This window comes from Watersipora subatra, chromosome 7, assembly GCF_963576615.1.
Source record: "Watersipora subatra chromosome 7, tzWatSuba1.1, whole genome shotgun sequence".
NCBI lineage: Eukaryota > Metazoa > Bryozoa > Gymnolaemata > Cheilostomatida > Watersiporidae > Watersipora > Watersipora subatra.
The window spans coordinates 59463687-59535775 of record NC_088714.1 but is presented as its reverse complement, the minus strand read 5'-3'; the positions used below and the strand labels follow the sequence as shown (position 1 = coordinate 59535775).

General features: G+C 32.1%; 1 pseudogene; it reads right to left on the bottom strand.

Annotated features, from left to right (window-relative positions):
- Positions 1 to 33101: 33101 nt before the first annotated feature.
- On the bottom strand, positions 33102 to 41604 carry LOC137400935 (short-chain collagen C4-like; annotated as a pseudogene).
- Positions 41605 to 72089: the final 30485 nt, after the last annotated feature.

Sequence of the window (72089 nt, the reverse complement as noted above, 5' to 3'; positions counted from 1 at the left end):
GATCATTTTTTGAGTCGAGCTGTCCTTTCTCTATAAATATTTATATTTCTGTTTACAAGGAAAAGTTTTATATGGAATTATAACATCTGTGTTCAAGTACATGTTTCAATAATGTCCAATTTGACCGCAAAATATTGAAATGTACAAAAAATGTGCACTTCAGTCAAGAATTGGTACCAAGTTTACATAAACGCTTATTATATTTTAACTGTATTTAAAAATTTCCTAAATGTTAGATGCTTTCTTTTCTAAGTCTATTTTGTCCAAAATAAAAAATTTTTGATCGACAAAAGTTTAAAAAAATAACCTCTTTAAAAAATATTGACTAATGAAAAAATTGATTTTATGTAAGTTCTGAAAACCACCATAAACGCCTGAAAGAGGTCAGAAAAACGCTATAAAATTAAAAATCTTTTCATGGTACTGATTTTTTGAAAGTTTAAACATTTTATTCTACTTCTACGAGTATATAACACCTTCCTAAATAAGATGTATTATTTTTTACAAGTACTTTTTTGTAAAGAAATAATGATCTTCTGATGAATAAAGATTTTACAAAAGTATCCTACTTTACTGTAAATAATAGTTAATGAACTAATTTGATTTTATGTAAGTTTTGAAGACCTCCATAAATGCCTGAGAGATGTTAAAAAAATGCTACAAAATTAATGATACTGCTTAAAAGGTTCTGGTAAGATAATTTTCTGATATCGTTTTCAATTTTTAGAATGTTTAATGGTTAGTGTCGTTTTATATGTACTCAAAGCACAAGTATCTCATCATGGTATCATGTTTCAATTCCTAACCTATAGCTAATACAAAATCACTTCGTGGAAACTACTTCCTAGAAATTTACCATATTGTAAAATACAGCAAAGTCTTTGCCTTGACATACTTCGGCAGTATTTATAGGCTTGAAATCATAAATTATCAAATATATATACACTCTGATTATCTTTGTAAAAGTTTAACCTTACCCACTTCATAGCTGTGTTCATAATATCTAGAAAGATTCAAAAGCATCATCAAAGCTGATGCCAGCAATGCAAAAACTGAAAAGTTAGAGTTATTGAAGTATAATGAAACCAAAGTCATAACCATTATGAATCAACATCGTATTTATGATTAAATAGTTATTGAACTCTGTCAACAGCTTTGAATGCAGCAATACTTCTTTTTGGCTAGATATCAGCTGGAATTAAAAACTTTCATTAACTTTTTATCACTTTTGTTATGAAATGCTTTCAACTTGTTGACAGTACTACACTGATTATTACTTACTTTTATGTTTATGTTTAATCCAACACTTTAAATATATGTAGATATGTTACCAAGATATTTGCTTTTTGAACAAGTTTTATACTCAGCTTTATAAGTGTATCAGCTAAGAAAATTATATCGGTTATTGCATGCCTATAATGTTTAGCCAACATTTCTCTGCTGTTTTTGCACAAAAAACACTACAGTTTCTCATTTGTGGCAAAGAAATATTTTTCAACATAAAAAATAAGAATTTCCTCACACCTAATTCGATTTGCCAAATACATTAACATATTTATTGTTGAAGTAACCTCACCACCGTACTATTCAGTGATGTATAAACAGGGTATCTTTCTAAATTAGAACTATATATGTTATTAATTAATAATTAATAGCAAATTTGCTATGAATTCATCCAGAATTACATGTAAAAGTGCAAACGCAAAATTTTTTAAATAAGGCCTACCATTATTTACTATACATTAACAAATTTACAACATTAGACGGCGTTTATGTTTGGTTTAATAAGGAATAAATCATAGTCATGGGGGCCTCAGCAAACGTTAAACTATTTCTCCACGCAAGTGAGTCTTTTGAGTTGATCTGTCATTTTTAACAATAAACTATGTTTTGGTTGGTAAGCACTTATACTAGCCAAAAAAAAGAAACGTTTGTTCATTTTTTTTCAAAGTTTCTCTTGACTTTTGCAGTGCTCTGCTTAGACGCTCAATAAAGGAACTCAGTTAGTCTCAAACAACTAGTAGGAGCAATTTAACATCTTCACTCACGTTTAGCACAAACATCTGTGGTTTAATATAGTACAATAGTGATTCATAGACAAGGCTGGACAGTTTGCTGATGAAGCCATTCTCGTCTCAATATTAGTAAATTTTAAAGAAAATAGAAATAAAAGGATGAACGTCCCATTCATATATACCAATTTGTACAAAAAATCAACCACACAAGTCCAATTTCCAGTCAGGTGATGTTTATATTCAGACATAAAAATTAAAACCAGACGATCGATTTAGTTGAGAGTAATTCACACTTTTACAAGTTTTTTCTCTTCAGTAAAGTAAAAAGGTTTTTTCCCTTTAGGGAGAAGAAACACAAAAGAAAACAATACAAGTAGCGCAATATTATTGCATTCAATTAATTATGCGTAATAACTTAAATTATACTTACCTAATGACATACCCAACTTGAAGTTCTTTTTTTTTCAAAAAATATAATGTTGAATTTTTGATTAATATTCTGTGAAGGTTGAAGTAAAATAATATTTATACTTAAAATGTGTCGCGAACAAAAATCAACAGTTTTTTTCACTTCAGCGATTTATTAAAGTAGGGAGGATTATGATCTTCGCAAATAATTTTTTAGGCAGTGTGAATAATTTCTGGCATTAAATGGTTTATTATGCCATGTGCAGAAGGTTTTATCATGTTTAAGTTAACATACAAGTAAATATTTGTTGTTATTCTAATGTCCTATTTTGAGCAGAAAAATTGTATCCCATTGTCAAGTAGGCAGGCATTCAATCATGTCACAAGACTTTATGTTTTTTTCTATTATCACAGTTTTAGATCTTAGTATTGATGTGGTTAAATTAATGCTATGAAAACGCAAATTAACTTTTAAACACTAACAGTGTGATTAAGCTGAATAGATATACCAAAGATACATATGCAGATAAGTTCGAATAATAAATTATTACACAGATTTCAGATAGTTTTATGTGAAGTTACAGAGTATTTTTTTATACGTTTAACTGACGAGTTCCAAATAAAGCCTTAGTTATGTATGTTTATTGTTTATCAAAAAGAATTTATCATTGTTATTATTATATATTTTATAAAGTACCAACTAAAAGAAAATTTGACCAATTGCTCAACTGCGCCAAATTTGACACACATATGTAACAATTTAATTGAGAATGGCTGTTCAAGTAAATTGGAAGTGGTAATGAAGCAAGTGATATTATTAATAATCTTTGTTACAGTTTTGAAAATTTTATCTAAAGCCTATATATATTATGAATCAATATTATATAGTGCTTATGTAGACAAAATGAGAAAAATGAACAAGAAAATTTATATTTGGTGAACTCATGAATTCACGTTCATTTTTAATTTTACCACAATTGTAAGTTTTTTCTTATAAAAACTAACCAACTCAAAAAATTTATATGCAACTACAATTTGAAGCTCAAAATTTAAACTACTCAAAGTTTAAAAGCTGCAAAGCTATTAGCTTCTAATTAAATAGATCCAAATAGTTAAACATATAATAATTAAAGTCAAGCAAAAAAGTATAGTGTAAGTAAAAGTTAAGGTTGTGCTGTGTTTTAAAAATATTTTTAAAATCTGGTGAGACATATTAAGTTACCTATTTGGCATCACACAAAAACCACCAGTACTAAAAGTGCACTACAAACACGCACTAATTAGCGTTTATAAGTACATATAGGTGAATTTGAAAATCTTGTCAGAAATGATCACTGCATAATATTACAAATTGAAAAACAATGAAAATACAAGCATATCACTAATGAACAATATATAGGCAAATTAGTGCCTATATATTTTAGCCAGTGGATCTCTGTTGCTTTTGCAAATAGAACTGCACCAGTCCATCATTTGCAGCAAAAAAGAAATATAGCATAAAAAATAAGAATTTCCTCACACCTAATACAATTGGTCAAATACAATACAATCTTTATTGTTGAGGTGACCTCATCACCATACTATTCATCGATGCATAAACAGGATATCCTTCCAAATTAAAGCTAAAAAATTGGAGCTAAAAAGCTTTCAAAAAAATGCTAAAGCAAAAGATGTTGAATACTGTACTTAACTATACATTAGCAAATTAGCTTACGGAATCACAGATCAGGAGCCTAAATGTGAGCAAACTCACGGGTTTATTAATATTTGTGATATAAAAGTTATTCTGATTGCTGCAAAACGTGTATGCAAAATGCCCTTGCACCAATTGATAACAAAATATTCAAGATTTTGTACATTTATTTGGTGTTCATAGCAACATCCTGGCAATCAATCACAGCTAAGATGCGTTATTTGATTAACAATATTAGCTTGATGTAAGTATCTTCTGTACTATTACACCTTTGCTCATAATCTTATAGTAAGGAGTCTTGATGAACGTTTTTTTTTTATTTGGTAACTAATACAAACATAAATAAATCTGATAGATTTAACTAGTTTCAACTAAAAATATACTTTGCATGGTAAAGTAACATAATCAATAATACAAAGAAAAATTAATCATCCATACTCGTATATTGCTAGTAGATGATTTATTATATACCCACTTGTGAAGTGAAATTATTGGCAATAAAGTACTATATATATATATATATATATATATATATATATATATATATATATATATATATATATATATATATATATATATATATATATATATATATATATATATATATATATAAGTATATGTAAGTATATGAGTATATGCTCCCTTACTTTGGTTTAGTTGAGCACTCTGTGAGAGGTGCGGCACTATTAGCCTTTGTGCAAAGCTCATCACTTTTGTGATTTGAGCACTCTGGTGCCAGCGCATTGATTTTCTTAAAGTCTGTGAGGCAACCTAGTTGTTTCATGGCAGGAAATCAACTCTCATTGGTAATGGGATTTGTGTCCCTTGCCTAAGCTCTGAGCTGCACTGATGAGGCTTCAATAGCCGAAACAGTACTGTCTGTAGCATGAGTATATGCTCCCTTACTTTGGTTTGGTTGAGCACTCTGTGAGAGGTGCGGCACTATTAGCCTTTGTGCAAAGCTCATCACTTTTGTGATTTGAGCACTCTGGTGCCAGCACATTGATTTTCTTAAACTCTGTGAGGCAACCTAGTTGTTTCATGGCAGGAAATCAACTCTCATTGGTAATGGAATTTGTGTCCCTTGCCTAAGCTCTGAGCTGCACTGATGAGGCTTCAATAGCCGAAACAGTACTGTCTGTAGCATGAGTATATGCTCCCTTACTTTGGTTTGGTTGAGCACTCTGTGAGAGGTGCGGCACTATTAGCCTTTGTGCAAAGCTCATCACATTTGTGATTTGAGCACTCTGGTGCCAGCACATTGATTTTCTTAAAGTCTGTGAGGCAACCTAGTTGTTTCATGGCAGGAAATCAACTCTCATTGGTAATGGGATTTGTGTCCCTTGCCTAAGCTCTGAGCTGCACTGATGAGGCTTCAATAGCCGAAACAGTACTGTCTGTAGCATGAGTATATGCTCCCTTACTTTGGTTTGGTTGAGCACTCTGTGAGAGGTGCGGCACTATTAGCCTTTGTGCAAAGCTCATCACTTTTGTGATGTGAGCACTCTGGTGCCAGCACAGTGATTTTCTTAAAGTCTGTGAGGCAACCTAGTTGTTTCATGGCAGGAAATCAACTCTCATTGGTAATGGGATTTGTGTCCCTTGCCTAAGCTCTGAGCTGCACTGATGAGGCTTCAATAGCCGAAACAGTACTGTCTGTAGCATGAGTATATGCTCCCTTATATTGGTTTGGTTGAGCACTCTGTGAGAGGTGCGGCACTATTAGCCTTTGTGCAAAGCTCATCACTTTTGTGATTTGAGCACTCTGGTGCCAGCACATTGATTTTCTTAAAGTCTGTGAGGCAACCTAGTTGTTTCATGGCAGGAAATCAACTCTCATTGGTAATGGGATTTGTGTCCCTTGCCTAAGCTCTGAGCTGCACTGATGAGGCTTCAATAGCCGAAACAGTACTGTCTGTAGCGTGAGTATATGCTCCCTTACTTTGGTTTGGTTGAGCACTCTGTGAGATGTGCGGCACTATTAGCCTTTGTGCAAAGCTCATCACTTTTGTGATTTGAGCACTCTGGTGCCAGCACATTGATTTTCTTAAAGTCTGTGAGGCAACCTAGTTGTTTCATGGCAGGAAATCAACTCTCATTGGCAATGGGATTTGTGTCCCTTGCCTAAGCTCTGAGCTGCACTGATGAGGCTTCAATAGCCGAAACAGTACTGTCTGTAGCATGAGTATATATATATATATATATATATATATATATATATATATATATATATATATATATATATATATATATATATATATATATATATATATATATATAAATACATGTATTTATGCAGACACAACCCATTAATTAATTTTACTTTCACCATACTCTCCTGCTGTTGTTTAATTGTTGTGTGTTTAGCTGTAAAGGTCTATTTAACTGTTATTTGATAGTTTTTTAGTTTTTAAACTTTCAGGATTTTAATTTTTTATGTTAAAATATAATAACATAAAATCTCTTTAAGCAAGTAATTTTTCATGACAATATGTACCTTTTTTTGAATTTAAAAATATTAGAGCTGCACAACGATTACAGAAGTTAATCGGGATTAATAACTGGTCTGAACCAGTTAATCTTCGATTAATCTTAGAATTGATTCAGCAAAAACCTGCATACTCGAAAAAAATAATGCAGCTCATTTTGTCTACATGAAAACTGTAAAATAGTGGTTTTAAAGTATATACAAGCTTTAGGTAAAATTTTAAAAGCTGCAAAACTTTAAAACATTAAAATTACATGAAAAATTACTCTCAATTACATTGCTACTTAGGGGTTCAAATTTGTAGTAGTTCTACAATTTTCCTAGCTTTGTCTTTTGTTGAAATTTATCAATAACATAAAAGCAGCAATTACTACTAAACTTGATGAAAAACAGTAAATAAAAAATAAAAGAAGTTATATTTTGAACTTGAAAGTTAAACATATAAAAATGATTATGTGACTTCACAAAAAACTAAATGAAATCTGTGCATCAATTTATTATTCCATCTTATACATGCATGAAGAAATAGATGCATGCATATATAATATATGCAGGCATGCGACCAAATATAAATATGCACATATATATATGCGACCAAAGTGATATTAGAAAAAAGAAAGGGCACTGATGGTTGAGAAATGCAATATTAGCAGTCAAATGGCCCTGCAGTGCAATAGGATAACTGCAATGGCAGCTGTAATGTACTGGGTGTGGGTGTTATTTTATACAACAAACAGCAATAATGAAAGGAAAATATTTTATGTTTGTATCTCTTCCCCTGCAATAGGAGAAATGCAATATTGGTCAATATTAGAAGTAAAATGCACTGATATTATTAGAATAACCAATATTATTAATATAGTAATAATAGAAAACCAATGCACAATTTTGTTTACAATTCAAAACGTCATAGCTAACAATATCAAGGAGTTGTGATATTTATATGCATTTTTAGAAAATCTATTTTAAAAAGTGTTTGGTCATGACAAACAACAACAATGAAAAGAAAATATTATATGTTTATATCTTTCCCCTTGCAATACGAGAAATGCAATATGGGCAAATATTAGAAGTAAAATGCACTGATATTATTAGAATAACCAATATTATTAATTTAGTAATACAATAATAATAGAAAACCATCGCACAATTTTGTTTACATTTCAAAACGTCATAGCTAACAATATTAAGGGGTTGTGATATTTATACAGATTTTTAGAAAATAACACTAACATATTGCCCATTATCGACGTTGTTAGAGTGTCTATAAGACTTCAATAGTCATTCAAACTTGTAATTAAACATTGTAATAAGCTCAAAGGAATCGTTAGAAAAAAATACCATCTTCATTTCCTTTACTATCACTGCTTTAGACATCAGTTAGAATACCAAAGTACTCAAAAGTTTCAAGAATGTCAGTTACTTTGAAATCGGCAAAAAATAAACGATTTCTGTACTCCTAGGTGAATTACAGAAACCTTCGGCAATTCGACAATGCTATAGACTCGAGAAATGTGCACGTTATTTTTTCGTGAACTGGGCACGACTTAATGGTTCGATTCTTTGTCGCTCGGCATTTCATTTGCACGTCTTTACTTGGATGAAAGTAAGGCTTGGCCCAATTTTAATAAAAAATTTTGGCCGAATTAATTTGTCTATTTATGTATAGTCCAATCAGATGAGTTAGTTATAAGATATTGCGGTAACCTTTCAAAGACTTGGTAACATATTTAAATAGGTTTATATGTGTTTTGTATCGTTATTATACTTCAACGACTCTAAAAAAAATGGTTAAATTTGTTAATGAGTTTTCGATACAAGGGTTTCCGACGTTGTTTATAAATAATTTTCGTAAGTTGTGTGCACATGCATTTATCATAAAAACTCTCAAACTTCTCTCCGCTCGTTTGGTCATGGGACAAGGAAAGCTTCTGGAATTTTGCATATTCATATGCAACTTTGACTCAAACGATTGTTTATTTTACCCTTTGTAAGCCTTTTTTGCAATACTCTTTTACTGTTTGGTTCTTTTACTTCACTAACTAAAATTATTAAAAAACTAAAAAGCATAAACAAAAAGGTTTTTCACTGGACACAGTTAAAGTTGTTAGCCACATGGTCAACAAATGAAGGTGAAAATGGAAAGAAAAACATCAAATAAGTATTTATTTTAACTAGACAATGGTTCCAAAACAGATTTAATAGCCTAATAAATTTTCTAAGCTGTTCATAATCCGACAAGATAATCTACAGAAATCTTGACAGAAAACAAAAAAATTTACTGACTGATTATGTAACTACAAAAGTAAATATTTTATTAACCATCCGGTAAGAACTTGTTCCTAAATTTCTTAACAAATGTTATAAAATGGTACAAATTTTGCAAAACTACTGCTTGTATAAATGATAAATGTCGTTGCTTTTTCGACCAATGATAGAAATTTCAATTTCTCTTTAACAACAATCTTGCCATTTCTGCCGCTTTATTCTGCATGAAATTAGTTAGTTTTGTAAAACGTACAAAAATTGTACAAATGAGCATTCAGTGTACTCTAGCTGTTGATTTGTACAAAAATATGGTTTATCATCAGCAGGAATATAATAAAGCATCTACTAACAGTATAATAGTATGAATAATTAATCTGTTATTTTTATTATTTCTTATGTTACTTTAACACTTAAACTTCTGTAAAACCTCTAATTGAATGCCATGGAGCTCTATTTTTCAATTATTCTTTCTAGTAGCAGTCAATTAAACATGGCCTTCAAGTAGAGACTAACCGTGTATTTTTCAAATATCTCATCAGAAGTTGAAGAAGATAAATTTAGCCCTATCACGGGCAAAGCGAATGTCACCTGTATTTTGTGATCTTTTTCGGTGTAGCAATATTAAACCTTTTGGATTCAATAAATCTGATAACTCACCTCCAATTTTAAACATGTTTTGATAAATATTCTTCAAGAAATCGAGAAATATATCTACCAGTTGATATATATTGCTTGCACTTAATCTGCAATGATATTATAGCCTGTGTCCTCTTTTGTGATTTGTTAGAATTTTTAATTTTTATTTTATTCCACACTAAATTTAAAGAAATATTTTTTATTTTATATCTATATATACCAATATTGCATACAAGCCATTGTACTCAGTAGTATGCTTCCTACAGTTAGCAGCCAAAACTAGTTTTTTATGTGCAATAATAGAAGTGGAACTAAGAGTTATTGACCCATTGTAAGGCGTGTTTATTGCGGCAAAATTGCTAATAAATAACATGCTGTAAATCAGCATATTTACAAGTTATATAATGACAACTTATCAAAGGACACAAATATATATTCATGAACAAGTGACAAGTCTGATTGATTGTCAGGTTCTTGCTATGAAAAACAGATAGATTTTCGAACTCTTCAATTTTTTGTTATCAATTGGTGCTAAGGCAGTTTGCATACATGTACCTATTCTGCAACAATCTGTATAACTTTTATATCATCAGTATTAATAAACACATGAGCACATTAACTTTTTAATATCCTGATCTGGGGTTCTGTAAGCGTATCACCATATTTCTAAGATAAAGGGACTGTATTGGCTAATATATCCAACTGTCAGTCAGTATAAAAAATGAATAACATTAAGAAAGTACTATGAGTAATTGGACAATACAGTAATATGTGGAAATTGTTTAATCTACCACAAGATATATAATTTGTTTTGGTTTGAACTTAGAACCTTTCCATTGTTCTTTAAAGCTATAAGTATGGTGAGGCAAAGCTGGATCATACAGAACATTTTATACCTTGTTAATGAAACTTATAACACAGAGACTACCAGAGAACCTGTTCATTCTTTGACATGGGTAAGAATGCTTCTGAACTTGCATTTTCCGGTAATTTCATCATGTTAGTGAAACTCGCTAAAAATTATTTAGTTCTAATCTCTGCTACATGTACTTTGTCAAATCATTGAGCATGTTTAGAATCTCAAGATGTATTTTTGGATCAACATTTCTGTGTTATAACTAAATATTTACCATAAGATAGTAGAAAATAGAATTGAACTAAAAAACAGATACTGCAGTTTATATATTATACGAATCACCTAAAACAGGAAAATATAGTTATTCTACATTATTGCATGCCACAAATGAATTGATTAAAGTGGTTGCTTTATTACAGGATATTTTAACAAGCAGTAACTACCTTTAGGTAAAAAACTGCATTATGTTTTAGACTGAACGATAGAGCAATGCATTAGATGAAATAATCCTTTCATTTATTTTCATAGCCAACTCTCAGGCACTGCAATGGAGTAACATCTACTGAATGTTTATACTTTAAATACAGCCAGCAGTCCATGTTAGAATTTTCTTTCATTATTTTAGTCTATATGATTGTATTGAAAACTACGCTCATTGTTAAGCATAATATATATTTGTAAATAGATAAATATCTGTAAATTCTATTTCTGTCACAATTCAAGTCACCTTTATGTTTTAGCATCAATTAGAACCTGTCTTGTACTCGCAACTTTTCTATGTGCCATTATGTTTCTTGGCACTATCGTCAGCTTACCAGTGAGTGAAGAACTCATGCTAAGGTAAGATTCTGTCTTTAGTGGTCAACCAAAGTGAAAATGATAATTGCAAGTTTTTGGCACACATAAAACTAAATAGAATGAAATAAAACCAGAATGTATTTGGATGCCTTATTTTTATAATTTTTACCACGATAACTGCATGTAATAATAAATGGTTATACTTAACTACTATTAATCAATATTAATTACTAATTGAAAGGTGTTAATTGAACCTGAAGCAATTGAACCAAAGTATTTCTATCAGTTGACTAAAATAATATAATGCGACAGTAAAAATTTATAACACTAAAAATAAAAACTTTTCCTTTTGAATACAACAATTATGAAAAAAATCTGCTTAGTGAAGCAAATTTTAATTTTCGTTCTACTGCATGATATACTTGTGAAATATGTTGTATATAATTATTTCATTATCCAAAATAAGCCTGGTGCAAGTGCGTTCAATCTAATACAGCCACAGTATTATTTGCTCTTATATTCTTTAGCCAGCTATTTAATTAACAAAGTCACTCACATGTATCACCAGAGTGGACTCATGACAATATGGTTAAAAGCATGACAAATTTAACGCAAGTCTAAAAGATAAAATATAAACATGTCTCGAAATGAGAACTGCAACCAAACATATTTTACAGAGGTGGAGATGTGGCAACACCTAATCGATTGAGAAGACAAACCCAATACGCAAACACCAACTCCACAAGTGGAAGGTTGGATCTAGCATATGCATACTTGAACCAACTTATATCCGCCTACGTAAGTGTACTAGATCAGTGCAAAAGCAGATTAGCTGACTGTTATAGCTATGTGTGTTAGTTGGTTTTCAGAAGCACTTTTTATTGTTACATAATTCCCACTTTTCTACTAAGGTAGCTATATAAAGGTGTTTGTGATTTCATGCACTGAACTAAACTAAACATTACTAGAGCAAAAAAGGTGAAAAACTGTATGTTTTAACATTACTACAGCTACAGATATTATAGTAAGCAAGTTTTAAGATACTTCTCATTACCTGTGGTACTTGTAAAAATATGAGGCTATAAAAATTAAATTTCTCCTTACGATGAGTCAACTATTAGTAGTGGTTTAGTTATATAACTTACACAAGTCTAAAATATTTACTAGTTTTAATTTGGTATTGAAATACTTGGGGTTATAATAAATATTCTGTATTATCTTTAATAATTTTGGTTGCTGCTAAACTTAGCAGCAACTGAAATTTGCTAACTAAAGCTAGCACATAAAAAGATTACTTAGATTTTTGTGTATGGACTCAAACCAACTATTACTAGAGTAAAAAGAGTGAAAAACTGCTTGTTGTGGCACCAGCGCAATATCAATACAGCTACAGATATTGCAGCTCCTACAAAAGATCACACCTACAACTTTAAAGTACTTATAAAAGCTTGGGATCTAACCATTATATTTTTATCTGTGCATTTAACTGCTTTTAGGTTTTTCAACTGGTGCATTTGTGTCACTTGTACAAACCTACATAAAGATTATTGCATCTTATATTTATGAAATGTAGCCAGTATTAAATGATCCCTTAGGCAGCCATTACTTCATACAACCTGCATTTTTCTCAATTGTTTTAAACTACTATTTCATTTTTCTTTGCTTCATTTGATCCGAAATAAAGGAAAGAATAACAACAAATAATATCTAGCTGTTTATAAAGAATTCGAGTAAAATAGTCTACTTACTTAACAAATAACTCTCACAATATTACTATATTCACTGAGAAACTTTTTGTGTTTTTTGTTTAAGGGATTAATTTGCTTTTTTATCTACTAGGTTGAACTTCAGCAGCTAAATTCTAGTTTGGCTGCTCCGGTGTCACTCAGTGATCACAACCATATTTGCGGAACACCAGAAGTTCTTGAAGATCTGGTAAGTTAAATACTACTTGGTAATTATATCTGAAGTTAATCTTATGTGATAATCTTCCTTGTTAAGTGTGTCTGTGACTAAAGCATCTTCATTTTGCTAACAGTATTTCAGTTTTTCTAACTAACATGGAAGCTATTATTGATTTGTACTGTGGCACTCTAGTGCGCTCTAACAGATCATCAGGCGTAATGAATGATATTATTCACTAATATTTAGAAAGGCCAGTGAGCGCTGTAATGGTACGGTTATTAAAATGTTGGGCCATAAGATAACAGTTGACAGTTTTATTCCACGTGATGTGATTTATTTCTTCACCTCTAAGCATGGCTTTACACAGACAGTCAGACTAGTGCCTTGAAAGTTTGACTGGCTGTGAGCAACCAACGGGTGTAACAAATATGCATACAAATCCATTAATGCGTGCTATGATGGTTGACTTAGGACAGATGGTAGAATATTGTTTACCAAAATATAATTCATGAGTTTCAATTCTACATAAAGCAATAATATTTCTCAAAATCTGAGCGTGGTGTCAGACAAACAGATAGATTGGTATGGCTCTTTCTATAGGCAGTATCCACTTAGCTTAAGTTAGTAAACTTTGCTGAATGAAATTAATAGCATTATATAAAGGTTGTGTTCCATTAAAAATAATACATTAAATTGCAAATATTAATATCACGGTTTTTTTATAAAAATCGTTTATTGCATGTGTGACATGATCCAATTTTATGTGGTTTTTGTAGAGTTCACCAATAGATGCCTTCCTTAAGTACTATTGTAAGATCCAAAAAAGTGGTCATATTGCTGGTGCTGATCCTGGCTTTTACACTAATTCTGAATATCGAAGTTTAAGAGATCGTTTGCTTGTGTCTACCAATGAAGTGACTTCGGTGATAAATGGAACTGTTGGATCTATTATTGCGTGCTCTGATAGCTATGCGGTAAGCTCTTCAGGTTGATAACCTAATCGATATTTGAAATAAGATGTTCCTTAGTATATCAGATAACCAAACACTATTAAAAACAAAAGAAGGAAAAAACTGGCAGCAACTCTGCTATAGTTACATATTTCCCTTTAAATATTCTGTTTGTTTTGTACATTCCACAAAAATCTAATTTAAGTAATCTCACAATGCTATTACATGCATGTATAACCTTTTATTGGCAGTTGTGATCATCAAATAACTGTTGGTCTTTGTTATATGTCATTCAAAATTCTGATATGTTTTTGTATCTGCCGAAATACTAATTATGTCTTTCAAAAATGTTGTCCTCATTTGAATTACAGTTGATATAATTTATTGTAAACCTTCTCAAAGTATTACAATTTGGCTTTATTTGATCAAATTGCATATTTGACATACTTGTATTTTCTGATTCTCATAGCTTTTAAAACTAATTGTGTTTCTGTAGACTTCAGTGGAAACTTTCCATGTACTGAACCCGATAGTTGACATTCTCAGACCATTCCAATATTTCATCATTTGTTTTAACCAAACCATTACACCTGGTCAACCATAAATGGTCTCAAAAACGTAAGACTGAGACAGGTAAGAGTTTTAATTATTAAAATGGTATCATTATAGCTTGATAGAGATACATATGAAAGTATATTGTCACTTAGTGTTGTGCTTATTAAATTTGCTTGTTCAGATTTTTTCAAATAAAAACTAATTCAATTAAGGTTTTTTCACTTCTGTAGAGTTTTTCATTATATATGATGGTTGTTAGTACCTTATATTGTGTTGTTATATTGTGATTAGCATTATTCTATTTATTTGGTCTTCCATTTCACTATAATAATTGTTTTATTGAAATATTGTTTTTTTAGCCCTTACTGATCTTTGTAATGCTCACCATAACATAAAGGTTAATGAAGAAAAGCTAAAAACCAGTCCTGCATCTAGGAAGCTCCGTTTTACGTCTCTTCCCCTATTGACAGTCTACTTTGTTTATCATATAATTATCCAAGTTTCCAAAAATTATTATATTTCTGTAACTTCATTTTGAAATTTTCAATTCAACTATGTGTCTTAATGCTTCCATTCCAACAAACTAGCTTCAGATTGCTTCATTTATTACCCAAGATAATATATATCCTACTGCAACTCAAAAAGTTTTCGTTATCTTAAAGGTGGTAAACTCGTTTGCATTTATTGTGACAACCGATAGCTAAACACAAAACAGAATATATAAGCTACAATATAAATATCTTATTAGTTACAAACAAACCAAAGCTGCTCACAAATAAATATTCAAAAGCTTTGATCCCTCGTAACAAAGAGCTGTTTAGTGCAATAACAGTCAGCCATGATATAATATTTTATAAACTCATGGGCGGCCCCTCTGGGTTTATAAATATAGGAAATAATATATATTTATAAAAAAATTTAACCGATAGCTAAACGCAAACCAGAATATATAAGCTGCAATATAAATATCTTATTAGTTACAAACAAGCCAAAGCTGCACGCAAATAAATAGTCAAAAGCTTTGATCCCTCGTAACAAAGAGCTGCTTAGTATAATAACAGTCAGCCATGATATAATATTTTATAAACTTATGGGTGGCCCCTCTGGGTTTATAAATACAGAAAAGAATATATATTTATAAAAAAAATTTTAACCGATAGCTAAACGCAAAACAGATTATATAAGCTGCAATATAAATACCTTATTAGTTACAAACAAGCCAAAGCTGCACGCAAATAAATAGTCAAAAGCTTTGATCCCTCGTAACAAAAAGCTGCTTAGTATAATAACAGTCAGCCATGATACAATATTTTATAAACTCATGGGTGGCCCCTCTGGGTTTATAAATACAGAAAAGAATATATATTTATAAAAAAAATTTTAACCGATAGCTAAACGCAAAACAGAATATATAAGCTGCAATATAAATACCTTAATAGTTACAAACAAGCCAAAGCTGCAAGCAAATAAATAGTCAAAAGGTTTGATCAGACCAGAATAAAAATTGTCCCTCATAACAAAGGGCTGCTTAATGCGATAACAGTCAGCCATGATATAACATTTATTTAAACTCATGGGTGGCCCCTCTGAATTTATAAATACAAAAAAGAATATATATTTACTAAAGTGTACCAATTATCTGGCTAGTTGACAAGTTTACATTTCATTACAAATGTTGGTTAATAGCGGTTTTTAGTTCTCTAAAAGATTCTTAACATTCATTTAATAAAAGTTATTTTTTCTTTTCTAATTAATAAAAGAAAAAAAACAATGATAATAAAATGCAAATATAATACATTTTTTTCATATAATATTGAGTAACAAAGCAAATGTTGAAAGCTTAATAACCTAAAAAAATGCTATAAATAAGGTTTGAACCACCTTCATATCCTGATTTAAACCTTTAACCCAAATGGCTTTATTTCATTCTAGTATCTTTCTCCTGTTAAACCGTCATATGTATAAAAAACTAATTTCATAAAATTCAATTTTTTCTTGTTTTTTCGAGAAAAATTCTTAGTATGTATAATGACTATACATTTATGTACCATTTGTATCATTATAGTACGTAACCTTAAATAAGAAAAGTGTAGCGTGCTAAATATTTTAACAGAATATCAGAACCAAAACCAGCAAACTCCGAGTCTGATGTTTAATATTTAATAGTCGGAGACAGTGTTACCCTTAGGTTACTCACCGTTAAACGTTTTAATTTTTAATTCTTTACTTTAATTTATTATATATGTTGCATAACATGCAAAATAAATTATCTGCTTGCTCTCAACTTCATAAAGTAATAATATAAAAATAATAAAGGTCAAATAAATAATGTAATATAAATGTTGCATCGCATAGAATGTTGGCAGGTTAAAAATTTTAAATATGTATTCGGGATTCTTTTTAGACTAATTCTAGTCTGTGGAGTTAGTTCAGAGATTGAATGTTTTCGATTGAAATACTCTGATCAGCTCAGTAGCAAAAATTTGCTTTCAGTAATTAAAGGTTAACATCAAAGTATAGAGTTTTGAATATGTGTGTCTTTATGCCCAGTCAAGTTTAAAATAACTTAAAAAGTATTTTGGTCATATTAATATATAAAGAGCAACTTTAAACTATAATCATTTTGTTACTTGCTGAAAATAAATTCCACCTTCAAAGGAGGTAAAATTATAAATTGGTGCCTTAAGGTTTATAATGCGAAGAGATAGCATATTCACAGATGTAGTCATCAAATAGAAGTGTAATGGGCATAGTAAAAAGGAAACATTTCAAATCTGCTTTTTCTCATGAATTTCGTATTAATACTATTGAACTTCTCAAAGGCCAAAGCTTATAGCTTGCCATTAATAACCCTGCATCTTGCCACCAGCCGAATTGATAAGTTTATTTGTTAAAATTGGTAAATAAGTTGATTCAGTTCCTACACTTTTTGATAATGAGTGATTCAGTTAACTAACTTGTATACATATTCTCATAAATATTTGGACAAGAGTTGTCGTATCTTGGTCATATACATGTAGTAAGTTCATTACGGTGCATTTTTGTACTAGATTTACTAATTTTAATAATACAAAAAAGTTGTATAATACGAAACACTTACACTAAGATTCCTTTTTGAGCTTAGATGTAAAAAAGTGTTTGAAGCGTTTTTATCAGTTGTCACTCCTTCAAATTTTAAAATGAAGTTTTATTCTTCTTGTTTACATTCTTTTCAAAATTTCATCTATCGTTACCTAAATTAACCAAAAATTTCTTGCTAAGGTGATACTCAAACTTTGGTGAACAAAAACAACAGATTATATTTATTACAATTATGAACTTAAAAACAATGTAAAGCTTGCAAAGGAAAAACAATAAAACATACTGTGAAGCGGTAAAGGTTATAACAATGCATACAAAAAGCTAATGAACTGATTTACTTAATGCAAATTAATACCTACCTTTCTGTATTATACTCATACATATATTTAAATATACACTATCCGGCGTTGCATGGGTATTAAAATCAGCTTATAAACAGTGAGAGGTAATGTAATTGCCTGCCACTTGCTTTAGCCAAGCACATTGCCAATGAATAATTTGAGTAAGATTAATAATAGGAGCTAAATACTTGCTCTCATGATTGAACATGCATAAAATCATGGTACCTTCCACATGACTTTGTACCATTACGTTGTGTCATAACAGCGAGCGATAATGTATTTTCACCCATATAACAACAACAGCTGTGCTTCCTGGCTCTGTCCGGATGTTAAAAATCAGCCTATAAACAATGAAAAGTAATGAGAGTTACCTGCCACTCGCTATTAGCCTGGCGTTTTGCCATTGGAAAATGTTAGTAAGGTAACTAATGACAATCAAATGTGCATCCCCCTGGGTGGTATGAAAAGCCGTTGGGTATTTGCTCCCATATAGCAACTTATCTCGGCACATGAACAGCTAAATCTGTGTAGCCTAGTGGGCATTCATAATATTTTGTGGTTCTGCTAGCTATAATTAGTAATTCAATCTCTTTGTTAATAATATTTGAAATCTTTCACTTTTTCTTTTTTGGAACAGTTAGTACGCTTTGCTAATTGTAGTTACCACATTATGTTATACGAATCATAGTAATTATGTTGCTGTACAATGAACACTTTCATCAGTAAGTGCACATTTTGCTTGTTCATTGTGTGTAGAGAATATGATTGTTCTGTAGAAGTGTATAAAGGCCTGTAATTTTATACAGTTTAGGCTACTAATTAGTTTAACATAATATCGGCTTCAGTGGTTGATACACTTTCGAGACTGCAGAGAGTGCAGTCCAACATGCAAATGATAAATTTTTTAACTTTTGAGGTCTCATTAGAACAGCTCAGAGTCTGGTTTTTTACTGATTATGTTGATTTATTATGTTAATTTCATGAAGTAATATATTGCTGAGTGTACTTATTTTAACATTTCATCACTTTGCTATCAGTCTGTCAGCTTATTGTTTACAACTTTATGTTTTTTGTAGTATTGGCTGAAATAGCATACAATTATTTTACAATGTAGCTGTTTGTGGAAACAGTTATGAGCAGTATTTATGCCGATCAATCCAGCTGCAGTTTCAGTAATGACTAAAATCAAATATGTTTCACAACTTTATAACTTTGAGGTCAGCGTATTCCCACGACCAAACACGAGCAAAGCGATTGTTTGGGAGATTTATGATAAATGCATATGCGCACACATCTTCCGAAAACTATTCATCAGCGTCGTTCCCAAACCTTTATACCGATATCTCACCAACAAATTTAATCATTTTTGTATAGAGTCTTTTAGGTATGATAACGATACAAAACACATTTAAACTTATTTAAATATGTTACCAAGTTTTTGAAAATTGTAGACAATATCCTATAACTTAGCGATCTGATCGGATAATACATAACTAAACAGATTAATTTGGCCTTAAAATCGCAATTAAAACTTGACAAGCTCTTTTTAATCAAAATTAGGACTGATCATTGAATAGCCGATAACGCCGTACGACAGAGAGTAGAACCATCAAGTCCTGCACATTTCACAAAAAACACGTGCACATTTCACCAGTCTGTGGCATTGTCCAATTGCCAAAAGTTTCTGTAATTGACGTAGGAGTACTGGAAAGTAATCGTTTCTTTTTTGCTGATTTTAAAGATAACTGACATTTTGGGCACTTATAATAAGTACTTTGATGTTTCAACTTATGTCCAAAGCAGTGAAAATAAAGGAAATGACGATGATATTTTTTGAAAGATTCTTATGAGATTACTACAATATTTGATTATAAGAATAATTATTCAATATCATAAGATTATTATAAGATTTAATTATAAGAATAAACATTAAATTTTATAAGATCAAAGTATATAGGAACTGATGGTGTGCCATATGTTACTGTTATCATTTTTTTAAAGATTTTGTTGATGATACTACGACTGGGCTCAATATCGCGGTACTGCCAAGCCGTTTTTATTGTCCGCAAAACAATTTTACATACATTACATTTTCTTCTAGATATACAGCTATTTCTACAAAAACCAACTAAGATCTGTTAAGATTTTTAAATTCAGCATAATTTTTTGCATATAAATACCAAAGTCTAGGTTAATGTCTCAACATCTTAATATTGGTTGCTATGAGGTTTTGAAATGTGAAAACAATTGTGCATTGGTTTTTGTTTCTCAAACTTTAACACCAGTTTTTTCAGAACCATGTTTTTGCACTAATGGTAAACATGCATTCAGTTTATTGACCATAAAATCTGTCATAATTACTAAGCTGGAATCAAATTGTTGTTTGCAAAATAACTGAGAGTTTTCTCCTTCAGCTAGTGTAGATAACTCTAAATCTCACACACCCGACTTAACCATGGTTTTTGTGATCATGACCCATTTCTTCACTTTGGTTACAGATCGCTGTCAAAACTGATATACATTAAACACAACCAACTTTCAAACTGTGTATATTACACAGCAGCTTGCCAGTTTACTTCTAATATTGTATTTCTCCCAGTGCAGGGAAGATATATTGTTGTGGAATGTGAACCACTGAGAGCTGTGCCTAGGGCTAAGCTAAGCCGAGTCAGGCTGTGTTCAGTCATGCAGAATAGGAAGATGAGAGTTAAGCCAGTCAGAGGGAAGCTAGATTGAGCTAGTTTAAGCTGAGTAGAGCCAAGCCAAGCCAAAGCCGAGCCGGGTCAGGTCCAGCCAAGCAGAGCGAGAGGCGGGGCCTACCCGCTATATAACCCTGAACATTTTTGCTAGATAGCAGAGCTGTTCTGGGCTTGTCCGTTGCCTGTTACTTGAGCGTTTTTGGACAACTTGTGAACTAAGCAGAAAATATATGTATAAACTTATGCACCGAGTTTTGTACCAGTGGAGGAAAGTGAAGGTTTCAAGAAACCTCTACAATATAAACATATAATCTTTTCTTTTTCATTATTGCTGTTTGTTTTACATAATAAAACCCAGTACATGACAGCTACAATTGCAGCTACCATTGCAGTTCTCCTATTGCACTACAATGCCATTTGACAGCAAACATTGCATTTCTCAACCAGCAGTCCCCTTTCTTTGCTTCAATATCACAGGGGAATTTCTAGTTTTATTATAATGTTAATAACTTGTTCGTTATACTTATGGCTATTAGTTTTTGCTTTTCCTTTGTTGTATCGGTGTTGTAATGTGTTATAGCCCTGCCAACGCATTAGCAACTCTATTTATATTTATTGTCATACAGTTTTCCTTACTCAGTTTCATTAACTGAAACGGGTGAATTCATGGTATATAAAGACAGCGGTCTCACTAAGTTGGGCAGAGCAATATTTGTACGCTCCTCGACTAATGGATTTTCCTTCATTAATAAAAGTGAACGAAACCATACTTATTCTATCTTCTCAATGCAACATTCTAGATTGTGGCTAAGTGAAGGCCAGCAAATTCCTTTAAAATGTTTAAAAAAAAAGCTTTTAATATAATTCTGTCATTTTCTACTTTCTGTATAAAATAGATGAAGCACCACCGGTTTATGAAGCACTCATGCTTGTAGATCTGGTTATGGACGGTTAGGCGACACTCCCTATAGCGACAGACACTTAGGCGACATCTTCGGTTTGGAAAGCAAAAACTTCAGATGGAAGGGCGACACAGCGGGCAGAAAGGCGACAATTCCGGACTTGGAGGCGACAATTCTGAGGGCGGCGTTAATTCAAAATATTAAGTTATGTTATGTTATTGTGAATTAGTGGTGAACACTAAAAAGACAACAACTTCATTCATGCTCAGCTAGGAAATCTTGCATAAGTAAATTTTTCATGCATTGCTCCACCTGTTTCTCTTGAGATTTATTACCTGCTTATATCCGCATTAATCTGATTACACTATTTTTTATGCACAGTAAAACTTCATATTTTAATAAAGCTTGTACCAAATATCCACTTAATTGAAATGGCTATTAATCAAAATAAACTGCTGAGATTAATCTGTATTTAACCACTTAACTATTCTACGGTTCATCTGTTTCCTCAAATATAACTCTAGAGTTGGTCAACTCCACATGTTCAGAAGTCATTTAGACAGTCACTACTCTTTTTCACTTCTTTTAGTGACTGTTTGGCAAAACTGGGAAAATGCTTATCAGTGTGGTAAAAGTCTGAAAATCCTAACTGCTCAATATATGACACCATAGAGGCACCGACTTATTTAGTTGCATTTTTTAGTCATTAGCATATGCCTGTTGATGAACTACTATAGTATTGCTGGCTCTTGTATCATGTTATCATGTATTTGGACTCCCATTAGTAATTCTCTAACTAATGTATACTTTTGTTTTAATCGCAATTTAAAAATATATACAGACATATGTGTTTAGCTTGATGTATTTCAATAATTTTTCTTTTTAGTATATTCAGACAATTGTGTAAAGATGATCTTAAACACATATGACTTTCAAAATTTTAACATCAATATTTCGCGGCGTTAACTTTTTGATTTTTGACAATAGTTTGATCCTGACTGATGCTATGTAGATTAAGACATCTAGCAATGGAACTTCTCTACCCTGTCTAGAATGACAAGGTCAGGTTCATGGTTATAAATTGGCAACTGAAGATTACTTTCTACTGACTCTAAAGCTTACACGAAGAGATAAGTTAAATTACAGGAGTATAAGTATATACAGTCATTAGCAGGCACTTAAATGCATGTGCACTTCCAATCATACACAAATTAACAGCAAAAAACTCTGTGCACAGCTCTTTAATGAAGCTGTCAGTAAGGTTCAAGACAATGGCTGTCCATGTAATATATTCCAATTTTTTTAGAAATTCGCTCTTTTTTATAATAGTTACGTGTAAAAAAGATTCATAATGCGTGTTGCAATGCAAAATATAGTTTATGATGTGGCACATGGCAGCATTAACCTACAGCTGAGTATTTGTCACCAAGGTGTTTGAGGTGTTGATCACTCTACATTGTCTTAAACTAAAAGTTTGAATCGGAATCTGTGACAATGGTAATTTGGTTAAGTATGTCAAGTAACTCTAAGGGTAACAAGGTATCAGGACCTGTTGATTTCTATAAGTTGGAATAAGCCACTTCTCTATGAGCTTTCTGTAATGATGTTTTTCTTCTTGTAATAAGCTGCAGGCGTTAGTAAAATATAGACATGCCTTAGATCTTTATGCCAGAAAAAGCTTTCATTCTTCATATTCAAATAAAATCTCAACAAGCACAAATCAGTAAGAATTTCAGTTTAGAATTATGAGTCTGCATCATAATGACACTGGATTTTTACCATAATTGTAAAGAAACAAAGATAAGAAAATCATCATTGCTATAAGTAAGTGAGAAATCACAATAATAAGAAATTGTCTTTTCATCTCACGCAAAGAGGAAACTTCTATTGCAGGCTACTGTGAATTTCGATGATTGACACCATAAAAAATTTTTTTTGCAAGTTGAGAAAACTCTAAAATGTCCACAATCAGAAACAAGGTTGTCAATGATACAAAATGAAAATGTTGTACTCCAATTGATTAAGCTACATGCATTTATTTAAAAATAGCCTTAATATTTTGGTAAATGGCTGGGCTAGCATAATCAGAGAAATCCTATCAAAGGCGTTTAAAGATGCATGTCACTATTTTTATTTATGAAAAAAGCCATCAAGACAAAACAATGGCACTGTCAAGGCTACGTCTCAACGATATATGTAAGCACTGCATATGACGACGGAATCTCATAGTTTGTCAGTACAATACTGTACTTATCCTTCAACCAAACAGCAAACTAAATTGTCACCTTTCAGTCTGGAATTGCCGCCGGTTTGTCTGCAGTGCCGCCCTTCCATCTGAAATTGTTGCTTTTTAAACTGAAGGCGTCAATTAAGTGTTTGTCGCCCTATCGACTGTCGCCCAAAAGTCAAGTTATCACTCATCTATGTACTGTTTTAGTATAGATTTTGTATGACCTAAAACCTTTCTGCAAGCTTTCATTTTTTCTAATATTTTGGGCCAAAGTTAAGATTGCTTAGAATGAATTAAAGTAATTTATTTCAGCTTTCATGCATTCATGTGCTTGGTTATCATAGACACAATACAAAACACTGTCGATATAACAAATAAATACTGTATTTCAAATTGAATGTCGATGCCAGTTATCAAAATTCTGTACAATATGACATGAATGAAAGTATGTAAAAGAAAGTTCTGGAAGTGCCATTATTTTGTCTGATCAGTTATTTTTTCTACGTACAATGTGAATTACCGGCGCTCCATATTGATGACCTTGTGAGGATAACCAGTTGACCCATTGCGGAATGTACCTGTGGTAAGGTTTTTTTGACAACAAAAACTACTATACTATTTTAATTCTGTCAGGTGCGAGTAAACTTTTACTTTTGTTTTAAATATCTTTCTTTGTAACGAATGCCAAAGTACTGAGGTTATTTTTTCTAATAAGTAGTCTAAAGAGAAACATTCAGGAACTGACTTCTCTATATCTCTTCTTTCCATGTAGGTTTGCATTCGTTTTTCTAATTGACAAGTTTCTAGTCACTTCTTTATTTCTTGACCCGTTAAATACCGCTATTGCTCTATCAACCTTCTACTACCTTAAAATATTTGCTTAAACTTTCAACTTGTTGCAAAAACTTTTCATTAAGCTTACTAATCACTTGTCTAGCCGTCGAGAAATTCTGCTCTTTCACCAACATGCTTTTCTGTCTACCATAATAATTTGCCTTTTTATAAGTAGAATTTACACAAACTATATCAAACCCTGCACCTTTTAATTCTTTCCCACCATCATGCCCAATAGCTTTCAATTGCAGCACTAATTTTCTCTACCTCTCATAACATGCAATCTGTCACAACCTTCACCTTTATAGCCACTCCTCTCAACTGCACTCTCGATACATATATACATCTCTTTTAAAAGATTTTACCACAAACCATCACCCTGCTTACCAAAGACCAGCCTTGGACAATTGGCCTCCATCTCTTCACGACTATATTGACTCTTCACCAACAACACAATTTACTTTATGCCTCCTCTCATTATATTTTTATTCATTCCTCTTTAGCAACTAATAAATGTAAATGTGTCTTCCTTTAGAATGTTGCGGAGGTTGACTCACAACATTCATAGGAAGAGGAGCCGTCTATAGCATTGATGTATGGGCTGCAACCATGTCAACATGAATTAAGCTAAAGTTAGAAAGCGGAGGTAGTCTAGAATATTGATATTCTACCAAACGGCATGATCAGTCTAAATCAACATTTTTTCTACCTTTGCGTCTCAGGCTAGAACTTCCAGGTTTAAGGAAAGATCCAATAGGATTGTTACACGCTGGCAAAGCGTCTCTAACTAACCTGAGGTGGGGGATTTGGAGGGCAAAAATGTATACTTTTGGAGTCCGGATTTCCAACGCGGTGGACGCACTGGGATTTATTTCAACTCCAGAACGCTATTTGAATTATAGGAAACTTGAACTCAAGGTACTTTGAATTATTACATTGATTGCATTTATCAGTAATGTGATTGATTGAGATACCTACACTAGGATTGATATAGTGTTGTTATAGCATTGCCTTAGTTATAAAAGCTTTAAAAAGAGCTATAACAATATTGTAGATTTTGCCAACACGCTAACAAAACACTGCTATTCAAAGAATTCATTGTATCTATACTCAGTGCATTGATAAAGCGATGTGAGGCTAAGAAGTGATCCCCTACAATGTTGCTTATTCTTACAAAACCAATACTTACACCACCATCAGAGTCAGTGCTGCTAATGCTATTTTATTGCTATTTGTTAATTCTGCGTAATCACAAAAATCTGAATTGGCTATACTGTCATCAACGACAGTAATTATTCGTTTTAAACTGTAATTAAACTGTTTGTTTTCAAGTTGGAAATTCTCAACCAAAATATTAAAATTAAATTTTGGGCTTATTTTATAGAGAAATCTTTGAATAACACTGTCACTACTATAAAAGCCCTAAAGATCGTTGGTTATGTAATCAACGAATAATAAAATTCAGTTGCTAGCAATTGCTGGGAAAGTCGCGAATATGCGTCTTTGGCGGTCGACCATAGAAAACGCATAAATGAGTCTACTTCAGTGAAAAGGTTAAAAACATTGGATTTGCCACTCTTTGTGATAGTAAACATGTTCATTTCCTTCCGCAGCTGAGTTACTTTTACTTATTTTCCAGCTACGAGTATTACAGAGCTTCAGCTACTACAGAACTTGCACCAATACTACTACTGTGTTTTACCTACTAAATTTCTACAGCGAAAAGGTTAGTACATCTTATTCAATGTTGTATTGTCTATTAATTGCCACACATCCACTACTTACAACCGTTGGATTTGTCACTGTTCATGATAGTAAGCATGGTCATTACTTTCCGCAGCTGAGTTACTTTTACTTTTTTTCCAGCTACAAGTACAACAGAACTACAAAACTTGTACGGGTACTGCTATTGCGTTTTACCTACTAAATTTCTGCTTCAAAAAGGTAAACACTTTTCATTCAATGTTGTATTGTTTATGAATTGCCACACATCCACTACTTAAAAACGTTGGATTTGCCACTGTTCGTAATATTAAACATGCTCATTACCTTCCGCAGCTGAGTTACTTTTACTTTTTTCCAGCTGCAAGTACTGCAGAACTACAGCTATTACAGAACTTGCATGGGCACTCCGAGCGTTGCAATAGGTGACGGGAAAAACAAAGCGAGCAGCGTATATTACAAAAAAGTACACTATCTCATCATTCACTATTAGAAATGCTTAAAGCAGTGCAATGCCTCCCAAAAAACCTACTGGCTAAACGCAAGAACATATTGGTTCCCATAGAAAAAGAGACCGAATTCGCAAAACAGCAGCTAGACGAGCAGAAACTGCAGAGCAAACACAGCTACGCCCACAACAAAACTGCTACTGCAGCTGCTAGAAGTGCAGAAACTGCAGAAAAAGTCACAGCTACGCCTACAACGAAACAGAATAGCTACTGCATCTGCTAGAAGTGCAGAAATTGCAGAGCAAAAAAAATTATGCCTACAATGAAACAGAATAGCAGCTGCTAGAAGAGCAGAAACCACTGAACAAACACAGGTACATCGAGAGCAGGCCAGAATAGATGCTGCAGCTGCTGGAAGTGCAGACTGCCGAGCCGACTCAGCAGCGACTCAATTGGCTCAGAGCAGCGGCTACATCGGCCAGACGTGCAGAAACCTCCGAGCAGGTGCAGCGGCGACAAGGGCATGATGCACTAACTACAACAGCTGCTCGGCGAGTTGAATTTTCAGAGCAGGCGAAACGGTGACAACAGCAAGATGCACTAACTACAGCATCTGTTACCAGGCGCCGTGTATGGGAAAAAAAACTTCGCACTTGACTACAATTCTGCTACACAGTATGGGGCTGAATTTTTCTATGGGGCGAATGTCCAAAAATGCTCCAGATTTAATGCCTTATGTTGGAAAGGCGAAAGGCTATATATGTAGTTTATATAGTAAATTTTATTGACAATAAATTTTATCAACACAACCACATTACTGCTGCACAGTTTATAAACACCTCGTCAAAACACAGGCTATAGACGAAAAACTGGTGAGTCATGACGTGTGTTTTAAGCATGTAGAAATCTCAATTCAATAAATGCTGGCGGTAGCTTAGCAGTGCAAAAGCAAAATACCTTCTAAATTTTCTTAAAATATGTAAAACCTTTCAATACTGCCAGTTTGAAGAACTTCAGTTTGCCTGGCAATGTCAATTTCATTATCTGTTCTGCACAAAAATTAGGACAACTCCGATTTGAGTGGTTCAAAACTGATGCATTGTAGACTAGCTGTAAAACACATTGCATATTTCCATTGGTCTCTCCAACATTATTGAGCTGTACGACTGCATATGTGTATGCAGTCTGATCAGCACAAAAATTTCAGTAGATTGCATATTTGGAGTTGTTTTACAGTATGAAAGACAACTCCCGATAAAACTATTGCTCTATGTAAATCTGTTCCCGAACACGGGTAATGCAGCTAGTATATACATATATATATATATATATATATATATATATATATATATATATATATATATATATATATATATATATATATATAAATATGTATATATATGCATATAAAATATATTAGGAACTGAAAATTTTTAAAAATCATTACGTTTTAAAGTTTTATGGTTCTTACCATTCATCAGGTAAACTTAAAGTGATCTGAAGCTCATGTGACCGTATTCAAAAACACATCAAATAGGGTAAAGATTAAAGTCAGCTATATATAATACAACAATTTAATTTGTTCATGTCACAGCATTGCAAATCAAGTGATTATTAGAATGTCTGCACTTTGACACATGCTCAATTTGTGAGTTTTAACTTGCAAACTCAGGTTTGCATAGAATGAAGTACTTCTTCCAAATGCACAAATTACAGCGTTTACTGGTCTTATTGTAACTACTCGCTATCTTTAATACTCTCAATTTGATGTTGTACTGAATGGACCGATCTATAAGCTGCAATATACATGTATTACTACTTAGCTCTAATGATGTTGTTTTGATGGATTGTTGAAGCTGCTACGACGGTTGTAGTATCGTTTTTTGAATGGACATTACAACAGAGTATCCATTCAAGAAATTCTGATCCATTTTAGTTTTACTAGAAAAGGGTGAAAACCATGAAACTTGAAGTAGTAAACAGCTTTAACAATTTTCAGTGCCTAATATCTACTATATAAACAGCAATCGTTGTGTGTGTGCGTGTTTGATTGTGTGTCTACCTTACAGAGTACCATATTTTTTGGACTATTTTCCACTACTAGGTATCTAGGGCCCGTTAACAAGAATCTCCGGTTATTACACGCTTCTATGCATAATTTATTCATCGTTTTTACACAAAAATCACGTCATCTCCGGTTAGCGCGTAGTAATTTACACGCAATTAATATTTACCTCTAATGCTCACCGAGAAGGTCGCGTAAGCGTTTGTTTCTAGCGGCCACTGGAAAAACGCAATTCTCATCTACTAAATTTCCACTTTGAAATAGTAAGTGTTTCTTATTCAATGTTGTATTGTCTATGAATTGCTACACTTTCAATACATAACCCGTTCACTTGCGTCCATGTACAAATTTAGCTATTGGCCTACTGCCAGCCATTTTTCCGATATTACTTCATGATATTTTTTTCAATTTGAAACTCCATCTAGAACAGTTGTTTTATCTGTGTAATCACAAAAATCTGAATCGGCTATAATGTCATCAACATAAGTAGTTATTTGTTTTCCAACTCGGACGCCTTTGATAAACTTACACAAAAATGTTCGTTTTTAAGTTGGAAATCCCCAAACAAAGATTTTAATATTAAACTTTAGGCTAATTTTATAGAGAAATTTTTAAACAACACTGTCACTACCATAAAAGTCCTAAAGACCATTGGTTATGTTATCAACAAATAATAAAATTCAGTTACTAGCAATTGCTGGTAAAGTTGCAAAATGTTTCAACGACGGTTGACCATAGAAAACGCATAAATGAGTCTACTTCAGTGAAAAGATTGAAAGCGTTGGATTTGCCACTGTTTGTGATAGTAAACATGTACACTTCTATCTGAGTTACTTTTAATTTTTTTCCAGCTACGAGTATTACAGAACTACAGCTACTACAGAACTTGCACGGGTGCTGCTACTGCGTTTTACCTACTAAATTTCTACATCGAAAAGGTTAGTATTGTTGTATGTTATTGCTATTTACTATGTTATTGCTATTACTGCTATAGATACTTTAATTATCTGTGTAATCACAAACTTCTTAATCAGCTATAATGTCATCAACATAAGTAATTGTTTTCTAAATGGTGGCGTCTTCAAAACTTGCAAAAAAATGGTTGTTTCTAACCACTTCGGGTACAATTGCATAATCCAATTTTGCGTTCAAGTACAATTAAATCATGGTGCTCTACAGATTATGACATGGGTCAACGAAATATCATTTTAACCATAGAAGCACTCACATTTTCACATAGAACACCTATCCTTTTTGGAAAGCAGAGAAAATAATGTATCTGATTGTACTATATTGCAAATATTAAACATAATAAATTGTGAAAGTAGCATGAAATAGCGGTTTTATTAAAGTTCGTGTTCTACGAACATATTTGACCAATAAGGGTAGCAAATAAATGTGTAAAAGTGTATATGATAACAAGCAATTAAAACATTATACTTTGTATAAAATGCAATCTACAGCCTCTTCCATAGCTATTAACTTATCTTCGTCACCACTCCAGTGGAAATCTGCCATTTATATTGCTTAATTGAAGCCTATACGCATCCACTACTAGCTACTAAGCATTATTACTAACTTATCGCGATGTTGAAGTTTGAACGCTAATTACTCGAAATTCTTTTATTTGGTCATAGCTGTTGAACCAGTCCAATGTCTGCAAAGATGTCTGAAAATCATTCTCAGTTTTGTAGATATAGTGTAACTGTAAGCAAGCTCTAAAAATAGATGGATGAGTAATGCAACTACGCAAAGCCTAAAAACTGGCTGATGAACTTGAAAGTAATATACTCGAAGCCGCTATAACGGCACATGCACCCGAAGTGGTTAAGTTAGAAATTCTCAAACGAAATTTTAAAAAATTAAATCTTAGGTTAATTTTATAGAGACATCTTTGGACAACACTGTCAATACCATAAAGGTTGGAAAGATCGTTGGCTATGTTATCAACAAATAATAAAATTCAGTTGCTAGCAATTGCTGTGAAAGTCGCAAAAATGTGTTTTAGGCGGTCGACCATAGAAAGCGCATGAATGAGTCTACTTCAGTAAAAAGGCTGAACACTTTAGATTTGCCACTGTTTGTGATAGTAAACATGTTCATTTCCTTCCGCAGCTAAGTTACTTTTACTTTTTTTCCAGCTACGAGTACTACAGAACTACAGTTATTATCGAACTTGCACGGCACTTTGAGCGTTGCGATAGGCAATGGTGAGAAGTAAGCGAGCAGCGTATATTACAAAAAAGCATACCATCTCATTCAATTTTAGAAACGCTTGAAGCAGTACAATGCCTCCCAAAAAACCTACTTCCCAAACGTAACAACAGAGTGATTCCCGTAGAGAAAGAGACCGAATTTGCAAAGCAGCAGCTAGACGTGCAGAAACTGCAGAGCAAACACAGCTACATCTACAACGAAACAGAATGGCAGCTGCTAGAAGAGCAGAAACCGCTGAACAAACACATGTACATTGAGAGCAGGCCAGAATAGATGCTGCAGTCGCTAGAAGTGCAGAGACTACTGAACCTACCCAGCAGTGACTCAAATGGCTCAGAGCAGCCGCTACATCGGCCAGACGCGCAGAAACCTCCGAGCAGATTCAGCCGATACAAGAACATGATGCACTAGCCACAACAGCTGCTCGGCAAGCTGAATTTTCAGAGCAGATAAAACGACAACAACAGCGAGATGCACTAACTACAGCAGCTGCTGCCAGGCACCGCGTTTGGACAGAAAACTTTGCACTTGACTACAGTTCTGCAACACAGTATAGGGCCAAATTTTTCTATGGGACGAATGTCCAAAAATGCTCCTGATGTAATGCCTTGGTTGGAAAGGCGAGAGGCTATATACATACATGTAGTTTATAAAGTAGACTTTATTGATAATAAATTTTATCAACACGACCACATTACTGCTGCACAGTTTGTATATACCATGTCAAAACACAGGCAATAGACGGAGAAATGGTGAGTCATGATTAGTGTTTCAAGCATGTAGAAGTCTCAATTCAATAAATGCTGGCGATAGCTTAGCAGTGCAATAGCAAAATATTTTCTACATTTTCCAAAAATATGTAAATTCAAAATATGTAAAACTTCGATACTGCCAGTTTGAAGATCTTCAGTTTGACTAGCAATGTCAATTTCATTATCAGTTCTGTGTACAAAATTAGGACAAATCCGATTTGAGTGGTTTGAGACTGATGCACTGCAGATTAGCTGTAAAACGCATTGCATATTTCCATTGGCCTCTCCAACATTATTGACATGTACGGCTGCATATGTGTATGCAGTCAGATCAGCACAAAAATGTCAGAAGATTGAATATTTAGAGTTGTTTTACAGTATGAAAGACAACTGTCAATAAAACGATTGCTTTAAATAAATCTGTTCCCGAACACAGGTAATGCAGCTATAGTATTTTATATAAATGCTTTTTTTTAATATTGAGCACTTTCTTATAGTGAACTGCAACCTTCTTCTTCATCAGTATATATATAAATATATGTATATAGCAATGGGATCTGTGTCCCTTGCCTAAGCTCTGATCTGCACTGATGAAGCTTCCATAGCTGAAACAGTACTCTCTGTAGCATGAATATATATATATATATATATATATATATATATATATATATATATATATATATATATATATATATATATATATATATATATATAATAATAATATATATATATATATATATAAATATATATATATATATATATATATATATATATATATATATATATATATATATATATATATATATATATATATATATATATATATACACATACATTTCTAATACAACCATCAGCCACACCCTGACAGTAGTGACCTACAGAAGTGTTGGCTAAATTATTCCCAATCACTTTGGAGCAACAAGGTAGATGTTTTATTGCTTTTCTGCAAATGAAGACAAAGTTCCATTTTATTTTTCAAATAAATGTAATGAACATTTTAGTAGCACCAGAAGCTATGAGAGCATTTGCCAAAGTCCTTATTTTTAACTCAGTGCATGAGAAACCTGCACAAAAGATAACTAATGTTCTACAATTTTTTCCACCACATAATGCAAAAAGCAATATTAAGTAAAATGGTTCAACAAGAAAGTATCTCACGACATAGGGTTACAAGAGATTTAAAGTATCAAACATATACTGGGTTTCAATGAAATGTTTATGTAACTCTGAAAGTAGATTATTTTGTGCAAACAACACAAGTAATGGCTTTTCTTGCATCGTACGGTGGGCAAGGGACTCCTTGACTGCAACTAGCTTTGTTGAAGAAAAAAAGTGCACCGTTATCATTAGCACTCTCTCCTTCTATATACTCTGGCTCAGCATCAACACACTCAAATGTTGTTCTACCATTATAATTGTACCATTCAGACATCAAGTAGCCTGAAACAAATATATTACAACAGGTAAAGTGTTCTTAAATTATCTATTTACAGGAGCAAATATTACATACTTCATAAATTTTAATATCCATAAAAGGCTCAAAATTATAAACTTTATGAGCAAAGTATACAGGATGTCCAGTTGAGACCATTTGTTGACAGCTTATTTACTCGCATGATCTTGCTTTACCAGTTCATAATTTGTCAGCATAGCTTCAGTGTTTTAACTAAATTATTTCAGATAAAATGAAGTGTTTAATTTTGAATTGTAAACAGTTTTTTTGTTTTAAATATTCTGCTTTACGCACCTTTAAGACACAAAAACCTTGTATACGGTGGATTCAGTCAGAATGATACATTGCTACAATAATCATAATATGAAGTGACATGCAGGTTTCTACAGTCATGTGATAAGCTGATTGCTATACTTATTAATTACCCTTTTTAATAAGCATTAAATCTTGGCTGACAATTTTACAATAAAATACAATTATTACAATAAAATCAAAATATTTGGTTCTTTAGTACTGATTTAGGTGTTAAAAGTTCAATTATTTAACCTTGTGGACACAAAAACCCAGAAATGCCAGATCATAGCTGGTAATCATGGATTCATTTTGTAGACAAAATATAAATATAGCCACTTTTAGGCCCGAAACTTTGCTACTTTTGTTCCTCTACAATGTGGAGTCATATTATTACATTAATGCATGTACAACTTTCACTTTTCTCTGAGTGCGCTAACAAAAACCCTCATTTGTGCAAGTTGTAAATTTATTGAAATACTCTTAAAAACAAACAATTCTCAAGAGAGAATTGTTTAGAACTTGTTGAAAAATGCTCAGTTTTTCAGCCACAAGGACTTAGAACCAACAATTTTTATTTAAAGCTATCAATTTTAACATAATTACATAATTTTATAGTTAAAGAACTTAACATTATGTAATTATGTTATGTCAATTATTTGACGATATTTTGTAACCATTGTTAATCTTAACATCCTATTTTCGTCTTAGTGATATTCTACAAACACATAACATACCTTCATATTCAAAAGTCCACTCATTGGTAGGGCAGCTCCTTTTACCAGGAATCATGATTACTGACGATCTGGTCCCAGCAAGGCAGATAGTGCATGGAGCATTTTGGCTAGGAGCAGAACTTTCGAATATACCAGTGCTTGATGGCCGATATTCTGTGCCCGCTAAGAGACCGAAGCTATTGACCGTACTGTCGCTGTTATACTCAGCATCATACGCCATGCATTGATAGTTGCCTCCTCCTCCTTGATTATCATACTGAGATCCTCAAACAAAGCCTAAGGATTGAGGTAAAATTGTTATAGCGTAGCCATTTCAGACTTAGTTATTTTTTTCAGCATGGTGTTATGGCCAAGACTGTAGGTGTAGCAAATGGTAGACTAAAACAAGTAGATTGTTTCAAATCAATTGCTTGGTGACTAGCTCAATCTGTTTAGAACCAGGTATGTGTTTTTTAAATATTAAATTCAGCCTGTTGATCATTCGATAGACCTGTGTTAAGATGAACAGGAAACCTTCTGTACTGCATAGTATCACAATTTTTACACAGCAAATAAACAACCACAACGTAAACAACACTTTGAAAATAAACAACACTTTGGTGTTTGTTTATTTTCTTTATAAATAAAATACAGTAGGCACTCCTACAATATAAATATTCATTGTAGAAACACTTATATTATGGTGATTTTATGTTATAAGAACAGTAAAATACAGATAAATTGGTTGGTCCATTCTAATATTATTTCAAACTCACTCCTAAAAACTTAAATTATGTTTTTAATTTGCTGGCTGTGCCGCAACTTCAGACATATTAGTTTGTATTGGCAACTTTTCTCCTTTTTATGATCAATTTCACTGATTTTAAAACCATGAGTGAGGTAATTTTACAATAAGTTGAACACCTTCAACCTTCCCTTACAAACATTGGCTTTTTTTCTACACAAAAAAGTCTACTCTGCAAAGTAAAACTGATGATATATTTTATACGTCTACAACAAAACAAAACAAAATAATTTATACAAAGCGGTAGTACTTGCTCGTCATTTATCCAAATCCAGGGGTCAGGGTTAGGATGAAAGAGAACTTTTGACTATACAACAACTTCTGACATTCAGATTGAAAAACCGACGATGTAACACCTGCACCAATTGATCACCTTTGTATTTGTGAATGTTTTTCTTTACAATATGTAGGAGTAATATGTATGTGCAGCTATCATTTTCTCTGTTTTGTTGACACATCTGACAATCTATCATGATTAACTAGATTGTTGCAAAAGCTATTATATATATATATATATATATATATATATATATATATATATATATATATATATATATATATATATATATATATATATATATATATATATACATATATATGATAAGTATAGTGTTACATGTATGCCGTTTTTTATTTTGCAAGTGAAGTGATAAAAAGATCAAACTGATGTTGAGAACCTACCCGGATTGACACTTTACGTTGTATGGAGTTTTTTATGTAATACATGCAGGGTGCAAAATCTTCACATAAATTACTTACGTTATCTGAAATTTACCATATAGGAGGTATATGTTATAGGATTGTCGGCTGTATTATGATTTATTACTAAGAAGTGTAAGAATGAACAAAGTAGGTCACATGTGAGTCTTAAAGTTCAAGCAAACTTACAACTTAACATCACATAATTTAGTTATTTCTTCATCAGACAGAACCTTCTCGATAAACAAATTTACTTTCAAATAAAAATATTATTTTATCATGCAAACCAGTTTGAATCTATAAAACAATGGTAGCTCTTAAAAATATACCTTCATAAACAAGCACCTGCATTAGATCCACATGTGGTTCTTCCCCATCGGGTGTAAATTGCACCACTAACTGCTTGTCCAGACTCCCCTTTTAAACCAGGTTCACCTGCTGGCCCTTCACGGCCTTCAATACCAGGCCTACCAGAGTTTCCAACATCTCCTAAAAAACACGACATTAGTAGATCACAAAAGCATTTGAACAGCCAAAACTCCGTTCTACTCAAAATTTTCAACAATTTACATATGATATTTGATGAGTGACAAGATAGTTAAGTTACAAAAAAGTTAAGTTCTAAGTATAAAAACCAGTTTAAGTCATCAAAAACATTGAGTAAAATAAATACTAAAATACTAATAAATTTTGATGTAAATTAAATTAGGCGTAATGATAATATTATACTCAAGGATGTAATTTTTTAACCAAATGCTAGGCATTGCTTGGGTATTTAAAACAGCTTATAAAAAGTAGCAGATAATGTAGTTGCCATTGGCCAATTTAAATAAACTAGTATTCGTAATGCAAAACTTACTAATAAGAGCCGTGAGAGCAAGCTTTAGTGACATTGTGTGTAGCACATAGTCGTCATGAGTATTTCAACCCAGAAAAAGACTAATTTTGCCAAATGTATTTAATGCATCCCATATAGCCTTATGAGTTAGCTTGTCAATCTGTGCCTAGCAGGTTTGGAGGTCAAACGCTCTGCACTACGAGTTTTTAATTGCTAAATTTCAACGGCCATAGCTGAACAGATATACAGACAAACTTTGAGATTTATACTTTATGTGTTTATCAATAGTAAGATATTTGATGAAAAACAGAATAAAATAATTTTAAAATAGTTCAGCTTTACATCAAGTTGATGATGACTTGAAAAATTAAAATGTTTCCACTCACCGCAAAGTATAAGTTATCAAATATAAAACTTACTAATTAGCTTAAATATTTATGTTAAATAATGAATATTTGTTACAAATATTTTAGTATGATTTCTAATTTAAAATGATGAAAAAAATTGCAAAAGTAAAGTATATGAGACTTATTCTTTTAATTTTCAATTAATGATACAGATTGGGAAGTTTTTTTTAAAAAAGCATCAGCAGCTAAGTAATCTGACTACTTTTTGGTAGTGTATTAGTGTATAAAAAACTTATTACTGAATACTGATCAGTATGTGGGTTTCTTGAGCATTTAGTCATGTGTTAACACAAATGGAGCACAAAAAAAGATTGTGAAAAGTATTTGGCTGGACTGCTTGAGTTTCAGCAGCATATTTTATCAAAATTTAGTTTATTGGCTGCTGATAATAAGAGACTGTTGACAATCAGGTCTTTAGCTTTTTAGATTTCTGCTCACAAGTCAGACTTACAAACTCTGAACATTGAAAGGTTTCTCATAACGTTTTACCTTTTTCTCCATCTCGACCAGGAATTCCATCTCGACCAGGAATTCCATCTCGACCAGGAATTCCATCTCGACCAGGAATTCCATCTCGACCATGCAGTCCATCTGCTCCATCTCTACCATGCTCTCCATCTCTACCATCTCTACCTCCAACTCCCGGCGGTCCGGGAGGTCCAGCTAAACAGACATGCATGTCGTAAGTAAAATAATCATAATAGATACCTAAGTAAATCAATAAAATGGGAATATTAATGATGATTAGCTACAGAGATCATGGTTGGTTAAAATTTATCAAAAAACCTTAATCAAAGTCTTATCACATCATATTTTTGAAGCTGGTAAATCTTCTATAGATGTCTGCACCACCTGCCTATGATTGTCAAGTTAAAGAATCATAATGATTAATTAGCACTTAATCAATAACCTTTGAACATGGTTTTACAAGTTTGCGAATATTTTTACAAGATTAAAATTTAGCATTTTAACTTTACATTAAACAAAAGGTTATGATTTCTTCACAAAACATGGTTTTGTTTTGATTTTTTTTAATTTATCGCTCCAAAATCAACAAATATTACATTTTTCTTATGCAACACAATAGACATAAACTTTTGTTAATTATCACTCTTATCAGCATGCGGTCCAACGTTGGCCAAAGAGTACAACATCAAATATTTTAAGTAAAACAAATACGTTGAAAAAAATTGACTATAGTTGTGCTAAGCATTGATTACATCGGTCACTTTTTAGAGTGATAAACAACAAACGCAAACTGTGGACAAGTGTTCTCTTACAAATTATTAAATTCTGCCACATTATTAGCTTTTAATAAGGAATTCTCCACTTTTAACTTAAAGGTAGTACTTTGCTTTGAATTCGAGTTAACCTACAGAGTTTTTAGTTTTAACATTCCCAGCTGTGCAATTCTGTTTACAAAAGAGACAGAAGTATCTGAGCCAAATTGCACCCTAACATTATTCAGGTTTTTATTCAATGGCAATTCTTACTCTGTGAAAGGCTAACTAATCTAAGAACACTAATCAACTATGTGTAAGAAAGTGAGATGTATCTAACGCTGTGAAAACATACTATAAAGTTAGTCACATTTTAAATAGTTTTCAAAAAAACCATTATAATCTTTTTAGCATTTGACGACTCTGGTCAATCAGAGCTTAAAGCCAAAAACGTTACAAAAGATGATAAGTTAGCGTGGATCCATAGCTTAAAGCATTTGAAACGTAATATAAAAGTATAAAATAGTATCAATTCAGTACACACTGCTCAATTAACCAAAGGTTGTAATTTAGAGTACGCCTCTGTTGTTAAAAGAATCTTTTTTCATTTGGTCTCATCATATCAAACAGATACATATTTGATACATATGCATTTGAAGTTGATTCATGCAATTTGACACATATTCTGATGACCATGATATCATTTTACCACCCAAAATTAAATACAGTACATACAATAGGCAGTGGTTCAAAGAACTTAGCAGTGAATTGAAACTAATATTAAATTATTTTGTATACTAGCGCAGACATTTTTTTAACAAGAGCTATTCAGTACCAAGATTTATAAAAAAACATGTTGGTGTTAGCTCAGGCAGAATACAATCTTTGTCAATATTTGTAACGATGAACATCGAGTAACTAAGCGATCATACAATCATCATTATTGGTATGCTGACAGTCTCATGCATCGTGAAAGTTTGTCATGTATAAAACACCGGTATGTGCACATTTATTCTATTATGCTTCAATGTGCTCGAGTAGCGCAGCTGGTAGTACACTTCACTGCAAAGCTGGATAAGTCGATTCAAGACTTCTGCTTAGTATTCATTTTTGTTAGTGCTCTTAGCATAGCTTCAAACAGACATACAGACACTGCTGGTGTCACGGTATAAATTTTAGTAACGATTATTGTTAGTCTTTAGATTGGTTTCTTACCTTTTCCTTCCCAAGGATTGTTTCCTGCTGCAGCTTCTTCCATCTATAAAATTTAACCGCTGATATAAATAGTTGTTTAGAGGCAGATTACCACAAACTTTGTTAATATATCTAAACATATAAATATAAATGTACGTGTATGTAAGTATATGTATATATATATTTATTTATATACATACATATATACATATATATACACTTACATACATTTATATTTATATATTTACATATATATTATATATATAAACATATAATTATGTAGATACTAGTCATGCTACTCGGCATTGCCCAGGCAATGAATTCAGCTTATAAACATTGATATGTAATAAGAGTCGCATGCCACTTGCTATTAGTCTGGCACATATCCGATGGATAATTTGAGTAAGCCTACTGATAAGAGCTACTGCTACGCCATGGCTTTGCGTCATAACTGAAATCGGTAGCCAATTTACCTCATTATAGCGAAATATATTGCCTGGCAAATTTATCAAGCTTTTGTGGCTTAGTTAGTAAGGTGTCAGATTTGCAAACGGGAGGTTCCGAGATTAAATGTTCTGCTTTACAATTTTTTTTTCTAAGATTTTAGTAGCTATAGCTAGAGAGACACACATAAAAATTGAGCATAATATATATATATTATATATATACATATATATGTATATATATATACATATATATATACATATATATATATATATGTATATATAACTATATATATATATATCAAAATAGTGTTGACTTTATACATTGATAGCTCTCAGATTAACCAATAAAAGCCTGATGTTGGCGTTATAGAACTAAAGAAATGCTTACACAATTAATTATAATTGCTCTAAACCGTTTGTTTTTATAACAAAGATATCATAGCTAGATATAAGAAATATGCAGATTAGAGTCAAAATTCATGTTGTAACTGCCAATTGGTGCTTTTGCAAAACTAGATAATGTGAGAGATAAAACACAAGCTAGGCAAGAAGACTAAGCAACAATATGATGTTGTGAGAATATACATGATCTTATAAACCAAGGGTTGCCTGGAAACCAACTCGGTCTACCGGGAAAAATATTTAATTTATATATGTAAATTTGAGAGTTTGTCTCGTGTTGGTCTTTTTGTTGGTTTGTTTTGTCGGTGTCTGTTAAAGCGATCATAATCTGGCAATAAAAAATCCGCTTTGCATAGGGTGTGGTATCAATGCTTTAAGTTCTGAAAACAGTATGATATTTCAACTGATTGTAGCAATGAATAATTGTGATTACATTAATTACATCGGCTAAAATACTCCCTCGTAAAGTGCATAGGGTTATTAGCTAGGACAATTGATCACTAAGCTTAACATACTAATTATTAAGCTGTCTTAAAACTCTGTCATTGCTTTATTAAAGATTCACACTCTAGCTTTAGAGGTAGTCATAGAAATTACTCCAATTGATTGAGCAATTATTCCGTTACCGCGCCATGCCAAGCATTTAGCTAGTGTGATGATAAATTAAAACGGCATTAGCACATTAGCACTGATGAGAGTTAGGACATTATAAAAACAACCAAAGCATTGAATAGCCACTAACCTGGATAAGAACAATTTTGTAGGCATTACTATTTAGTAAATAGTAACATATGTGATTACTCTAAAATAGTTTTAACTAAATAATAGCTGCAATACAACTATTCGAAATAGAAACAACAACACAAAAAGGAAAATCAATAAATGGTTATGTACAAAATGGAAAAACAGCCATGAGTAGACTGTATTGAGAATTTCACTACCTGCTTTAATGAAAGTTCTTCACAGGAAAAATTAAATTATATTGGAGAAATAACTTTATCACAAACACTACATAAAAAGACTATTCTAAAAACTCTATATTTACAACATTTAAGTAATGACTGTGAGAACTGTGTATAACCATATATATATATTTATATATCTATATAGAATAACACTTACAAAGGTTTTAATAGAAGCAACAACTCCTTTCAGATCTTCAACATCTGCCTTCAACTGAACAATTTCCTCATTCACTTCCACAGGGTTGCAGTTACACGTAGCAGCCAACATCATGGTAAGAAAAGCAACACAAAGTGATGGTTTCATTTTGATTCTTCTCTAGAATTTTGGGTAATAAATCAATGAATCTTTTAGGAGATAGATTACTGGTTCGTATATAACAGATGTTTAAAAAAAAACAAATAAGGCTAACTGTAAAGGTATGTAAAAGTCACAAGTCTCTTTGCTAAATTACATCCATTTGAAGCTACATATTTTCATATCTATGGAATCACCGTACTGAGTAGTTTATTTGAAAAGGTGTTTATGTAAATCAAAGAAAATATATTACCTCTGCACAGTTAGCTGTCTAACATGATCAATACAAAGGTAACTGACTGACAGCTCTATTTGTATGAGCGCTACAAGCTTCACGCTTGAATGGTCTCATGCACAATCCTATTGAACCAGCAATTGAAAACTTTATTCAAGAGCTACGGGTTATGAGAATGAATTTGCAAATTCTCCCATAACAACCCAAACTGATATTTTATGATAATGATAACTCAATATTACAGGGGCATAAAAATATTCACTTCATGCTGCAGGTGGGCTAAAGTTCATGTCCTAACTTACTCAATAGTTTGCATGTTACAGAGGTGTCTCATACACATACAAGTTGCTACTAGGCGTTTCCGCCAAATATGAATTCGTTTTACTGTTTCTCTGAATGATAATACACAATATGACAAACTCATTGCAAATAAAAGTTTGTCTTGCATTTAAAAAGAAGCAAAACAAACAGTTTAATACATCATAACTATCGAATAATACATTTTAATTATTCAAAAGCAACCAGTCGGTCAGAATCTGAATGAGCTGATCAAGTTTTCTGGAGTTGTATAAACATTTTACTATTCACAAATTTTAATGTATCAGTTTCCTCTGGAGATTACTTTATTGACCAACACAACAAACTACAAAAGTTTTTCGTTATGACTAATTTTTCATTATTAAATGATGAAGGTCAAACTTCAGTCAAGGCTATTTAACTTGAAAAAAACAGATTTGTGTTTTTTGGTGACTTAACAAAAAAGCAAACTTAAACAGTTTATCCCATCGTGACTATCAAACAATACAGTTTAATCAATCAAAGGCAACCAGTTGGTCGTAATCTGAATGAGTTGATCAAGTTTTCTGTAGCTGTATAAACTTTTTACCATTCACAAATTTAATGTATCAGTTTCCTCTTGAGATTACCTTACTGACAAAAAAAAACTACTAAAGTTTCTCACTATGACTAATTTTTTATTATTAAATGATGATGGTCAAATTTAAGTCAACTCTACGTAATTTTAAAAAAAAGATTTAGGTTTTTTTGGTGACTGAACAACTACTCATACACTCCAGACTAGCTTCATGTTAGAGAGAAGTGTTAGCAATGTCTAGTTAGAGTCATTGAGAAATTTACTACGAATAAAATGATACTTGGCTAAACAGCGAAATTTGAAGGCTTTTGTCTGTATAACGTTTTGTTGTTACTTTAATTATGTACAAAAGAACACTTCAGTTCTTCATACTAAAATTTTTGACATTACCAACATGTAAGAAACCTACAAAAATTAATGTTATATATATAATATACTAAACAAGTTCATTAACTCTGTATTGGTTAAACAATAACTACATTATTTAACCTAATTACACTTATACAAAATTCTGTATTCCCTGACATATTGTAGTTTTCTGAAGTCTTTTTAAGCAAATGCCAAATACTTGAGAATTTTCTATTATAGACACATATAAGTGTTACCACAAAATATGTCATTAATACAAAGAGATAGCAAGGATACCACTGACCACTGTAGAAACTTTGATTTGCCATTGTTTACAGACTGTTGCAGGCTGTTTAGTCAAAGTAGATATTTTGTTACTAGTAGTTATTTCACTCCAGTGTCTTCCGTTTGGTTGACATATTTAGATTTTGTAGATCAAATAGCCCAGAATGAGCTATAAAATTTACTATTTCTTAATAAAAGGCATTTTTAATTTGGTTGACAAATTAAATAAGACCATTACGGTAGTTACCACCATTCTTCAAATGAACACCATTTTAGCCCAACAAAGACTTACGCAATTTAAATAATGGAGAGCTATTTTTTTATGTTTTTCTGTTGTCTTTGTAACAGCTATAAACCAATCTTTAACCACTATGCAATTGTTCAATACCTACTAATAATCAGATTTCATTGCTCAAGTTTATTTTCAAATGGATGCCGTATTGCCCCAACAAAAGCTAACAAATTTTGAAAATCAGAAAGCTAATTTTTTCCTATGTTTTTCTGTTGTCTCTGTGGCAACTATAATTTAGTTTTCAAATAAACTCTGTTATTGATCAATATCTACTGATAATCAGGTTTTGTCATGCAAATATATTTGAGTATTGTTTTTTTCATCAAAAAATGCAGTCTATCTAATTCACGTATGCTCAGCTGTTGGCTAGTCATTTTTCTTTGTTAAGGTAATTTGTTGAAAGAAACCTTTAAGCTCATGGAGGGCCATTTCAACTCATAAATCTGAAAGCTAATCAAAACAGGAGAAGACATATATACCGAGTCATACACTTTTATAAAAAAAATACCGGATGTGAATGTCTTTATCTTAGCTAAGCAACCAGAAGCAGGCTGTAACAGCAAGCAACAGACTGGCAAAGTTACTACAGAGGTCTGTGTTGACCATTGACCTTTTCGTAGTGATGACATTTATTGTGGTAACACTCACCATGTGTCTAAACTAAAAATGTCTGAAAGATTTCACGACCGCTCAGAAATAATTCATAAACTGCTGCTTTTTTCTTAAGCCGTGTTGAAGCACTATTTAGATGACAAGGTGCCAAACTCTTCCTTCAATACAGAAACTATTACCCAAACTAGTCCATACCCCAATCTTGTCTGCTTTGAAAATGTTGTATTATCAGCCACCATGTCCCAAACTTGTTCCAACTGTCACATCTGATTAAGACTTGTCAGAGAAGTGACAAGCATGTCTGTTACATTCACTAAGACATGTTTGCAATGACTGGCAAAGATTACAACAGAACATTTCTGTAAAAAAACTTGTATGACAAGGCTAGCCAGTCCTGTTTTAAAACAAGTAGCTCAGGCTTGCACTTGAGTCACTCACCAAGTACCAAGAAAAAACGGAAGAAGACATATCTTTAAGACTCAGCCTCATTTTTTGCACAACTTTTTGGTTCATAAATTTGCTCACTGCGACTGAATCATGTTTACTTTTAGTTTCCTCTCTCACACGCCAACCACTATCTACTTTTTCTGCGTAGAAGAAGAGAAAGACTGATTGAAAAATAACTTCTCTAGATATTTCTTAAGAGTCATTTATTAGCCTACACAAGTGTTGCGAAGCACATGCAGGAAACTTTGTTAAATGGTTTTTAAGAACTTTTAAAACATCGAACTAAACTGCTCAAAAAAAGCAACAAATTTGCATTCATAGTAGGGTCAATGACCTAGTGCTAGTAAGATATGGGATGATTACTAATTAAAATGTTTTATGAACTTAAAAATTTCTTGCTCATCGACATTGAAGCTCAGCTGACCAACTTTATATTATAATAACAGGTAATAAAAATATTTCCCTATCTGTAAATCAATGCTTGATATTGCATATCTTGATTAAAAATAGATACTGTAAAATCATTTAAGATGTGGGACTTAATAGCTGAGACCAGCGGACTTGCATTTCTTAAGCGATGTTCCAAAAAAAACTAAACCAGTCGTTGATTCCCCATCGATGGAAAACAGCAAAAATTTAACAGCTCATATTTCATGTTCTACATACTGTAAAGATCAGGTTAGCAAGAAAATATACCTCGAATCCAATTTAAACAAAACAACTAACCCTCATCTTCCTTTACTCATTAGATGCACAAGAAAACAAAAAGTTTCCTTCCTTTTCGTGTAACAACATTTTTTAGGTTTTCTATATTTTCTCTAAACAAAAACCAGGTTTCATGCTCATGAAGTTTACAAATTTATAAAAAATGTGAAAAAGCTATCTGGTAAATAACCAGTTACATTAATATATTGTATAACAATTAAACAGCTGCAACAAACACTAAATTATTAGATTATAACATTTAGTAAACGGTTGTAGATACTACTAGTTGATAGAACATATTAAACATTAAATTATACATTTATACATTAAAAACATATATACGTGTACTAAAATATATGCATTTATATATTTATATATAAATAGTAGATAATTATATATATCCTAGGTGAAAGGTCGGCGTTGACTTCGTAGTAAAAGATTATTGAACAAAAAATATCTTCAATTTAACATCTACAATGTTTACCATTCTTTAAACTTTTAAACTTAATATCCTAAGAAATGGTTTTTTTGTGCAGTTCTGATGAATTATGAAAAAAATTAATAAACTAACTGTAAAGGCTTTCGAATGTTTTTCAAACAACTGTAATTTTTAAATTTCCTATCAGGAAATAAGAGTTTTCGTGAAACCAATCACTATGAAGAACAAAACTGCAAAGGGGTTAAAACGTAAATGTAAAATTATTAGCAATAAATGGCTAAAGATAATTTGTTCTGCTACCCTTACAATAAAAATTATTTGGTATAAAATTAGTTGATCTAATTGGTTTCAGTGTTGCCATCATAAGGTGAAAGTATTGTATGGATTAGTATACAAACCCTTAAGGATTATCTAGTGCAAACAATTCCTAGTGAAATCATCAAACTCACCATTATTAGAAATTAGTAACAAAATGATATGTTAACCTTAGTAACTATAGTTACCTACTATGGTTTAGTGTACTTAAGGGTTATGATCTGCCAAAAAATGGAACATTACTATTTACTGCGTTCAGTACGTACCGTGAGCACTTCTTACTTTTAAAAGGGATGTGTGCGACATATACACTGAACCTGAGTTGAATGAATTTGGCTTCCTAACCCCATACTTTAAGGAAGTTTTAGTGTGTATTTTACTAAACTTCCAACTTTAAATTGAAATTTTCACCATAAGGAATAACGATGATCTAACATAGCAAACAACCTATATCTTTTATACGTTGAATAGCATATCAAACTCTTTTTTGTTTTGTCAAAACCGGTACAACAACCATCACCAACTTTTAATATCGAAAGCAATTTTTGTTGATCTCGTATGGTGTGAAACAAATTCACCCTAGTATGGCAAATATGAAAGAGCATCGTGTTTCTTATAGTTGGGGGTAAAAAATAACTTTTTTATATAAGGGCATCAGAAATTGTGAGCGCAATGTATCAATTAATACACAATTTAGTACGTGCAACAGGAAGTGGTATACATAAAGAGTATACAGTAGGACCAATGTAATTGTAAGAGCTGCATAGTCTTGTGGTTAGATGCATGTTTACAAACTTGTGGTTGCGCTCTTTGTGAGTTCACGTTCAGCACAAAGCTAGCGTTTCATTCCAATACTTTAGTAGCTATGTAAAGACATGTAACATAAGGGAACAACGCTGACAGTTGGCATACTTTAAGATTTAGGTTTATAAACTAGTAGTACTACCCGGCTTCATTAATTAATAATAATAATGTATAATAATAATAATGAAGTAGTAATTTATCAATTAATACATTATTTAGCATGTGCAACTGGGAATGGGTATAATACATGAACAGTATATGGTAGGACCAATGAAAATGTAAGAACTGCATAGCCTTGTGGTTAGATGCGCATTTATAAACTTGTGGTGGTGATCCTTGTGAGTTCATATTTAGCATGAAGCTAGTGTTTCAGCTCTAGATCTTTATAGCTAAGTAAAGACATGTAATGAGAGACGACAACTTTGACTGACGATAAAGTTTAGGGTTTTCTTTATAAGTGTATATACATATATTTGTACACATACTTATTTGTATATTTACATATATATTCATACACGTATTCATATACACATATATATAGTTATATATATCTTAGTATATCAATACCATTATATCTATATATACAGTTTGAACAGTCAATTGTTGAGCCTTTGCTAAAATCTTTATTGACAGAGAATTGGATGACATTTTCATGTTATCATATGCATGTCTCTGAAATACGAATCTATGGATTACATTTACTAAAGTGGAAGATTTCAAAAAAGCTCGTGCATAGCTTTTAACAAAGGTATTTAACATCAAACATTGATCAAAGACTCAAAAGAGTTTGATTACTTGCTATTTGGTTACAAGCTTACTCAGCTGAGCTTCAAATCAAATGAACAAAAATATCTTTATCTATGGAAGCATTTCAATAGAGGAGCATCTGCTGAAGGCATAATATTAATGGAAGATTGAATGCTAAAGGAAGCTTAATTCCTTACTACCACTAAATAACATTAAATAACGTGGCCAGCAAAGTGTACCACACCAGTAAATAGATTTGAGCAGTGCAATTTCTAAGCAGCCAGGGTAGTTGGTTTTATTTTCCTAAAGCTCGCTGTTTGTTTTGTGACCATAAAGTAAGCTAATAGCATAACTTTTACAAAGTTGTTAAAAAGCATGAATACTTACAACGTTTGCTTCCTTTTTTAGGAAACAAGAAGATGATACCATGGCTAGCTGTATGGCTCAAAGTGAGGGTTTTCTTTTAGTGCTTTGTTTCTATTACTAATGGCAATTGAATCCTTACTTAAACATCAATTGCACTAATTTTGGCAAAGGAAATGCTTTTTTAGTTTCCAAAATGACTCATGTTGATTGTTGCTTGTATTTGGTCCTGTATTTGCTGCATGGATGTTATTGCACTATATCATTTTAGAGTACCACCTGATAAGAGGGAATAACCCATAGTTTTAAACTAATAGCAACTGTTAGTAAGATACATGAAATTTAACTTTTAAATTGCGGATAGGCTTAACTCAGTACATCGTGTTGAACACTCTCTATTAGCTTTACTTATTTAGAGGTAAACACCTTTTAGATACTTGTCTACTTCAGATATATAAATGTCAAACATATAAACATATATAAATGTATATTTAGGTAGCTACAGATTTATCAATGAATTGATAGCTAGATACATACATAGATATATTTAGTAAAAACATATATAGCTAATACATAACATATAAACGGCGTATATATTATTTATAGGTAGTGTAAGTATATACATGTACATACAGAGTGTAAATATATATATAGTGTAAATATTTATATATATATATATAGTGTGGATTTATATTTAAATATAGTGTGAATATATATATACAGTGTGAATATATATATACATGTATATATATACATATATATATATATATATATATATATAAACATATATATATATATTTATATATATATATATATGTATATATATATATATATATATATATATATATATATATATATAATAAACCACAACACTGGTGGGAAGCTCATGAAAAGGTCAGTTGAAATGACCGCTCTAAGATCATCTAGGACTTCTACATCCGGTCTGACAAGCATGTCCTAGCAAAGCAACCAGATATAATGGTAGTGGACAAGTAGAACAAAAGGGCGACTATAATAATAGATATCACAGTACCCAATGACTACAATATAGCCAGCAAAGACAAGGTAGAGAAATATCTCCCTTTTAGAGAAGAGATTGAAAAATGCTGGGATGTAAGAACAACTTTAATTCTAGTAGTCATTGGGGCACTGGGCGCAATAACACTGCATAAAATGTGGCTTGCTCAGATACCGACAGCATTAAACTCAGGTGAGTTGCAAAAAAAGTGCGCTATTGAGAACAGCTGAAATCTTGAGGCAAGTGCTCAAATTCTCAGGTGTCTGGCAGGAGACCCGAGTTACAGCAGAAATTACCATCCATATGGGTTAACATGGGTGAGGAAACAATTATATATATATATATATATATATATATATATATATATATATATATATATATATATATATGTATATATATATATATATATGTATGTATATATATATATATATATATATAGCAGTACCCAATGACTACAATATAGCCAGCAAATAAAAAGAAAAGGTAGAGAAATATCTCCCTCTTGGAGAAGAGATTGAAAAATGCCGGAATGAAAGAACAACTGTAATCCCAGTAGTCATTGGGGCACTGGGCGCAATAACACCGGCGCATAAAATGTGGCTTGCCCAACTACCAACAACAATCAACTCAAGTGAGTTGCAGAAAAGTGCGCTATTGGGAACAGCTAAGATCTTGAGGTGAGTGCTCAAACTTCCAGGTCTCTGGTAGGAGACCCGAGTTAGAGCAGAATTTACCACACATACAGAGTATCCGGGGTGAGGAAACAATTTTGTTATATATATATATATATTCATATATATATATATTCATGTTGTATATATATAAATTATATATATATATGTGGCTTGTACATGATATTTAACATACATATAATATATATAACGTATATATGATATTTAGCATATATATAGCATAGGTATGTATAGGTATAAATATTGATTTATTTACACTATAATGTATGGCGATTGGTTAGCTGTTGTTAAGCTGTTGTTAATTTCAGATTACTTAGCTGTTTGAGAGCGTAGCTGTTGACTGAAAAAGCTTCAAGTTAGATATATCCGTATTAAACATTAAATAATTACAGTATGTTTAAACACTGAAAATCAAACATAAAAACTACCATGAATTTTTAGTGTAACTCAATTTATTTCTTGGGGAAGTTTTGCACAAGAATTTCCCTTCCTGTAAAATAATTTTTTATTTGCTAGTTGATATTTTAATTTTTCAAACAGTATTACTGTGGTTTGGTTCATCATGAAATTGTTTTTTTATTTTAACAGAAAACATTATCAGAAAGATTTCATGCTGTTCAGCCAATCAAGGACTTTTTCCACATCTGTCTGTCAACCTGGTTTTACATAATGCATCTTGATTAATAGCAAGTATATGTATATGAGTCTCTGTGTTTGTATGTCTTTTGTTGATTTGTTTCTCTGTCATCTCTGTGCCCAGTTATAGGGGTTAACTTCTAGCAAGGAAAAGTTCACATTGAACTGAAATCGAACTCACATTTATAAAATGCAAGTCTACAAACAAATGCAGGTAACAATTAGGCTAAGACAAATCACATGTGTACTGATGAAGAAGAAAGTTGTAGTTCACTAGAAACAGAATGCTCAAAGTTAAAGTATAGCATTTATTCAAAATGTATTAAGAACTGTAAACTTGAAAACTATTTACTATTTAAAGTTTTATGATTGTTACCCTTCATCAGGTAAAACTGAAAAGGAAACTGAAAACTCCCTACCTATTGGTAAATATACATATATATATATATATATATATATATATATATATATATACATTATATATACATTATATATCGTATATATATAACATTTATAAATATATATATATATATTTAGCATTTGTATATACTGCTGAAGTAGATTAGCTTCTAAAAGGTGTTTACATGTAAATAAGTAAAGCTAATCAAAAGTGTTCCACACGATGTATGGAGCTGAGTCTATCGGCAACTTAAAAGATAAATCTCATGTATCTTTCAGTTGCTACCAGTTGAAATGGATGACGTATTCTTTTTTATCAGGTGGTACTTTAAAAACAAACACAGCACCATATACCAGCAGCACTCAACACAAGTCAGTTGTTGAAAACCAACCATGTCTCTCTTCTAAGTTATGCGATTGGTCATTAAGTTAGCATTAAACTGTCATTGAGAATAGAAACAAAGCACCGAAATACCTTCCCCACTTTCAGCCATAGGACCAGCCAACATATCATTTTCTTGTTTCATGCTATCTAGAAACTGCAGCGCTCACCCTTATCCACCGGTTTGGTACACTTTGCTGGGCAAGTTATGCTAGTAGAAGAATTTAGCTTTCTGTAACATTCGATCTTCAATTATTATCATGCCTTCAGCAAATGCTTCTCTATTGAAATGTTTCCTTAGATAAAGATATCTTTGTTTATTTGATCTGAAGCTTGGCCGACTAAGCTCGTATCCAAATAGCAGGTAATCAAACTCTTTCCAGTTCTTTGATCAGTGTTTAATATTGCATTCCTTGGTACAAAATTATGTCACAAGATTCTTTGAAATCCTCCACTTCTGTAAATGTAATCCATAGATTTGTATTTCAGAGACATGCATATGATAACATAAAAGTATCATCCAATTCTCTATCGATAAAGATTTTAGAGAAATCAACAACTGAATGTTCAATCTCTACATACTTTAAGAAGCGAGTTTGACTTTAGACATGCATTTCTCAACATGCTGTACTCAGTTAAACAATCATCTAGTTCAAATTTTCTTTTAAATGATAAATGCGAACAAAAGAAAAACAACTTGCAATTGATATAGAACAACACTATGGGCAGGGCTACGTTGTACCGTGACAAATGAACCAAAAGCGCTCTCGAATGAAAAACTGATAAAGCGTGTCGTAGGCATAGTAAAATCATGTAGTTTACAAAATAGTGCTTGATACTACAAAAGTTATAAAGAGAGTATATGAAGTATTTATACTATACTTATAAACTCTATAGGAGGGTATATATCGATATATATATTCATGTATATGTATATATATATATATATATATATATATATATATATATATACCCATATTCCAGAGTTAGGAGTTGAATAAATATATACCAGTTAGGAGGTTTCGGAATATAAGGGATTAGGAGTTAACGCAAATATATATGGGTAAGCCTCCTATATGGTCTAATTTATCTGCATTGTAGATATATATATATTTATTCACCTCCTAATTGTTATATATTTTTATGGAAATTTTAGGAGAATATGGTATCATACAATATATATTCATCGCCTTATCATTCTTTGTATCTATGCATTCTAGAAAAACTGTCAGAACTTGGAGAATGTTTAGATGGTTGTTGTAAATTACATATCAATTTGAAGGTAAAATAATTCATACCTCAATGAGTAAGCACAAATAATGATTACCAGTTAGCAGATTGCTACAAATTACACATAAATTAGAATGTTACCATTGTAACTTATGTAATAGTCAAAATGTAAATATTACATAGCATGGCATAGCTTACCTACCCTTTAGTAAGATGCCGTAACCTATATCATTTAGGAGTTTGCTATAACTTGTTCGTTTGAGAGGCTGCTCTGATTTATATATAATAAAGTATGTTGCTATAACTTATAGATCACTTGAGAAATTGCTATAATTTGAATTTCACATAGTGGGTAGCAATTATCTATATATCAGTGAGGAGGCTGCTATAAGTTATATATTATTTAGGAGGCTGCTGCTATTTATAAATTGTTTTGGAGGTTGCTATAACTTACATATCATTGCAGAGGCTGCTATGAGTTACATATAATTTAGGATGTTGCTATCACTTATAGATCACCTAAGACATTGCTATAATTTGAATTTTCCATGGTTGATAGCTATTATTTATATATCAGTTAGGAGGCTGCTATCGATTATATATTAATTAGGAGGCTGCTGATATTTATATATCATTTAGGAGGTTGCTGTAACTTACATATCATTGCAGAGGCTGCTATAAGTTACATATAATTTAGGATGTTGCTATCACTTATAGATCACCTAAGACCTTGCTATAATATGAATTTTCCATAGTTGATAGCTATTATTTATATATCAGTTAGGAGGCTGGCATGGATTATATATTAATTAGGAGGCTGCTGATATTTATATATCATTTAGGAGGTTGCTATAACTTACATATCATTGCAGAGGCTGCTATGAGTTACATATAATTTAGAATGTTGCTATCACTTATAGATCACCTAAGACCTTGCTATAATTTGAATTTTCCATAGTTGATAGCTATTATTTATATATCAGTTAGGAGGCTGCTATGGATTATATATTAATTAGGAGGCTGCTGGTATTTATATATCATTTAGGAGGTTGCTGTAACTTACATATCATTGCAGAGGCTGCTATAAGTTACATATAATTTAGGATGTTGCTATCACCTATAGATCACCTAAGACCTTGCTATAATTTGAATTTTCCATAGTTGATAGCTATTATTTATATATCAGTTAGGAGGCTGCCATGGATTATATATTAATTAGGAGGCTGCTGATATTTATATATCATTTAGGAGGTTGCTATAACTTACATATCATTCCAGAGGCTGCTATGAGTTACATATAATTTAGGATGATGCTATCACTTATAGATCACCTAAGACCTTTCTATAATTTGAATTTTTCATAGTGCATAGCTATTATTTATATATCAGTTAGGAGGCTGCTATGGATTATATATTAATTAGGAGGCTGCTGATATTTATATATCATTTAGGAGGTTGCTATAACTTACATATCATTGCAGAGGCTGCTATGAGTTACATATAATTTAGGATGATGCTATCACTTATAGATCACCTAAGACATTGCTATAATTTGAATTTTCCATAGTTGATAGCTATTATTTATATATCAGTTAGGAGGCTGCTATGGATTATATATTAATTAGGAGGCTGCTGATATTTATATATCCTTTAGGAGGTTGCTATAACTTACATATCTTTGCAGAGGCTGCTATGAGTTACATATAATTTAGGATGTTGCTATCACTTATAGATCACCTAAGACCTTGCTATAATTTGAATTTCCCATAGTTGATAGCTATTATTTATATATCATTTAGTAGGCTGCAATGAATTATATATTAATTAGGAGGCTGCTGCTATTTATATATCATTTAAGAGGTTGCTATAACTTACATATCATTGCAGAGGTTGCTATGGGTTACATAGAATTTAGGATGTTGCTATGACTTATAGATCACAAAAGAGTTTACTATAATTTGAATTTCATATAGTTGGTAGCTACTATTTATATATCAGTTAGGAGGCTGCAATGAATTATATAGTAATTAGGAAGCTGCTGTTATTTATATATCATTTAGGAGGTTGCTATAACTTACATATCAATGCAGAGGTGCCATGGGTTACACATAATTTGGAATGTTGCTATCACTTATAGATCAACTAAGAGTCTGCTATAATCTGAATTTTATATATTTGGTAGCTACACTACTATTTATATATCAGTTAGGAGGCTGCTATGAATTATATATTAATTAAGAGGCTGCTGCTATTTATATATCATTTAGAAGGTTGCTATAACTTACATATCATTGCAGAGGTTGCTGTGGGTTACATAGAATTTAGGATGTTGCTATGACTTATAGATCACCTAAGAGTTTGCTATAATTTGAATTTCATTTAGATGGTAGCTACTATTTATATATCAGTTAGGAGGCTGCTATGAATTATATATTATTTAAGAGGCTGCTGCTATTTATATATCATTTAGTAGGTTGCTATAACTTATTTATCTGTTATTATTACTTAACAACTATAATTTATATACTAGTCAGAAGGTTGCATGAAACTATACAACTTGTATCTTATTATAGCGATATACCTTTCACATATGTAAAAAGCTATTTAACTTATATATTGGTTCTAGAAGTACCTTTGACGTATACAGTGTACATACTTCAGAAGGCTATGATCGATTATGTACTATGTTAGGAAGATAGCATAACTTGCACACATTAGCTAAGAAGCCATAAAACCTTGTTCTCTTTTAGCAACTTATACGCAAAATGATTTCTCTGACTTATGACATATCAGAAAAGTAACAAAATTATCTAAAAACACTCACAACATTTTACTATAGAATCTACTTTATTTTTGTGCCTATTGGTGCGATCATGAGTTGTGGACAAACCGGCCTCTGTTGCACATTTCCAAGTCTTTTTTCTGAAATAATTTAGTTGTTGTTAAAACTTATATATTGTAAAGTATGTTAAACTTTAACGTAGGATTCAATAAATTTGTATATAAAACAACAACAGCCACCATGCTTGATACCAAAAAATTCAACTAGTCAAGTACCATAGAATGGTCGTTGCTTAGTCACCAAACGGAGTAAATTTATTCAGACGTCAAGTTTAATGCGATATTACAAAAGCCTCAACAACAAGAAGACCCTGCTGCCAGTTTAATTTTGCAGCTTCTTGAGTAAGTTGTGGGCTCGGGCATAAGTCATCATTATAATTTTCAAACACCAATTTCTTTTAACAGTATACAGCTCTGGCATTTTTGGTAGTTTGCCTAAATCTTCCGATCATGGCTTTTTGAACTCTCAATTTTTTTTAGGCTGCATAACTTTCTGCTCACTAAAATAAACGAATAATGTAACTCAATATTTATAAATATGGTCTATGTTATAGTTTCTTATTCAGTCACATATCGCTGCTGCACTGCATAAAAAACTTAAAAAAAATAGTTGGTAACAATGCATGGACGCAACTCAATTACTGTGATTGCTAAAATGAAACACACACATTTTTGCTTGCTGTGAATATTATCTACAGTAATAATATGAATTACTTGCACAACATACTTAGTTACTCAATCTAACATACAATAACAGCAATGTCTTTCTATTCATCTTAAGCCACTCCTAGAACGTTAAGTAAAAACATTTCCCCAATCGGGAATGTAGTGTCAGGTTGCAAAACCGGCGCAATACCACACCACCATAAATTGGAAAGATTCCAAACAAGCCCATTGTGCCTATGTAGAACCCAGGGAAAAACTTAATGTCACATAGAGAGCCAATAAAAATACAATAACATTCTATCTTGAGGGCATTTTTGCTGTTCAAATATTCTTTCTTATTGCAATTTATTGTTAGCAATGATCAGTCGGGCTGGACCCAGCACAGTACCAAATCTTTTTTAACTTTAGATCTCTTGACTTTGGGTGGTTTTATTGATCAATAGTAATACTGAGTGCTATTATTCACATTTTACCAGTAATAATAATGCCCTGAACTGTCAAGAAATTGATAAAACATTCTACTCAGACACATTCACTTAAATTTGGAAAATGACCCAAAAAGATATATTTCTCATTGTGTAGTGAATTTCTGATTGTTTTTAGTCAAGCACAGCGTTCTAAGTAATTTTTTGGGCTTGTCGGTTTGACAGTAAGTTGTCAGTAGACTGGCTGCTGCGGCATATTTCCTTATATTTGGTTTTTCTTTAAAAGAATTATTATAATTTATCTTAGAGCTTGTTTCTTGAATAATACATCATAGTGTACAGTGCAGTACAACAGATAATATCTATTGTCGGTATTGTATTATCTATCATAGTCATTGTTTTATGCACATTTTCTGTACATAAAATAATAGCTAAGACTGCTTGATACAAAATAACTATACAAGTGCATTACTGCGGAGTTGGTCTCTTTTAGTCTTCAAAAAGAGCACATTTATTGACAAATACCACGCAATGATAATAAGAAGGTTCAACAACATAAAAAATTCAGCTGACATTTTTTCTCGCAGCCTTCTTTAGCAAGTTGTTGGCTCGAGCCCGAATCACTATAACACTTCTGTTAGGCAGCGTTGAGTGTATACCATCCAACACTGATCTTGTTGGCAGTTTGCCTGATTTTTCAGTCCAGTTCTTGTCAAATTCTGCTATTTCCTCTGCACTTTACCGTTTTCTGCTGACTGAAATAGTAAATAATGTGAATTATCATTTATAAAAATCTGATAAGCTATGGTTTTGATGAATCACATATCATTGCTCAGCTCCATTCAAAAGTTAAATAAGCTGGTTTATGTGCGGCAAGTCAAAACAGAATTGACAGTTTCTCAGATACAAGTGAACAATAAGGACATAAATGCTTGTTAGTGTCATTTCTCATTTAGTAATATAATACTTAACCGGTGTATTATTATTCAAAACACACATATACTGTAGAAGGTACTTTGATGACCACTTCTATATACTACTTTAGTAGCTAATTATGAAACTAAATAGTGTGCCACTTGTGTGCATGCGATAGAGCAGTTTGGATTTCTATTTGCTTCAAACTATTAGAGAAATGATCAGGATTAACATTCATTGAGCAGTCTCAATGGCCAGTGTTCAGAACGATTGCTGCTAAGCTTAGTGTGACCTGACTGGTTACCTATTTATTGAGTCAATAATTAGGCTAATACTTGACCTATGGGGTCAAGCACTGTGGTTAAACACGCATTGTTCAGGTGTTCATTGAAACCACTAATGCCTAGATTGCTCTAGATACTTAAATGCCTCTGACTAGGAGAGCTATGTTTTGTAACCTGACAGCAGCAGAACACAAACACTATGTTTCCATGGTGCGCAGTACTGCGAAGCAGCCCCCTCCGAAGTCGAGGGGATTGTACGTTTCCCTGCTGCGCAGTGGTTTTCAGCAAATACCGCAAATTAGCCAGAGAAGAGAAATTGTATAAATCGAATCGCCTGATGGAGAAATAGAAATGATCACGGATACCGAACGTCATAAACGGTCTTTTTATGATTCTGTCGTCATTATACTTTTATTTACAATACACATTCACAAGGTTTTACAAATCTTAACACACTTTTTACATAGTATTATATTTTTAATAAGTATTTTTAAGTAATATATTATTTAAACGTTAATTTAGGACTTGCCACCTATTTTTCGAAAAGTGTTGGCATCGATAACAAAGTCCAGGAAAGTAATCACCTCATCATCCTCGTGAATGCAGATCATAATTAAATTTAGGTGAAAGAAGATCGGAAGAATAGTAAAAAAACAAGATTAGCAGGACAACCTTTGTACTAGTTTATGGCCCTCAAAGAATCCGTCTCCACGACATGAGAGCTATGTCGCTGTTTCCTTGCTGCGAATTTGCACTGGCTTCGCACTGATCAGTGCGCAGTGATTTCAGTGCGAAGACGCTGTTTCCATGATTCGGAGATAGCGCAACTCCGAAGCACTGCGCATCATGGAAACATAGTGAAAGACTAGTGTCAGCATTTATGTAGGCAACGAATTTGACTGAAATACTTGAAAAGCTAGACACCTTTATTTTTTCTACTGCATTTGAGCTACAGCAAAATAATCACGCTTGGGTCCCTAGTACATTGTGTTAGTTTAAAGCCACTTATCATAGCATTACCTACATTTAATCTGAGGTCTGAAAATCACTCTTCGGTGTTGATAATCCATGTATGTCACTCTGCACTTATTTAAAATCAATGCATTTTTGATTAGATGCTACTACACAAAGAGAAATATACCCTTGGGTTCTTTTTTTAAATTCATGCATTAGCGATGTGCAAATATATGAAAGCAGAGCCTCATTTAAAACTAAAATCTTTTTGCGTCGATATTTGCAAAGTTATGCTTGCTATTTTAACCTTGACCCAAAACTCCAATATTATAACATTCTGAAATACAGCTAAATTGACATAAGGTAGAATCTTAATTTGAAGGCCATGTTCATTTGAGTGCTACTCTAGAAGTGTTGAAAACTAGAGTGTCACCCTTTAATTGACAACCACTTCCAGCTGACTGCGACTTCAACATTCTTTGATCTTTGGATCCAATTTTGGACAGGATGGATAGAAAAGTGTTGACAAATTTTTACTAACAATGACTCAGTTACAACAATAGCAATTAATACTTTTGTCAATGCATATTGAAGCGAGTTTTCTAACTTCTAAGCTTTACAGTGTTTTCGTTAAAGCTTTGAAAGCAGCATCATGAAAATAATTAATAACTCTATCAGGCTGATAATAATTTTATTGTTTAAGCGGACTTGATAGTTCAGCATATATGAAAAAACGGTTTAGCAAATATGATGAAATCTGTACTACTATTTGAGGCTAAAATTTCTTGCACATGCTACAGCATTAGAATAAACAGTTAACGATGGCATTTTGCAAGCTCAACGCCCAGTGTATATGTTATCACTGGCTCACAGCTTAGTTTGTGTGTTATATAGTTCTTTATGAGTTTTTTTCAAAAGAAGTAACGTTCACTTGAACGGTGGCGTTCTATCTTTAACCGTCATCTATTATAGTGCAGGTCTAGTAGAGGGGCGTTTAAATGAATGGGGATTCAATTAGAGATTCCATAATATTTTATTAACCCTTTCACCGCTGCACGCGCATTTATGCGAAATCAATGGACGACCGGCATATGTGCATGTTGCGAATTTCCTGGCAATTGCGTAGTAACTTAATTTTATTATTTGTTGACAACATAACTAACAATCTTTAAGACTTTTTATGGTATTGACAGTGTTGTCCAAAAGTTTCCCTGTAAAATTACCCTAAACTCACGAAGCAATTTTAAATTTTTGTTTAGGACTTTTCAACATAAAAAGAAACATTGGTTCTTTCTGATTTTCGAAATATTTAGTGCTATTATAGCTTTCGCAAGTACTTTCAGAATTGAAAACAGATAATTACTTATGTTGATAACATTATTGATGATTGTTGATGACGGATTAAGATTTTAGTGATTACACATATAATTAAAGTAGCAGCTCCAATAGTGACTCCAATGGTGGTCAAAGTAATAGTTTCGTAAGAGTAAGGAACATGGTAGAGCATTGTTTTTCGAGATTCGAAAGGATCGTAGCTTCACATAGCATTAGCAATGCACAAAGTAGGAATGCATTAAGTTGTTTGAATAGTACCATTTTTTAACGTGTTGGAAAAATAAAATATATAACAAAAAGGTTTTAGATAGAGTTGAAGCTAATAAAGAATGAACATATATTATGAAGCACAATCGACAATTTTTGCCACTATAATTGGAAGGGTTAAAAAATGCAGTGCCATGCCATTCAAACAAAGGTTTTATAGTAATCTTATTTCTTATAAACTTTTTGAAATAAAACTTTTATTAATGTGGTACGCTCTGGTGGAAATTGACCGTTAATCAGCAACATACCCCCCTTCAAGAAAGCGTCCAGCTGTGCTTCGTACCATTTTCCATCTGGTGGATATAGTGCTCGGATGCGGTGACCAGGTTTCTACCAAAATAAGCAAAACAATTTTAATAGCCCAAACAGATGTTATGCAGATTAAAAATTGATGCAAAAGATGCCTGATGTTTTTAGGTTTTTCAGCAAATCCGTGTCCCTTCCTCCCATTACTAAAATTCTATGAAGCAGTAATATTTTATCTCATGCGATATTCTTCTATGAAATTGAAACATAGATTTTAAAGCTTCAACAATTTAAAGGGTTTCATTTACTCCAGTCACTTACTTATGACTCAGCCTCTAGTTTAAATCCGTATCAAATTACAACTAAAATGCATCAACTTGTTAATTACAATGAAAATAATACATTATCATAACTTTATACTGCCCTAAGCAAGCAAAACGCCCTATCTGAAAAGTTTTTCAAAATACACTTTTTTGTGCTTATATGTAATTTAGGTTGAGATCTAACATGTCTCGAAATTTCATATATCTGAGACCACCAGAAATAGCACTTTTCACAATGTGCAAAACGCCCTATCCACATTTACCACACATAAAGTGGCAATCAAAGCCCCTTATCTGCAGATACAGCGTTTTGATTGGCCTGAACATACACAAAGTTGGACATTATGAGCAGCATTATGTAATCAAAGAGTATATAAACAAAGGGAAGCGAAACTGAAGCATATATATTTGGTTGTTTTAAGGCAGCTCATACAATCTAGTGCACTTCTAAGTGCTCAATCTTATTGCTATATTTTTTATCATAATATATTTATTATGACAGGACGATATCTAAGTGACAAAAGTCTCGATTTAAAGATCCGACTCAGAGATTTGATGAAAAATTTGTTTTAATTACATATCCATTGGAAGGTTTTGCTTTTTAAAATACTGACATTTTTGCACTCAGTTGTTTGTTTTAAATTATTTTCAATAAAAGCGTTTGATCTTTTTTAAACTACTATTTTACTTACTCCTTTCATTTCATGACATCTGGTTTGAAGGATACCTAGATCTTTGATCATCTCTTAACTTTTGAGCTAAATATGGCTATTACAGGGCTTTAATCTATGTGTTGACTGGATGAGTAATAGGAATTGCAACATATATCATTTTGTTGACTAATTGCGGGTTAATATCAGAATTTAAACTTGTAATCCTTTGATAATCCAGTCATGGCAAATGGTCTTGTGGCAAACTAACAATGAGAAACCAGTCCAATTAAGCAATCAAAAGGCCCTATCTGCAGTGATAGGGCGTTTTGATTGCCTAGTGCCAGCTTAGTAAATTGTCAATTTAAGCAAACAAAATGCCCTAAGTGAAATAACTCCTTTGATTTTAAAGTTTCACGAAAAAAAATTTCGGTAAAGATTGTTGGATATCTCACCATAATAAATAAATAAAAACCACTAAAATACTGCTAATACTGATGCCAGGCTTGACCAAAACGCGTTTGTGCTTGTGCTGAACAATTTACAAATATCAAGATACAGCGTTTTGCTTGCTCAGGGCAGTATAGTATAGGCTACTAATAATTCTGCCTGTTTGGTGCTATCAATCAGCTAACACTACTAATCAGAATAAAAAGCATCCATAATTATTTTAATGTTTTTTAAAAAGTTACAAAAGTTAGGAGCATCGACAGAGTCACAGATATTCATCAATTGCTGGCTACCATGCTATATGTTACCATAATTATTTAAATGTGTGTCAGTTAATCTCACAAAGCTACCCTCGTGTATAATTACAAAGTTATCATTTTATGAAAAGTAGTAATAATTTCATTCTTTTAGCATTATAAAGTTGGGGTTTCTTGACCTTTTTAACTTGACAATATTACGATCCTGCAATTAAGGCAGTAAAATCCAAATCCAAATTAGCTGCGAAAACCTATGCATTGTTGTTTGCCGTCGCAATTTGATGACATGAGTAAGTTGCTTAGAAATAGTATTTAAAGTGGCTCGCCCTAAAGGTCAAAAATGGCCACTACCGGTCTAACCTTTAGCATTGGTATTGAGGCGAAGTAAAATACTTTTCATGATGCCTTTTCACCATAATATGGTACATATAATTCAATGACAAAATTGGCAAAAGTAATATAAAACAATTGTGACAAACAAATATACCAATTGTGACATGCTTAGTCTGTTCTTCTGCTGCTGCTTAAAAACCCTAAACGGCTAGATGCGTGGAAAAAGCAAAAAGTTTAGCGGCTACAATCTCGCTAGAAGGTTGAACTTATGTGATAAGTCTTTAGGTTGTGTAGGAATGGGAGGTTGATTTGTTTCTTACAATCTATTTAATCAATTGACTAGCATGCAAGAAGATAGCAAGCCATGCCACATTAGGAGAATGAGTCACTTTAAGCACAAACCACAATTGCATAAGTACATAGGTCATTTCTGCTAGTGAGAAGACCTTGGAGAATAAGACCACATTATGCAATTCTGTGCAGATTTTATTACTGCAGTTATACTTGTGCTGCAATACTTCTAATAGAGTGAAAAGCAAATGAGCTGCCCAACCACAACCTCCTTCATTATAAAGTTACAAAGAATAGGAATAACAACAATAGCTTTCATTCGGAGGCTGAGGCTATTGAGAAGTAGAAAGTGAATTAGCTAAGCAGGCAATAGTAGAACACACATAATAAGAGCATAGGCATCATGATTGACGTGCATGCAGGCAATGAATTTATGTACAATTTCACTACCAAATTTTTTAGTAAAGCTAGACACCTTTGGCTAAAGAGTGCTAGATATAGGTCAAAACAAGCCAGTGACAAATCTCATGTTATGCATCCTTGTTTGGACACTTTATTTCTAAAGTGTTTAATGCATTGGAAGTTTAACATAAAAGTGTGCCAAGAATGCACAAAGAACATTGACAGCAATAACTGCATAGTACTGACAGCAATAACTGAATAGAACATGATGTTTAATTAAAATGTAACATAAAAATAAACGTTTTATTTTGTTTTGGTAAGCTTGCAGCAAAAATGTTTGTTGTGCACATAAAATATTGTTTTGCTCCAAATACTTGACAAACCAGTAATAATAACTTTATTGATGCAAGTTGTACTGAAATTATATTTGCTACGAGCACCAATGGAAGTCAAAATAAGTAATACAATTCTTACAGACCTTTTAAAAACAATGGCCTTTGCTGCTACAAAACAGTGAGTAGACCCATAGGAAGAGAAGTATATGTTCTTATACTGCTAAAAGTACCTTTGGTTCAGAAATCAGATTTGAAAAGAGCAATGAATTATTATAAGCATTGGCAAAATGTTTGGGATGGATAGGAAACAAAGCTGGGTATTGCACATGCTGGTAATTTAGCTAATGTAAATAGATTTCCTACACTACCTAATGGAAAGCATCAATGCAAAATCTAAATACATGTAAATACTTACTAGCCATAGTACAGACTGACCTTTTAATGTTTGTCAACATAACATCCGTACCGCTTTGAGCATCTTGAAATTATATTAAAGTTGCTTTTATTATGAGCTCCCTTTGACATTTTAAAGTATTAACATGGGCAAATACAAGTTGCATTTTCAGATAACTTTTAAATTCAAGTCATATGCCACAAAAAGTTCCTCTGCGTTGTTTGTAGTATATTCTAAAAGTGCTAACACTACATTTGTTTTAAATTTTAAAGTTGACACAAATAATTGAGCAAACTATGTACCTTATTAGTAAAACTTTTGTTAACATCAGCAAACAAACTGCATACATACTGCCCGATACCGAAGGCCAAAAATAATAATATATATTGCTATTTATATTTTTACCAATAGTTTTGCAGTTTTGTTATTGTATAGCAATTTGTATAAAACCTACTGTATTTCAGGTTTGAGTAACTATGAGTTTTAGTAGTGTTCTGGCCCTTCCTATCGCGTGTTTTCAACATTTTGAGGTAATAATTAAAAGTCATGAGTTGAATTGCGCAACTTCAGCAGCATCTTATACATATATATCATTCGCCAAACTCATTGTCTTGAATCATCAAAGTTCACTAAATCATTCAAAAGGAAATACATACACTTGTATCTCTAATTCTTTTATAGCATTACCCTTTTACTGCCACCCATGTACAAACTAAGCTACCGGCCTACCGCCAGCCATTTCACCGAAAATTGCCAATTTAGCTTCATGATATGTACATGAAGCATGTATACTATTTTGTTTCAACTTCAAAGTTTATCTAGAAACTTTTTGTAATATATTTTATTTTGCTAAAATGTTAACATACAGTGCTATGCAAAAATCAATGTACCTTCACTTTGTGCATTGCTAAAGCTATGTGAAGCTACAATCGCTATGAAGCTAAAACGATGCTCTACAATGTCCCTTACACTTACAAAACTATTATTTTCACTATCATCAGAGTCACTGCTGCTAATTTAATTATCTGTGTAATCACAAAAATCTGAATTTGAATTGGCTATAGTGTCATCAACATACATGTAAGTAATTATCTGTTTTCTGACTTGCGCGATACTTAACAAAACTTACACAAAAAATGTCCATTTTTATTTTGGAAATTCTCAAAAAAAAATTTGAAACTGCTTGGTTATCTTAGACTAATCTATTAGAAAAATCTTCGAACCACGCTGACAATACCATAAAAGTTTTAAAATCATTCGTTATGTTTTTAACGAATAATAAAATTAGGTGATCACGCAATTGTTGGAAAATTCGCAAAAATGTGCATACGGCAGTTGCTGATAGATTTAGCATAAATTCGCATACGGTAGGGTAAGAGTAAAAACCAACAAAATATTTGTTAATCTCCTGCCTCTAAAAATGATATCTCAAATCTGATAATTACTCTCAGTGTTGGCTGAGTAACTAAAAGTGGTAATGGGTAACCATAGAAAACTATTCATTTTATATAATTATGCAATTGCTAAGCAATTGCAACCATGACTTATAAAGACTAAGAAGAGCAATACTAAATCTCTTTGCTATGCTACATTCCTTTGATTGGTTTGCGCTATTTATATTATGTAATCTGCCAATAATAGATGAATAGAACACAAAAGTGGCATAATGGTTTATGTAAGCGTTTGAAATAATACAATGCCTGTAAAAATTGACAGCTTTTCTTACTGAAGCTATGGCTATATCAAATTATCACACTAGTTTTTGGCTCGCATGTATAATGTGCTAGTTTACAGCAACTTATTGCAATATCGCATACCTTTAATTTGATGTCTGCAAATCAGTCTTTGGTGTGGGCCATCAATGCTTCTCATCCAGCAGTTATCTATAACTAATTGATTAATTTGATTATGAAACGTCATTGATTATTTGCAACTATACAAAGAAAAACTACTTTTGGGTATGCTGTTACATTCTTACGTCAGGTATACATTTGCTAGTTACAGTAAAACTTTGTACAGTATATTTTGTGTTGGTGAATTTAAAGTTTTGCTTATCATAGTAACTTTGCCAAAACGTCAAACATTACTACATTTCAAAATACAACCTTACTGATATAATGTTTTATAGTTTGTAATCTATAATTATGTACATGTTAAAAAATATTATAAAATTCGGTAGATGAAACCTTGATTATTCTGACATTTTTTTATGCAAACCAACGTGTAATTAGCAACATACCTTTTCTAGAAAAGAACATCCAACTTTGTCTAATACTCTCTGCCATCTGATGAATATACTGGCAATAATGCTTACCAAGTTTCTACAAAAAATGAATAGATAATTCAAATAGCATAAACAGATATACAAACCAAAATGAATGCAAAATACACATTTTAGTTTACTGGTTAGGTTTTTTTGGCAAACTTGAATGTCTGCCTCCTACTACTGAAGCTCTATAAAACAGCTAAGCTCTTAATTACTACACAATTACTACACAAGATTCAAACTAAATACTAAAAGTTTTAAAATTCAAAGGCTGCATATATCCCACTTACTTGCTTATGCCTATGCATGTACTACTATTACTTACAAAATCATAACTGAAATACGCAAACTCTCACTATTCATGATAACAATAATACAATAACATAATGACCATGTTATTCTAATAACAGTTTTGACTGTTGGTAGAACCACAATAACTTTACTTATCATTATAAAAAGCATCAAAAATTATTATATTAATAACTGAAAATAGATTAAAGTTAGAGAATTAACTGATTCACTAAAATAACTATTAATTGTCAGCTGGCGTGTCTGTGTTGATGTTACAAAACTAAACATTCGTGTAACAATAATAAAGTCGAAAAATAGGATTTTACAAAAAGTTTTGATATTCTCCTTTATGGTATTATAACGCTGAACTTTCTTGACTTTTCTATGCAGAACAATATCAGCAGTTGGATGACATAATCGGGTTTAAAAAAATATATCAAACGTGTTCTATGATACATTCCTTAAAAATTATAATAATTGAAACATACTTTTTTCACGCTAGTCCTTTTTCAATATTAAATAAAATTTATACTGCTTTTCTACAACTGTATGTTTCAAGTAAATAAACTGTAAATTGACTAAAACAACATGAACAACTTACCAAATGTGACGTGCTCTCTTACATGTAGTTATTCTGCTGCTACCAAGCTGTAGTAGACTACATGGGTGAAGAACTAATAGTCCTAACAGCCACAGCAACATTATAACAGCCACATCTCTAGCTGTTATATACTGTGGTTATACTTTTGCCAATTGACTTCAACAAATTTAAAAAATCTATTCTTCGACTAAAAAACCATCTCTCAGGTAATGCGTTCGGATGCAAAGTTTCAAAAAAAGATTTATTTTGTGGCTGGATGCAACGGCAGCAAAAATATGAATTGTACTGATTATAGACTTATTTAAACTTTTACTACAGCCATGCTTAAACATCAGTGGAAACCATAATGTGCAATTATTGTGAATTTTCACAAAAAAGAGCAGATCAATGAGAAACCGTGCAAAAAAAGGGAGTGCTTAAATGGCAGTCTTGAAAACCATAAAGAGGGTCAGCAAATAATTTGTAATGTATTGTAGTTTGTTAATATACAACTTTATTTCTCAAATCTAATAAAGCTATCATGAATATTAGCAAAACTGACTGTATCTGGCATAGCTGCTAATTCCTTGTATTGGCTGATGATTAGTCATAAGCTTATTGCAATATGTTTTTAAATAGATTGTGCTATTAACTGAAACGATACCAAAACACTTAAAGGTAAGAATATTTTAAAATTGATATATGCCTCCTTGTTCCATATATAAGAGCCTCCTAGAGTTTGTAATTTATTGATAGAAAATTACACATTTTTGTTGGAGTTGTCTCCTCTTTTCCATATATATGAATATAGATATATAAGGCAATTATGGGAATCATGTTTAAAATACTTTTATAGGGTTGTTAAGCACTATAAACACTGCTAGAATTAGGAGGCTCCCTGGACGCCTCCTAATTTTTCAGAGCCTCCTAACATGGATTATATATTGATAGAAGCCTCCTAGTTGGGAAATATAGTTCTATATATATATATATATATATATATATATATATATATATATGTATATATTCATGCTACAGACAGTACTGTTTCGGCTATTGAAGCCTCATCAGTGCAGCTCAGAGCTCAGGCAAGGGACACAAATCCCATTACCCATGAGAGTTGACTTCCTGCCACAAAACAACTAAGTTGCCTCGCAGACTTTAAGAAAGTCAATGTGCTGACACCAGAGTGCTCAAATCACAAAAGTGATGAACTTTGCACAAAGGTTAATAGCGCCGCACCTCTCACAGAGCACTCAACCAAACCGAAGTGAGGGAGCATATACCCATGCTACAGAAGCTACTGTTTTGGGTATTGAACCCTCATCAGTTCAGCTCAGAGCTTAGGCAAGGGACACAAATCCCACTACTCATTACCATGTTTATACATATATATATATATATATATATATATATATATATATATATATATATATATATATATGTACATATATATATAAATATATATACATATATATATATATATGTATATATATACATTTATATATTTATGTTTATAAATATATACATAAATATACGTATAAATATATGTATAAATGTATTTATATATATACATACATTAATATATATATATTAACAAACAAAATATATATATTTTAACAGACAAAATTATCAGAAAGATTTCATGCTGTTCGGCCAATCAATAAGTCTTTCTACATCTGTCTGTCAACCTGGTTTTACTTAATTTAATGCATCTTGATTAATAGCAAGTATATGTATATAAGTCTCGGTGTTTGTATGTCTTTTGTTGATTTGTTTCTCTGGCATCTCTGTGCCCAGTTATAGGGATTAAATTCTAGCAAGGAAAATTTCACATTGAACTGAAATCGAACTCACATTTATAAAATGCAAGTCTACAAACAAATGTGGGTAACAATTTGGCTAAGCTGTTGTTATCATAAGCAAAAATCTTATTTATCTTATTCATAATTACACACACTAAATGTGCAATTTGTATTATTAATCAACATTATATTTTGTGTTTTTTTCTAAAGTTTTCCAGAAGTCATATCAAAATATATTACCTCTTCTTTAAATTTGTAGCTTTCTAATGTGTATTTTAATATCAAATGTGCAGGAACACTCCTAATCTTTATTCCGCTTAAGGAAAATTGTTAAATAGGTAAAAGCTAAATACTTCTGGCACAGACTGTTGCATTATTTTGAGTAGCAGTTGCCTCTACATTCTCTTCGCTTGGTCGGAAAAAGTACTTTCATGTGCTTTCCTGCTATACATTTGAACCAGTTTCAAAAAAGTACTAGTATTGGCCATCAAAACTTTTAGCATATCTAACAGTTACTTGCTAATTATTTCACATTCAAACAACTTACTGTCTTTTTTAATTTGTTTAACGGCACAAACCACTTTACTCATGATATGAAGTTCAAAAGTTACAACTGTGAATGTTTTGTATGTTAAAAAATTTCTGTGCAAGGGCTTTTTTATTACCCAGCAACGCTGGACATTTAGCTAGTACATTATAATGCTCAAAATTAACACTTCAACTCATTATGGTGGTGTGAATTTTGGTAAGGTCAATATTTTTTTGATGGTTTTATTGTACTACAGAGAACGCATGACTGTTTGTTTTCAAACTAAAATAGACAGCTTGACTTGTATCTACATACTCCTGTCATAGCAATCTTACCTGACACTTGGTGCATGGTAAGCTAGAAAATAAACTTGATATTTTAGCTTCTAGTAGTAAAGAACATGGCATGGTAAGGGAAGTATGCAGTCATAACATCACTACATCACTACAAGAGCAAATAAGAAAAAAATGTCATGTGTGAGATCTTTTTTCAAATATTCTAAGTGTTTCTTTCAAGAGTTAACACTTTTGACTCTTGTCTTGGTCTGGGTCATTCCAGCTGAATTAAAAACAGAATTGAGTAATTTGAAAGGTTTTAAGCATTAATAAATGTAGTTTTGGTTGTCTGTAGTAATTTTTATTTAGTACCAGAAATGCTCTATTTTCTTATACTTTTAATTGTTATTCATAAAAGTGGCAAAAACTACCAAAAAACGTGTTCAAACAAAATAGCAAATGCTTCATGATTGATTTAAAGAAAAAACTATCATTATTTTGATGAAAACCATGTTATTAATCCCTTATTAAAATAAATAAACACTCAGAGAAACTACTTTTTGTTAGAATGCTGTCAAATATACATTGTGTAATCCTCTATATTCAGATTGTGTGAAGATTTATATACATGTATGCATATGGATATGAAAATATATGTGTATTTATACACATAATTATACATGTATTCATATATATATATATTTGTACACATATTAATATATATGTTTATATATATACTCTCTTATAGAGTATATATATCGAGTATAAATACTCGATGTACTCTATTTACAACTTTTGAAGTATCAAGCACCACTTTGTAAACTACATGATTTTACTACGCCCACTACACATTTTATAAATTTTGCATTCGAGAGCGCTTTGGATTTATTTGTCACGGTACAACGTAGCCCTTCCTAAAGTGTTGTTCTATATCAATTGCAAGATTTTTGTCCTTTTTTCGCATTTATCATTTAGAAGAAAATTTAAAATAGATAATTGTTTAGTTTAGTTCAGCATGTTGAGAAATGCATGTCTGAAGTCAAACTCGCTTTTTAAAGTATGTAGACTTTGAAAAGTCAGTTGTTGAGTTTGCTAAAATCTTTATTGATAGAGAATAAGATGACGCGTTTATGTTATCATATGAATGTCTCTGAAATACTAATCTGTAAATTACATTTACCGAAGTGGAAGATTTCAAAGAATCTCGTGACATAATTTTGTACCAAGGATTGCAATATTAAACTTGATCAAAAAACTGGAAAGCGTTTGATTACCTGCTATTTGGATACGTGCTTATTCAGCCAAGCTTCAGATCAAATGAACAAATATATACATATATATGTTTATCAAAGAAAGCATTTCAATAGAGAAGCATCTGCTGGAGGCAGGATAATAATTGAAGATCGAATGTTACAGGAAGCTAAATTCTTCTACTAGCATAACTTGCCCAGCAAAGTATACCAAACCGGTGGATGAGTGGGAGCACTGAAATTTCTAGATAGCATAAAGCAAGAAAATGATATGTTGGCTGGCCCTATGGCTGAAGTTGAGGAAGGTATTTTGGTGCCTTTTTCTATTCCCAATGACAAATTAATGCTTACTTAAATACCAATCGCATAACTTAGAAGAGGGACATGGTTGGTTTTCCACAACTGACTTGTGTTGATTGGTGCTGGTATTTGGTGCCATATTTGCTGCATGGATGTTATTGCAATATATTTGTCTTTAAAGTACCACCTGATAAGAAAGAATACACCATCCAGCTCAACTGGTAGCAACCAAAAGACACATGAGATTTATCTTTTAAATTGTCGATAGACTCAGCTCCATACATCGTGTGGAGCACTCTTGATTAGCTTTACTTATTTACATGGAAACACCTTTTAGAAACTAATCTATTTCAGCAGTGTATACAAATGCTAAACATATATATATAATTATAAATTTTATAAATATGATATATAGTGTATATATATAATGTATATATATATTCTTTTTACCAAAAGGTAAGGAGTTTTCAGTTTCCTTTTCAGTTTGACCTGATGAAGGGTAACAACCATACACTTTTAAGTAGTAAATAGTTTTTCAAGTTTACAGTTCTTAATACATTTTATATAAATGCTATATTTTAACATTGAGCGTTCTGCTTCTAGTGAACTGCAACCTTCTTCTTCATCAGTATACATGTATGTGTATATATGTAGATATAAATGCTAAATATATATATGCTAAATATAAATTATATATATTTTGTATATATTTCCTCTTATACATTTTGTATATAGGCAGTGGAATGTAACTCCCTTGCTAGTTCTGAGCTACATTGATGAAGCGTCAATAGCCGAAACAGTACTGTCTGTAGCAAGAGTATTTGCTCCCCTGCTTCGGTTTGGTTGACCTCTCCGTGAGAGGTACGATTCTCTTAGCCTTCATGCATGGTTCATCATGTTTGTCATTTGAGCACTCTTTTGTAAGGATATTGGCTTACTTGAAGTCTGTGAAGCAACTTTGTATTTCACGGAAAAAGTCAACTCGCATTGGCTATGGGATTTTTCTC